This window comes from Heterocephalus glaber, unplaced genomic scaffold (genome assembly GCF_053883595.1).
Source record: "Heterocephalus glaber isolate CG9 unplaced genomic scaffold, H.glaber_assembly_v1.0 deba00001564, whole genome shotgun sequence".
NCBI classification, from domain to species: Eukaryota; Metazoa; Chordata; class Mammalia; order Rodentia; family Bathyergidae; genus Heterocephalus; species Heterocephalus glaber.
In genome coordinates, this window is record NW_028258351.1 from 16264613 (window position 1) to 16327879 (window position 63267).

The window sequence follows — 63267 nt, forward strand, 5'->3', positions numbered from 1 at the left end:
GACTATGTACTTCCTTTTGGGTAAGGTATGTCTCCTGTAGGTGATATATGGTTATATTTTATTTTTTGATCTAATCTACCAGTCTGTGTCTTTTGATCATGGAGTTGAGACCATTGATATTGAGAGTTATTATTGTAAGGTATTTATTGAATTCTGTCCTTACATTATTTTCCCAGTGCTGATTCTGTTATTTTTTTCCTTTTGTTTAACTACTCTCCCAGTTAGATGTATATTTTTCTTTGGGGTCTTTGGTGCTGGTAGCCTCCCTGTCTCTATCTAGGATTTCCTTAAGTATTTTCAGCAATGTTGCCATTTATTTATTTATTTAATTATTTATCTTTTTTTCTTTTTAGTACTGGGGATCGAGCTCGGGTCCTTGTGGTTGTGAGGCAGGTGGTGGAACCACTGAGCTAAATCCCTGGCCCGATTTATTTTTATTTTCTATTTTTTGGTGCCAGGGTTTGAACTCAGGACCTTGTGCTTGTGAGGCAGGCTTGGTGCCACTGAGCTAAATCCCCAGCCCTGGCAATGCTGCGTTAGTACTCATATATTTCTTTAGAATTTCTTTGTTGTGATAAGTCTTTTTTAAAAACATACTTATTTACTTTTCTTTTTTTCAGTTTTTTTTATTAGTACATGTTTGGAATATATAATGATAACATTCCTGGTAGGGAGTTGTTACATGTACATAGCACATGTTAATTCTTTTTCTGTTGCGGAAGCTCTTTACTTCTCCATAAATTTTGAAGGCTAATCTTGCAGGATCTGAAAGTCTGAATTGGGAATTCTTTTCTTTTAGGGTTTGATAAACTTCGCTTCAAGCTCTCCTGACCTTTAATGTTTGTTCGAGAAATCCTCAATTATTCTGACAGGTGTGCCTTTATAGGTTATTTGCTGTTTTCCTCTAATAGGTTTTAGTATTTTCTCCTTTTGTTGAACTTTTGGAATTTTGATTATGATGTATTGTGGAGAGGTTCTTTTCTAATCCTGACTATTTGAGGTTCTATATGCCTCATGTACTGAAATATTAAATTCTTTCCATAGATTTGGAAAACTTCCGTTATGATTTCAGTGAATAAATGTTTATATCTTTTGATTCATCTTTTAGTTTTTCCTTTAGTCCTATAATTCTGAGGGTTTTTTTTTTGAGTCATCTAGCAACTGTTGGATCCAGGGTGTATGTGTCTTATCATTTTTAGGGTAGCATTCAGTTTATGATTGACTGCACTCACCTAGCCTTCTATTTCTGACACTCAGTCCTCATGTTGGTCAAGTCTGCTATCTAGACTTTCCATTAAATTTTTCATATCATCTGTCTCCACTTGTTTTCTTTTCATACTTTCTAATTCTTTACCAAAGTAGTCACTCATGTCCTTTATTGACTTGTTTAATCAGTTTATTGTTTTTTCTTTAAGCTCTTTGAACATTTTATTTGTAAAATCCTTTGTTTAATTAAATACTCTTTCAGCTCATTAAACATCTTATGCATTTGCTTATATGTTTCTTCTTTTATCTTCCAAACATTTTGACCATTTGGTTTTTGAATTCTTTGTCTATAGCTTCCTCTTCATCAGTGTCTGTGAGATCTACTTTTGGAGAGTTTGGGTTTTGAGAGGCATCTTTGCTCTGCTTTCTCATTTCTCTATTGTTTTTGGTTTGTGGGTAGAAGACCAGTTAGGGTAGAGAAATTCTGTCACTACAATGGAGATCTATTTAATTAAATTCTGTCTCTCTGTGGTGTGTCCTTGTGTTGGATTATTTTTTGATGTTTATACCTAGAGGGGAAAATTTTAAAAAATAAAAATAAAAAGAACAGGCAGCTAGAACCTCAGTGTCTGTGCTGCCCATAACTCAAGCCCCATCCTCTGCTGGCCTCTGGGCTCTTAGCACTGGCTTCCTTTGTCCAGCAGGACACTATTCTTGGGCCTGCCCTGCCCAGCCAACCTTCCTGTGTTCTTACATCTATGTGGACTCAAGCTCTTTGGGATCAATACCTCCACTGGTTGGGTATTGGGCATCTTTCTTTCTTTCTTTCTTTCTTTCTTTTTTTTTTTGCAAGGCTACAATTAAATTTTACTATGGTATAAAAAAATCTAAGGTACAATCTACATAGAACTGAGGTAAATCTTTATAAATAAATATTCTCAGGTAATTCAGATAGCTTAAAATAGACTGAACACATGAAAGATCTCTAGTTTCTCTTTCTAGGCTGTTAGATTCCTGGTAAAGCTGCCCTCGCAGGAACTGCAATTGACCAACTAACAAGTCTAATTTCTTCCTAGTTGTAAATATTCAGTTGAATAGTTATCTCAAGCAACACTTCTTGGGATCTTTCCCCCAATTCTTAGTCTATCTTTTCCATTTATCTCTTTTGTGTCCTACAATTAAGGGTGAAGGACAACTTCTATTTCTTCACTGTTCCTGGACAAACTCATTAGGAATTCTCAATCCCTTATTTCTTGATCTGTAATTTCCCTATAAGAATCATTGCTTCTTTATAACTTTGGGCTCTCAGCATCATAAGACTATCACGTCCAGCCAACAAGTCCTCTTTCCACCATGACACACCCTATTTCTCTCTCAAGGATTTGGTCACTTACATACACATTATGGTGTTAGAAATAAACTTCCTCTTTCCCCAGGGAAATTTAGAGTGTCCTCCATTAGGACATTTAAAAAAGTGTAAAACCTTTCATTCAGTCTAAGTAAGCTATACCCTACATCTACAATGACTTCTCAATAACTAACAGTCTTAAATTTGTTTGTAGCCCTCACAGCATGTATGGTAAATGCTTCATGATGATATTCTGAATATGCCCTTTATCCGGTATGAATTCTCTTATGTTGGCCAAAGGCTGAATGCTCACTAAAGGCTTGGCCATATTCCCTGGTTTTCCCTCTAGCATGAGTTTTCTGATGTTGAGAAAGGAACAAACTCTGGCTGAAGGCTTTTCCACATTCCTTACATGTATAGGGTTTCTTGCCAGTGTGAGTTTTCTGATGTTTTGTAAGAGATGAACTCTAGCTAAAAGCTTTCCCACAGTCCTTACACTTGTAAGGTTTCTTGCCAGTGTGTATTCTCTGATGATGGATAAGGGTTGAGTAGTCACTGAAAGCCTTGGTGCAATCACTGCATTTATAGGATTTCTCCCTAGTGTGAGTTCTCTGGTGCTGAGTCAGAGCTGAACAGTAGCCAAAGGCTTTCCCACATTCATTACATTCATAAGGCCTCTCCCCAGTATGAGTTCTCTGGTGTTGAATAAGGCCTGAGTGGTCACTAAAGGCTTTGCCACATTTGTTACACTTGTAAGGTTTCTCTCCAGTGTGAATGACCTGATGCTGGGTAAGGAATGTGCTCTGGTTTAAGGCTTTCCCACACTCATTACACTCATAAGGTTTCTCTCCAGTGTGAATCTGCTGATGCTGCATGAGGTATGAGCTCTGATTGAAGGCCTTCCCACATTCACTGCACTCATAGGGCTTCTCTCCAGTATGAATTATATAATGCCGAATAAGGGCTGAGTGGTGACATTCACAGGGGTTCTCTCCACTGTGAAATCTCTGGTGAAGAGTAAGGTGTATGCTCTGGCTGAAGGCTTTCCCACATTCATTACATTCAAAGGGTTTTTCTGCTGTGTGAACTCTCTGGTGCAAGACAAAAGCTGAGTAGTAATTGAAGGCCTTCTCACACTCATTGCACTTCCAAGGTTTCTTTCCTGCACAAATTCTCTCATGCCTGATTATATCTGAATTTTGCTTTAAGTTCTTTTTAAATGAATCAAAATTATGAAGTCTCTCTCTCTGTGTTGTTGAACAAGTAATGACCACTTCTAAATTCATCACATTGGTAACTTCTCTCCCCAGAAAGTTTCTTCTGAGTGACAACCTCTTTGATTAGATGTTTTTCATGGTTTTCTTGCTCATTCTCTAAAGAGTCCTTACATTCACTGGAACCTGCCTTTGGAAATCTTTCTATTAACACCCCAGAGGCTGGTTCTTCAGAGAAGTCCTTCTCTGGAGTTAGCTCTCTGCTTTCTGGTATTGTCTCCCAGTCTGGACTGGTTGTTTTTGAGATTTCTCTTGCTAGCTCCTCCTCACGCTCCAAGTAAGAGATTATATCAGGCTTGGAAATTGGAAGTCCTGGGACCCAGGGGTCAGCAGCACATCAGCCATGCCATTTTCTTTTGCAGTTCCAGCACCGGGAAGGTCTGAGTCCTCAGCAAGTGATCCTCTGCCTCCAGGATCCATCGTGATTCCCTCCTCTGCCCAGGGCCGGGGCGGACCGCTCGGGGTCCACCGAGAGGCCCAGAACGCACGCCCTCTGCCGGTCTCCTTCGGGGCACTCAGACTCAGAAGGCTCCGCGGTCAGCCCTCCTCCAACCCGGGACCAACCTGGAGGAAGCCAGGCTAGCTAGGTGACAATGGCAACTAAGAACAGCAGGGGCTGAGTTTTCCCTGGGCACCTTTCTTTATGGGTCTTTCTCATTTCCATAGCACTGGGCCTGAACAGCATGGATTGCCACACTCCTAAACATCCCTGTTAGCTAAGCTCTGATTTGATGCCACATGGGCTCAGAGGATGACTGATGCTTGGGCCAAGGCAGTTTCAGGGCAGTTGGCTCCAGTCATTTTGGTGCCAACAGGATGGGGTAGGGGTTGACATTGGTTTTAGTGGACTTGGGTTTGGTCCAGTGCTGCCATTGATTTGCTTTTTGATGGTAGGGAAGTCATTTAACCTCTAGGAGTCTTGACTGCACCTTGTATAATGGGCATAACTACCTATTCTTCCAGGGTTGTTGTGAGATTAAATAAGAAAATAACTTAATTTAGACCAGGGCTTGGTATAGAGCAAGACTCTCCAAATAATGAGTTCTTTCATAATATTTCTCTCTGTTCTTCAGGCTTCAATATCCTCAGTGCTAAGAGGTATGGATAATCCCACCCCTACAACTATAATCCCTACCCCCATTCTCACAAGACAGCCCTAGACTGCAGTGTAGGACTGTAGATTCATTAATTCTTTCATACATTTTCCTTCTTCATTTATTCTTTTATCCTAATGATAATAACTGCACATTAGAACATGGCAAAAAAATCCTAGTACTGTACTCAAATCTACCAGTTAAATCATTAAGCCAGAATATCTAGTTTGGAGATTCATCAGTATGGTTTTTATGGCTTCCCAGGTGTTTTCAATGTGCAGGCAAGACTGAGAACCACTGCCTTTTCTAGCTCCCTAATCTATGGTTTCTAAAACTGGAATCACCTGTAGAGGTTTAAAAAATTACCAATATCCTGGTCCTTCCTTGTCCTTCAACTCCATGCCAAGTGCAACAGTTTCTCCAGAAGTGAGCTGTAGGCTTCATGATAATTTGTAATGTTCCCTGATGTTTATTACAGCTAGATTGGAGAATTGATGCCTATAACTGCCACCCACACAGATGCATGTAACAGGCACTCACTGAGAACCTCTTAGACAGTGGTGCTAGGGGATGACAGTGAGGAGCCTAGGAAACAGTTGAAGGTTGGTTGCCTCTTAGTCCACAGAGCATGTCCTCCAGCAGCCCTGACTGCTCTTGCCATCCAGAAAAGGACCCCAGAGACAGGGAAGGACAAGGGTCCAGCAGTCAGCATTTCTACAATGCCATGGAGCTCTGGACGGGACTTTCCTGTTCATTATTTCTCTGGCTCAGATCTCAGAATCTGCCATTCGTGTGTGTGTGTGTGTGTGTGTGTGTGTGTGTGTGCGTGCGTGCGTGTGTGCATGTGTGTGTGTGTGTTTCCTTTTCTCCAAGTTGACTTTATACTTGGCCTCCTGGGGAAAGGCTAGGATTTGACTTCAGTTATAGATTTGGAGACAATGTAGAAGTATTGGTTTTTCTTTTCAAGGTGTCTCTCTTTATGATGTGTCCAGAATTTAAAAAAAAATCACTCCAGGGTGATTCCAGCTGCAGAAACCACTGGACAGGGTTTTTGGGCAAGTTAGGAATACAACTCATACTGGAGGTGGTATTAGAATAAGTATATGCTATCTAGTGTGGTGGCCCATATTTATAATCCCAGTGGCTCAGGTGGCTGAGGTAGGAGGATCCCAATTTGGAGACCAGCCTGGGAAACTTAGTGACTTAGCAGGACTCCGTCTCAAATAAAAATAATTTTTAAAAGGGCTGGAGATGTAGCTAGTGCAAAAATCCTGGATTCAATACTCAGTACCACAGAGGAAAAAAGAATGAGCATATGCTATTTGCTAGAATAATTATGGACTTAGAAAAAGAAAATACCCACATATTTCAGGTATTGATGCTAGTTCTAAGCTAATAATTTCTTTCTTTCTTTCTTTCTTTCTTTCTTTCTTTCTTTCTTTCTCTCTCTCTCTCTCTCTCTCTCTCTCTCTCACACACACACACACACACACACACACACACACACACATACAAACTGGAGATTGGACTGGGGCCTTGCATATGCACTATCACTGAGCTACACCTCCAGCCCCTTGAACTAATAATTTCAGAGTGCTGCTGTGGGTCATTAGAATGGGGACTCTGATGGTTATTTGATAAAGGGGACTTTGAGCTATATATACTTCATAGTAGGTTTGGTGGAATTCTTAACTCATCCTGTGGCTATTTCCACACTTTCTGAGAATGCAGTTGGAATAAATGTACCCTGCAGTGATCATAGTCTTCACATTGCTTCTCAGACTCACAGAAAAAGACTTTAGTGTAGTAAGAATCAAGCAGAAGCCTCTGGAGTACTCTTTTTATAAGCACAGTAGTAAACCAAAATCAATACTACAGTAATACCTCGATTCACCAACATTTCTGTTTACAAACAATTCAGTTTGCAAACAAATGCTTTCAGCAAAATGTTGCTTCCATTTGCAAACTCTGCATCAGGTGACAAATATGACCACGGCCATCTTTGCCACACAAACACAAACGCAGTCATCTTCCCCAAAATTGTAAAACAAATTAAGTTCATGAACTGAGGTACCACTGTACATTCTTGGAGGGATTAAAAAGATAAATGCTACTATTAAAGACTTGGGACAAACTGTGTCCAACATCTGCTGACCATAGAGAGGACAAACCCTGAAGGACTTTTGGATTCCTATCTTACTTCAACTGAGTAATGTTTGGTTTAATGTAGAAGACAGATGAATGCTGGAAAATAACAATAAAAAGAGATAATTCAAATGGCAGCTACTATTCTAAGTATTTTTTTTTTAACTAGGAAAAATAATCATAGTCATTGACAAATGTTTTGTTCTCTGTCCCAACAAGCTGAGAATCCAGAAATCATTTGTTTTCACGTGGTAGGGCAGCAGTACACCTTCACAGTCTCACCTCAGTTATGGCATCACAGTACCAACTGCTCGGTGTCAGGGTTGCAAGCTGTGGAAGCTGATATTCATTTGAAGTGCAGATAGTGGTGCCCTCACCAGACATTTCTGCAGTGTGATTCTGAAGACTGGTCCTGGTTGCATAACCTCTAAGCCTGCTCCCCAACAATCCCCATCCCCACCATCCACTTCTTGTGCCTACAGACCTCTCACAAGTTTCTCTTCTATTTAAGCCAGGAAGAAGTATATCTTTTGCTTACAGTTAATAACACCAATAGCTGTACTTCCAGGAATTCCTTCCGGCAAAGGTCATCTGCAGCTTGAAATGGAAGGAGGGAGGTAGAAGCAGCACTGCAGATCAACAATGGCTCCAAACATCTAAAACTTCAAGAAGGCAAGAAGGACATCAGTGTTGTCCTGATCCTGCTGACTCTCAGGAAGTGTGACTTAGTTCCAGACCCAGGGTGAAAGAAGTTCAAGTCCAGTAAGAAGTCATTCCTTTTCAATTTATTTTCATAATAATTCTAGGGCAGAAAGGATGAATTCTGATGTGCCTCTGGCTTTTCCCCAGTAGCATGTAGTTCCTTCTTATTTTTCTTCTTTTTCTCTGACTTCATCTCGTTCTTTAGCAGTATTGGGAATTGAACTCAAGTCTTTCATACTGAGCTACATCCCCAGACCTTCTTTTTTTTATTTTCAATTTTGAGGCAGGGTCTTGCTAACTCACTAAGTTCCTCAAACTGGGCTCAAACTTGAAATCTTTCTGCTTCAGCTCCCAGAGTTCTGGGATCACAGATGTGCCCTGCTACACTCAGCTTTAATTGCTTTTTAAAGTCACTTAATCACAAGTGTTTTACCAGCTTTTTCATTGTACTGAGAGTCTGATTTCTGCTAGACATTACCTACTATAGTCTCTTAGACATTATGTATTGTACCTACTATAGGAGATGTTGGTTAAATTTCTGGCTGCCTATTGTCTACCCTAACATTATCTGGATTTTCTAATGCCCTGGGATACTATTTAGATTCCTGGTGAGGTCTAGGACACAGGGACTGAAGAGGGAGAAAATGACCACGAGATGGCAGTATCACACAGTGAGTTTGATTTGGGTGGAGCTCAAACAATGTTGCCTGTGAGGGGAAGTCCCTCTTAGCAGGTGCTCTTCTAGGGATGGAGCTGTAGGTCCTCCACCCAGAAAGGGAAGATAGCGAGGGAACTCCCCAGGCAGAGGTGCTTGTCTGGAAGAAGGTGCTTCTGGGTCAAAGAACGCTAAAGGCAGCAGTGGCTTGGGCTCTCGTATCTCCAAAATATATATATATATATATACATATATATATATGTTTGTGTTTATGTTTATATATATATATATAATATATATTACATTATTTATGTAAAAATTTGAGCTCCAAAGGGCTTTGGAGCTAACAGTCCTATTGTGAAAAAGCAAACACCTCAGGGGCCAAGAACAGGGGTCATCTTTAGCCCATTTATATGACATAGGCTAATAATAACCAGAGCCTTTCTTCTATTACTCTTTCCCTCTACAGAAACTGAAGGAACAGAATTGTCCTTAACCTCCCCTGTTTGTATAGCCAAGGATTAAACTAATGGCCAAGCTCTTCTACTAGCTAGATCATTGCCTCCAGACTTTTGGATCTGAGCATGCAACTTTAGTATTCAGAGATGAGAATTGTCAACTAGTCTGGCCCTACCAAGAGACATTGTCATACTTCTTAGATTTCTGAAGCATGTTTTTCAACCTGGCCATTTTTCTAAACCACCGAAACAGGGCATGAGTTCAGTGTCAACATCCCCAGTTGTCCAAAAAAGCCTTTGCCTGTTCTTCCTGCCTACAACTCAGACTCTGAACCTATACCATGGGGCTGGTGGGGCCACAACCAAGATGGTGCAGCAAGAAGCTAAAAGGAACCTGGATTCTGGTGACTTCTAAACCAGCTGTATTAGCCCTTGACTCTCTGCTTTTAGATTTCTTGGCCCTGGGTAAAATGAGCTCCTTATTTATGTAGCATAGAGGTTGAAGAAATGATTCACAGGGTGTTGACACAGGCACCTTTAATTTTATTTCCTAACTTCCATTCAAATGTGTTTTGAGGGGATGGTCCATTGCCAATCCTCCATGCTCCAACACACACATTTTTTCTTCATGATGCTGGGGATAGAACCCAGGGCAAGTGCTCTGAGCTATATGCCCAGCCATTCACTACCCTTTTGAATTAAATGTAGGGCAGGCCCATGTCTTCTCAGGAAACACTCCATTGGTAAATAATTTCTGGGCCATTTCAAGTTATAAAAGTCTCATTTTAGTCACTGCAATTAAAAACCATATAATTTGTTCAAATTTGTGGATATGGAGGGTAAAATTGTGGTTGCAAAGGGCTGGGGGGAGGGAGGTAATGGAAGTTATTGTTTAGTGGGTAAGGGGTTCACTTTGGGATGATGAAAAAGTTCTGGCGATGGGTGCATAAAAATAATGTAAGCATGTTTGGTGCCATTAAATTGTACAATTAAAATGGTTAAAATAGTATATTTTATGTTATACATTTTTTACCACAATAAAAAATGTAAAAAAATACAAGCAAAACCAAGCCAAAAACAAACCCCCAAAACAAAGAGCACTCAAGAAACCCCCAGGCCTCCAAAATTTAACAGACAATTAAAAGTTAAAAATTTCTCCTTTGTGCCAGACATGGTGGCCTATGCCTGTAATCCCAGCATCTGGGAGGCTGAGACAGAGGGATCACCACAAGTTAAAGGCCAGCCTGGGCTGCAACCAACCAACCAACCAACTAATTAACAAACAAACAAATTATCTCCTTTGCACCTTCTTAGTCTGTTTGGGAAGATGAGGTACTGCTATGGCTTGTATCTAGATGTTCCCCCAAAGCCTCATGTGGTCACAGATGACACTTTTGAGAAGTGGCTGGATCATGAGTGTGTGATACTGGGATTAAGGGTGTGTGGTACTGTATTAGTACACTAATTGGTATAGTATAATTTTGGGTGTGGATAATGGGAAGGCTCACCCTGGGTGTCGATGACACCAACCAATAGGCTTGGAATAAAAAGGGAAATGGAGGCTTGATGCTGCTGCTGCCGCCACTGCCACTGCCACTGTTTTGCTGCTTCCTGCCTACCCTTCCGTGGACTGTTTCTCCTCTGCCATGCCCCTTTGCCATGCCACCTGGCCCTGGAGCCAACCAGCTATAGGCTGAAGCCTCTACAAACTGTGAGCGAAAACAAACCTTTCCTCTTTTAACTTGTGAATGTCAGGTATTTTGTCCAGCAACAAGAAAAGTAACTAGCACAGGTGTAAAATGAAAAAAGCTGAGGGGGTGGGGGAGAGAGGAGAGAAAGGGAGAGAGAAAAGAGAAGCCTTGGGTCTCTCCTCCCCTTCCCCTTCCTCCCCCCTTCTGACTTGGCTACTTTTGGTTCCTCCAGCATTGAAGTGTTTATACAGGGAGAGGGCAGTGAAAGTCTCACTTTGACTTGTCTTGTGTGAGCTGTAAGCTGTCAGAGCAACTTCTTGGACTTTGTACATGTATATAGCTAACTCTTCATCCAGTGGGGCCCTTTTTTGTGCTGAGGGCACTTGGGATTGAATCCAGGGCTTTTGCACTGAACTACACACCCAGCCCTTTTAAAATTTTGTGGCAAGTTCTTGATAAATCAGTAAGTTTTCCAGGCTGGGCTTGAACTTGCAATCTTCCTGTCTCAGCTTCCCAGAGATCTGATATTACTGGTGTGTGCCACCACACCTGGCTCAGTGGAGTGCTTGTGTACATTCTTCCAAGACATTCCAGTGCCCACCATCACTGGGGTCTCTCTCCCATGGTTTCCTTGGTGTAGCTGACCACTCCAGGGCTCACAAACTTTAGCTTCTTTCTGCTGAGGGCTCATCTTGTCTGCAGGTGGTGCTCCTGGGCAGGTTTCAGTGTCTCTGTGCTCACCCCTCCACAGGGCTCATATTTGATCCATGGGAAATAATCACACATCCTTTCTCCCATTGATTTTAGGGGAGCCAGTTTCCAATGAGCTAATTATTTTCACTTTATTATCAAAACCACTATAAGCCAGCAAGCCTTTCACAAATTGGATTTTTGTTTTGGTTTTGTTGTTGTTGCTATTTTGAGACAAGTTCTCACTGTGTAGTTCAGGCTGGCCTTGAACTCACTATGTAGCCCAGGCTGACCTAGAACTCATGGTGATCCTTCTGCCTTACCCTTGTGAGTGCTGGGACTACTAGGTGTGGACCACCATACCTGGCTAACAAATTGGATTTTAAAATCACATTTATTCAGATATAACTTACATAAAGAAAATCTACCAGTTTTCATATATAGCCAGCAATGAACACCATAATCAAGGCAAAGAACATTTCCAACATCAACAAAGTTTCCTTTGGCTCTTTGTCTTACCTCTTATTTCCAGCCCTTGGCAACCTCTGATCGCATTTCTATGCCTTTATGTTTGCCTTTGCCAAAAGAGTCACGTTTTGAAGATTCATACATTGTAAGTGGAACTATACAGTATACATATTCTTCTTCTTGCTTCTTTTACTTACAAAAGGCCTTCGAGAGGCAGAGATAAAAAGGACCCAGGGCTGGGGAGCTGTCTCAGTGGCAGAGCACTCGCTTAGGATGATTGAAGCTTTTGATCCCCGGTATAGTCTCGCCCAACAAAGCCAAGCAACCAAACAACCAGCCAAATACTAAATAAATGGAAAAATAATATCCTGTGTTTATGGATCTCAAAACTCAAAATTGTCCTAGAATATCCATCTATTAAAATTCTGTAGCTTTTTTTCTTAAAAACTGATGATTTTCCCACTGAATTAAATTCTGCTCTTACATTCTTTTATATTTATTACTTTTTCCTTATTTAGTATTATTTAATCCCTTTGTCTTCCTTTCTGACTTCTTATGGATCATTTGAATATTATTTATGATTTCATTTTAACTTTTGTTAGTTTATTGGCCATAACGCTTTGTTTTGTTATTTCAGTGTTGCTTTAGGGTTTATAGTATCCCACTGCAATCTACCTTCAGGTGATGTTGTACCATTTCATGTATAGTATGAAAACTTCACAATAGTTCATTTAATTGTTAAGTGGGGGAAATTGTGGAACTCGTCTAATCTAGACATCTCCTATCTTTCAGAGATCACCATCCATTGTTGTCTGATGTCAAGTGCCCTAAAATGGTTATTTCATATACTTTGTCTATTTTTAGGTTGTTTTATTGAAAGGGTAAATATACTACTCCTTGTTACTCCATCTTGACTAGAAATGGGATCTCTCTTGCTGCTTTTAAAATTTCCTTTTTACCTTTGGTTTTCAGCAATTTGATTATGGTGCAGTGTTTGGCATGGTTTTCTTTCTTTTATATATTTTTGGCTTGAATTTTGTCAAGATTGTAGAATTTATGGGTTTCTAATTTTCATATAATATGGTAAAATTTAAACCACAATTTATTTCAGTTTTTCCTGTTTGTCCACTTTCTCCTCTCCTTCTGGGAGTCCAGTTACACATATATTAGACTGGTATTGTCCTACAGCCCACTATGACTCTGTTTATTTCTTTTTAAATGTCTTCTCTCCTAGTGCTTCACTTTTGGTAATTGATTGTTCTATTTCTTCAAGTTCACTGATCATTTCTTCAGTAGTATTATATCTGCTCTTAATCCTATCCAGAGTATTTTCATTTTGGATATTATATATTTAAGCTACAGAAGTTCCATTTTGATTTTTTTGTATATCTTCCAATTCTGTCCTCATTATGTCCATATTTTCCTTGATTATATGATAAGAAATAATTGTTTCAAGGTCTTTACTAATTCTACCATCTATGTCTCTTATGGGTTTGTTTCCAGTGATTGTTTTTTCTCCTAGAATGGGAAACTTTTTATGCTTTTTTGCATGTCTGGTAATTTTTTTTTTGTACCAGGGATCGAACTTGGGACCTTGTGCTTGCAAGGCAGGCGGCGGCACCACTGAGCTAAATCCTTGGTCCATGTCTGGTCACTTTTTAATAGGTCCTGGGTATTGTAAATTTTATATTGTTGAATGCTGTGTTTTGTTGTATTCCTTTAAATAGTGTTGACTTTTTTTTCTGGCATGCAGTTGAGTACTTATGAATCACTTTGATATCTTCTGTTTCTCTTTGAAGCTTTGTTATGGCAGGGAGATTTACTTTGGAACTAATTAGCTCTACTACTAGCGTATGATCCTTCTGAGGACTCTGCCCAATGATTGATATATTACAAGTTCTTTCCTTTTTGATTATTCCTAGTCAGGAGTGGGCTCCAAAATTTATTTGGCCTACTTTCTGGTGATTCTTTTCCTTGACTTCAGTAATTTCTCGTCATACATGAGAGCATCAGTTCTGAGCCTCACCCCCCAAGATAGTTCTCAGTATACATCTGGAGATTTTTTCTGTGAGACTCATTTTTCCCTCATATGTACTTTGTCATGAAAATTGCTTTAAACTTGGAATGCCAGTTTTTCCATCCTCAACTCAGGGAGACTACTGAGCTGTGTTTGGAATTCTCCTTTTTGTACTGTGACTCAGAAACTTCCCCCAGGCTGTAAGTTAGGGCATTTACGTGACTGATGGCTCTTCTCTCCAGGAGAACCTGTTGTTCAATGTATAAAGTAGGTTTCCTATGTGTTTTTCAGATTTCTAATTGCTTATAGTAGTAAGGGGCAATTTTGGGGGTAGTTAATCCTTCATAGGCAAAAATGGAAATCATCCTTATTAGATTTTTGAGGTATGAGTTAGAGTCAAGTCTAATATACTCTTTAAATTATGGAGGACCCCTATTTTTTTTTTTTTTTTTGGTACCAGGGATCAAACTCAGGATCTTGCACTTGCGAGGCAGGGGCAGGAACCACTGAGCTAAGTCCCCAGCCCGAGGACCCCTATTTTATCCTCAGTCACACCCTAGTCCCTGGAACGCTCAACAGTTTATTGACTGATTGATGCATACTGAGCTTTCTCAGCAATTCTATTGAAGCTACTCCCCCTAGATCTGAGGTGAGGGACAAGGACTCTCCTACTACTTACCCATTGCTGGGGGTGCGAGTTAGTGGTACAAATCACTATATTGGTCTCTTCAAGGAAATCCTACTTCTATTTTTTTAAAAAAACTCCTCTTAACCAGGAGCAAGGGACACCTTTCCATTTTCTGATGTTCTCTTCAATCTTCTTTTTCAGAGTACTGTATTTTTCCTCATAGAGGCCTTTCACTTTCTAGGTTAGGTTAATTCTTAGATATTTCATTTTTCTTGAAGCTATTGTGAATGGTATTATTTTCATAATTTCCTTCTCATCCAGTTCATTGTTGGTGTACACAAATGCTAATGATTTTTGTGTGTTGATCTTGTATCCTGATGCATTGCTGAAGTTCATTATTAATTCTAAGAGTTTTTTGGTAGAATTCTTTGGGTCTTTTATAATTAATCTTCTATTGTTAACAATAATAATGATAATCTTTTATCATTAATAATGATATTTTGCATTCTTCCTTTTCTATATGTATCCCTTTTATTTCTTTCTCTTGCTTAATTGCTCTGGCTAATGTTTTAAGTCCTGAATAGGCAGAATCAATGTCAAAAAGGCCACACTCCCAACATTGTTATACAGATTCAATGCAGTCCCAATCAAAATAATAACAGCATATCTTGTAGATCTAGAAAAAAGAAATCTAGAATCCATCTGGAACCAGAAGAGACCCAGAATAGCAAAAGCAATTTTGGGCAACAATAGCAAAACAGGAGGCATAGCAATACCTGATTTCAAACTATACTACAAAGCAACAGCAATAAAAATGGTGTGGTACTGGAACAAAAATGGATACATGGATCAATGAAACAGAACTGAGTATACAGAATCTTCCCTGGACACATTCAGCTATTTGATTTTTACCAAGGGGCCAAAAGCATATGTTTGTTGGAGGAAAATTAGCCTATTCAACAAGTGGTGCTGGGAAAACTGATTATTTGTATGTGTAGAAGATTGAAACTGGACCTGTATCTCTCACCATATACTAAACTAAAATCAAAATGAACAAAAGATGTAAACATTAAAACATAAACATTAAACATAATGGAAGATAAAATAGGTAAAACACTTGAAGACATAGGTGTAGGAAAGTATTTTCTAAACAGAACCTCTCTTGTACAAGAAATAACAGCAAGAATCAATACATGGGATTATTTCAAATCTTCTGCACAACAAAGAATCAATCAGTAGAGTGAAGAGACAACCTACAGAATGGGAAAAAATTTTTGCCAGCTACTCTTCAGACAGAGGATTAATATCTAGACTATACAAAGAACTCAAAACCACCTAAAATTAAAGATCAAGTCAAGAAATGGGCAAGCAAAATGAACAGACACTTCACAGAGGGAGAAATAAATATGGTCAACAAATATATGAAAAAAATGCTCAACATCTCTGGTCATTAAAGAAATGCAAATTAAAACAACACTAAGTTCCATCTTACTCCAGAAAGAATGACACTCATTAAGAAATTAAACAATAATAAATGCTGGCAAGGGTGTGGTGAAAAAGAAACCCTGCTTCATTGTTGGTGGGAGTATAAACTAGTACGACCATTATGGAAATTAGTATGGAGATTTCTCAAATTGAAATTAGAAATTCTATATAACCCAGCTATCCCCCTGCTGGGTATCTTCCTGAAAGAGCTTTAGACATGCATACCAATGGTTTTTTTGCTTGTTTGTTTTTGTACTGGGGATTGAACTCAGGACCTTGCATGCTTGTGAGGCAAGTGCAGTACCACAGAGCTAAATCCCTGGCACCCATACTAATGTTTATAGCAACATAATTCATAATAGCTAAATCCTGGAAATAGCCTGTATGCATCAACAACAGATAATTGGATCAAGAAAATGTGGTATTTAGCCAACCAGTCTGCAATGTTTTTGGGGTTTTTTTTGGTACCGGGGATCGAACTCAGGTCCTTGTGCTTGTGCAGCAGGCGATGAAACCACTGAGCTAAATCCCTGGCCCTTAAATGTGGTATTTATATATAACAGAATACTACCCTGCTATAAAGAATAACAGATTTGAGACATTTGTAGGAAAATGGGTGCACCTGGAAAATATAATGTTGAGTGAAATAAAGCAGATACACAAGTTTAAATATCATTTGGTATCTCTTATTTGAGTGAGGCAAAGTACAAAGACAATAATAAAGAATGGATAGAAGGAGACAAGGAGATGGATCTCTTGCAATAGGGAAGTAGTCCAAGGGAAAAAGTGTGAAGGGTGAGGAGGAGGGGAAGGGGAAATAAGGAAAATAAAGATATGGGCCAGGATTTAGCTCAGTGGTTCCCCTGCCTGCCTCACAAGCGCAAAGTCCTGAGTTTGATCCCTGGTACAAACAAGTAAACAAACAAGAAGAATAAAGATGAGCCATGTACAGGAGCCTAATAACCTCAATTAATGTAAACATTATATGCCATAACATTAGCTAAGATTAATAATATCGACAAGAATGAAAAATGGTCATAGCAGCAGTATTCACAACAACCGAGAGGTGGAAGCAAGCGAAGTTTCCACTGACTGATAATACATCAAACCAAATGTTGTAGCAACATACAATGGTATATTGTTCAGCCTTAAAAAGGAAAGATATATGTTCCTTACTACAACATGGATGAACCCTGAGGACGTTATTCTGTTCTATTTGTTGTTGTTGTTGTTTTAAATTCTCATTTAGCAAAACCTTCTCAGTACCATCTAGTTGAATAATATGAATATCATCTTCTCCTGCCCCCAACCCCCAGTGCAGAGGCAAAAGTTAAACCATTTCGCCAGAGCTCCCTCTACTGATTACAACTGAGATCATGATAAGGTGATGATAAGGTTTTGGTTGTCTTCTTTCCTACTTTCTCTAAACCTCTATTTTACCCAACGCACACAGCTGCACCCCCACATTTCAGAACAGGAAGGAATCATGTCAGATCTGATCAACCTCCTCCTGTGCTTGGGCTGTAAGAGGCACGAGAAATTGCCTTGAAAACATTGAATTCCGTGACTGCCATTTAAGAAGGGTGCAGTCTCTGAAGCCACATGGAGCCCTGAGAGCTCAAGTCATAGGCACCCCTCCCGCACTGTACTCTAGCAACCAGGAGCTTGGGGCTCTTTCCTCTGCAGACACCTGGGATGCTCATCCTCTCCTGTCTTATTACAACACACACTGAAGACCTTTTTGATGGGGTTAAGACAATTACATCTGATTAAAATGCTAAGCGATCCTGAGCTGTTGGAGATGAGGAGAGTAGATAACATGACCTGATTTTTCCTGGTTTTCTTCTTTATGAATATTTTGTTTCAGCATAAAGCACACTTCCCCAAAAAGGTTCCTGGCGGAGGCTGGAAATCCAAGTCTGACTGTGTCCTGTGGGAACACACAGTCACCTGTGTAAGTTTGGCTTCAGTCCCGTCTGTCCTTTGCAGCTATATCAGGTTCCATGGGAGGAGGAAAGAGCTGGAGGCGGTGTCACTCAGCCAAAGCCCCCATGGGGTCCCATGCCGAGAGGACAATGGGCTCCTGCTCTAACACAGCCAGCACATCTTCTGGGACTTGTTTCTTGTCCACCACCACTTTGTAGACATACTCAGAATCACTTGTCAGTCAGGCACAGGTAACTTTGTGTCCATGGTCTTCAGCTCAAAAATTCTCCTTTTCAGAAATACACCATCCTGATCATCCTTCTCCGAGACAGCAGTGACCGTCATGGTGTGGGTCATAAGGGACTCATAAAAAAGACAACCTCTCAGCTTTATTCATGTTCTTCAAGGAGACAACAAACACCAACTCATGGTCATAGACATGCATGTCACTGAGGCCCAGCTACCGTTGAAGTGTCTTCCAACATCACAGCCAAACCACACAGCCTCTTCATCTTTGATGGAAGTAGCAACCATCTTTTTCAAGAAGTCAATGGGCTAGTTGTTAAACAGAGTTCTTCTCCCTCCAACCATATTGCTCAGGTAGTCTGCAGTGTAAAGTTTGTTGTACTTGTGCTAGGGTCATGGATCATTCATGAAACAAATCTTATCTCCTATACTGAAGAGTGGTTTGACATGTTCCCTGTAAAACTCCCGGGGTGTTATGGGACCAATCTTGTGATAATTTTTATCTTTGCCTCGATACTGACAGGTGAATGTGTCTGGTGGATTACCTGAACAGCTGCACACCACTCGGAATATCTCCTCCATCGTGGCATCCTTTGTAGCGGAGACTTTTCCCTTAGTTTCCTTTCTAGGTTCTATAGTTGTATACGGAATTCTCTTTTTTTGGGGGTGGGTACCAGGGATCAAATTCAGGACCTTGTACTTGCAAGGCAGCCAACAGAACCACTGAGCTAAATCCTGGGCCCAGAATTCTCTCATCTTGTGATTCAGAATATCATTCATCCTCTTGCTTGGTCTCTGTTATAGGGAAGCATTTCTGGAGAACAACAACATATTTTATTTTATTTTATTTTTTATTTTTGGGTACTGGGGATCAAACTTGGGTCCTTGCGCTTGTGCAGCAGGCGGCGAAACCACTGAGCTAAATCCCTGGCCCCTATATTTAAAAAAAATACTGACAAGCACATCCCACTGCCCACCATCATTTGTAGGCTTCCTCAGCAAATACTACACCAGCCTCCCATCCTAAAGGTCCTTTTTCTGGGCTGTGTCCACAAAAGCATTCAAGAAGAAATAGTAGCATTTGACCTAGTCCCCCCACAAAAAAGTAAAATTGACTAAACTCAAATTCTTCAATATTTAATTTTTTCATGAACAGAAGTCTCATAACACCCAGACAAGAAAAGACTCAGCATCACCTGGAGCTCTTCTGGTTGGTGACTGGCTTGCCTTCCTGAGGAACAACATGCTGGAACACATGCTGTGCACCCTGCACAGTGGCCCTTTTCAGACAGATGTCCTGCAGGTCACGGGTGGTCCTGATGTTCTGGGCAAGTACAAGCTGAGGGTCAGAATTCAGTTTCTGGATCAGAGCAGCTACCTCATCCAAATTCAGTCCTATGTTGCTCATGGTACCCACACTGCCCAGTGGGATAATGTTACTGTTGGTTTTGAAATGAAGGTCTCACTATGTCGCCTAGCCTGGACTCAAATTTCTGGGCTCGAGTGAGCCTCCTGCCTCAGCTTCCCAAGATTTGGGACTAAAGGTGTATGCCACCACACCTGGCCTGAGAACACTTTTCTAAGTAAAATAAGCTAGTTACAAAAAAGAAATCTTGCCAGGCATGCCAGCCCATGCCTGTAATCCCAGCTACTCTGGAGGCTGAGACAAGGCTTGTAAATTTGAGGCTAGCCTGGGCAACTTGGTGAGATCCTGTCTCAAAAAAAGAAAGCATTGAGGATGTAGCTCAGTAGTACAGTGCTTTCCTAGCATGTTCAAGGCCCTGGACTCAATCCCCAGTACTGAAAAAGAAAAAGACAAATATTATATGACTCCATTTATTTGAGGTACCTAGAGTAGTCAAATTCATAATAACAGAAAATAGAATAGTGGTTTCCAGAAACTAGGGAGAGGAAAATGGGAGTTGTTTAATGAATATAGAGTTTCTATTTTGTGAGATTAGAAAGTTCTGGAGATTGGATGTACAACAATGTGAATATACTTAAAACTACTGAACTATAGATTTAGAGATGGTTAAAATGGTGATTTTTATGTTATGTGTATTTCACTACAAATAAAAATATGATTGATACATCCATCATTGGTTAATTGTGCTTCTGGTTGTTTAATATTTTGCTCTGTCATACAAGGGAATATTATTTATCCATAGAAAGAAATAAAGTACTGAAGCATGCTACAACATGGATGAACCTTGAAAACATTACTCCAGGTGAAAAAAGTCAGTCACATAGGACCACATATTATATAATTCCATTTATATAAAATGTCCAGAATAGGCAAATCCATGGTGACAGAGGGAGATCAGTGATTGCTAATAGCTACAAGGTTTCTGTTTGGGATGATGAAAATGTTCTGGAATTAGAGATGATGGTTGTACAGGTTTGTGGACACACTAAAACTTTCTGGGTTTATATTCATAAGATTCATTTAATGGATGTAAATTATAACTTAGTAAAAACTAAACTATGGCTCTCTGATTCTCTCAAAGAAGACAAGAACCTGAGTGTCTTAGCTTAGAATTATTTTGAAATCAAAGGCTGAGTCAGGTCTTGTATATGGAAAGTTCACGTGAAAAGTAATGGTGTGGAGCTGGAGAGAGGCACTGGGAGAGTGGGGTGGGAAGGTCGCCAACATGAGTGTGTCCCTGGGTTCTCTACTGTGGGCAATTTGGGCTCAATTCCACTGGACACCTCCTGAGGCACGTATAGAAGACTTCTTGTAATTGCCTGTCTGGAGAATGAGTGAGGGAAGCATTTATCCATCAGCTCCCATCCCCGTGGGTTGAGGGCTGCCTCTGGAGGCATTAACTGCATAAGTCCTGAAGCAGAAATTGAATCTCACCTAAGGTGAAAGCTTGTTGTTGTGAGCATTTCAGGAACTTTGGCTGCAGCTTTGGCTGCAGTCAGAGGTGGAGCCAAGACTATGTGAGCCAGGATCCCGGCAGGGTCCAGTGCACGATGCCCTTGACTGCCCTCCATCCCCTGCCCTCCCAATGTCTATGTGCTGCAGTGTTAGCACCAGCAACTGAACATAAAGTTAATGATCACAGTCAGTAGGTATTTAGCTTTTCTAACATGTTTAACTGATTCATTTGTTCATTATTGCTTCTTTCAAATCACTGCTTCTTTCTAGATTCAGTTTTTTCTTTGAAGTGATGTCTGAGAATATATTTAACTTATCATTACTCTTGAAGGATTGTGTAGCTATGTATACAACTCTAATTTCAAGTTTATTTTCCTTTCTCTCTTAAATATTGTTTTATTTTCTTCTTTGCATTGTTGCCAATGAAGACTCTGATGTCAGATCCTTGGTCCTTGTTTTGAGGTAATCTACTTTTTCCATGGTACTAGGATTTTTTAATTTTTTATTTTTTTTAAAGAGATAATTTTATTAAACATAAAAATTTAAGAACATTCAAGTTTTTAAAAAAAATTGCAGCATAAGACATCAGATCAATGGCAATGACACATACACGCGTTAGCACACACACACATTTTACTACATTTACCAAACATTAGGTAAGCATACTGACATACCAATGCTCAAAATAACAAAGTGAATGTTTCTCCCTAAATTGTTTTTATAACCTATAACTACTAAATGGGAAACTTCTCCCAGACTTATTTTCCACAAGAAGTGTGATATACTGTCACTGATTATTTTGGAATGTGGATAAAGGATTTCTTTTTTTGGTACCGGGGATCGAACTCGGGATCTTGCACTTGCGAGGCAGGTGCTGGAACCACTGAGCTAAATCCCCAGCCCGATAAAGGATTTTTTCTTAATCCTTGGTGTTCTTCAGTTTTACTAAAATGTGAAACTAGAAATAAATTTTTGTTTGTTCATCATGCTTAGCATGTGAAGAAAATTTTTTTCAAATCTAAGAATTCTTTTTTTTTTATTTCTGGAAAGTCCTCAGTCATTTTTTCTTTCTTTCTTTTTGGTATTTAGGATCTTTTACATCTTTGAAAAACAGTGTTACACTTCTAACATGTATTTAAGTTACAAATCATTTTCTATTCTGTGGCAGCTTCAATTTAAGTGCACTGGGTACTGCAAGGTTTGTCAAGTCAGAGATTCTTTTGTATCAAGGCCCTTTTTCATGATTTCTTCTTCTTTTAAATTATGTAGAAGTTCTCTAAGACTACAAGATTCTCCAAGACTACATGGTACTGCGGTCCTCAATTTTTGTTCTACTAGAGAAAACTTAATTAGTGGTGACAGAGACCTTTTCCTATGAATGAGGGACATGTGCGTAGTCAATGAGCAAATCATTAGTGTCCAAAAAGTGATGCATACACTGTATCTGCTTGCATGTTTTGGGGTACAGGACTCAAATCTGGGTTTGCATCTTTCAAGTGTTTCAGGATTAGAGAAGTAAGGTCCCCCCCCCCATTTTTGAGATAGGGTCTCGATATGTAGTTTAGGCTGGCTTTGAACTTACTGTTTAGCCCAGGCTGGCCTCAAACTCATGGTGATCCTCCTGCCTCAGCTTCTCACCATGCCCAGCTCTTCCCTTTTTTTGAAAAGAGATTCCTTTTGAGCCTCTTAACTACTGTGAATAGCCTGTGAGTTGAAGTCTGATTCTAGACCAGCCTGTCTTTCTTCAACAACATCATCCTGAAAAATGTCACAGTGCATGGGAACCTATTTGATTCAAATTTTAAAAATTGGTCTCTGAACTACTAGAGCTATTAAGACCTAGGTGATCAACTTGTTCTGGAAGAGTTTTATGCAATATGCCAAAATGCATATCCTTAAGACTTTTAGAACTAATTTCATTTCATATTTGAAAAGAGTCCCATAACATAGTTTTATGCATGGAAGTTTCATTATAAGAAAGTGAATGTGAGTCATCTTTTTTTTTGAGACAGGGCTTTGCTATGTAGTTCAGGCTGGCCTTGAAGTCACTATGTAGCCCAGGCTGGCCTCAAACTCATGCTGATCCTCCTGCCTCAGTCTACTTACTGAATGCTGAGATTACAAGTGTGCACCACCATGCACAGCTGGCCTGATATTTTAATATATTTGTCTTTACTTCTATTCATCACACTGATCCTATTGTGTACAGAAGGGAAAAATGTCTCTGTGTGGCTAGTTTCTGGAAGGTTGGTTGATAAGGCTGTACACTCTAAATCTTGCTCCCAAATTATTTTCTTTTTTGTTGTTTTTTAAATTTTATATATATATATTTTTTTCCCCATTAACTTTATTGGTACATTTTAGGTATACAATACAGTTACATTCATCATTGGGATCTTGTACCATTACATGAGTCTCTTGGTTCTTATTTTTTTCCCCTTCCCCTGCCCTCCCTTCACCTCCTCCACCCTTCCCTATTTGCAAAGACCTTGTTTCCATTTTTTTTCCTCATCTCATATTTTTTCCTTTCCCTTTTTTCCCTTCCCCTACCCCTCCCAATTCCCCTGCTCTTTTAGACCTTTTCTTCCTGTTACACAATATCAGTTATACATTTTTAAAATTACAATATTAAGATCTAGGAGACATTACCACAGATTTTACAGAATTTAAAAGGATATAGAAAGCATATTACAAAAATCTTTTTTGAAATAAATTTGACAACTGCTAAGAAGGACCTTGGAAGACAAATTAATGAAACTAACTCTGGAGGAAATATAAAATTTGAATAGCACCTATTAAAGAAAGTATATTCCTAGCTTGAAAACCTACCTATATGACAACAGCAGGCTCATAAACATTTTAACTGATAAATTATATCAAACAATTAAAGCAGAAAAAAGAAGGAACACTTCTCCCCTCATTTTAGGAACTCAACATTGTGCTAATCCTAAAACTGGATAAAGATAATAGAAGAAAAATGTATGAACATAGATAGAAATTTGTTGAACAAAACAAACTAATAGAAGTCAGATCTGGCAGGATGTAGAAAGTGGTTTTGTTATAGGGATGGCAGAGTTGGTTCAGCATTGGAAGATCCACCCCCAAAAGTCATCATTTTAACAGAGGAAAGGAAAAAGCCATATGATCCGGTCACTAGTTGGAGAAAAAGTATTGGACTAAATTCTACAGCTGTTCATGGTAAAAGCTATCAGGAGACTAGAAGTAGAACAGAACCTTCTCAACAGATTAAAGACATGTACTCCATACTTCCAGCGAGAACGCCTTATATAAATGGAGAAGATATAATGCTTTCTCCTTAAGGTGGGGAACAAGGGCAGATATGCTTACTCTTTATCTGTCCATTAAACTTTGAAACCTAGTCCCCACCAAAATAGTCTGGCAATAAAATGACACAACTAGGATAGGATTGGCACGGCAGAAGCAAAATCTTTATATGTAGATGAAATGATCATCTACAGAGAAAACACTAAGAAATCTCTAGGAGCCCCTAGAACTTGTATTTGAATTTAGCAGGATTAGAAAACACAAGGTATACATAAAAATTCAGGTCTGTGTATACTTGCTATAAATGAAGAACTGGATATTGAAATTTAAAAGTTATGTAGGAGTACAAAGGACCCAGAAAAGCCAAAAACAAAAACAAAAACAGTGTTGGAAGATGTTTAGCACCCAATTTTAAGACTTCTAAAGCTACAGTAATCAAGGCAGTGTTGGTGTAAGGAAAGACATATAGATCATTTGAATAAAACAGAGAACCTAGAAATAAAACCACACATATATGGTCCACTGAGCTTTGAAAGATTATTTAACATTAGCATTTTATAGACTATAAACTCGATTCAAGAGCTGAGGAAGAGATAGTGTCTTCAGCAAACGGCACTAGAACACCTGGGATCCGTATATAAAAAATTAACCTCAACCTTTTTTTTCCAGGCATGAAAATAACTTGAAGGGATCTATGAACCTAAATAAGAAAGCCTAAAAGTGTAAAATGTTAAGAAGAAATTATAAGGGAAAATATTTATGAATTCAGGGTAGGCAAGAACTACCTAGGATACAAAAACCATGATGTATAAAAGAAAAAAAATTGATGAGATTCCATCAAAATTTAGAACTTTAAATGACATCATTAAAATGAAAAGTAGTCCTTAAAACAGACCATATTTACAATGCATATAACCTATGAGCAGAATATTTAAAGAATTCTTAGAGCTCATTAATAGACAACCCAATTAAAATGTAGACATAAGATGATAAATAGCCAGTATAGCACAAGGAATGGTGTGCAATTCTAGAATCAGAAAAATACTAATCAGTACAATAATAAGACTGAATTATACACTCATTAGGGAGATGAAATCAAAAGTTTTAAAAGCCTTGTCATGACTTTTTCTTTTTGTTGGATTCTCCCCCTTTGGGTTTAATTTGTCACGCCCAGTGGATCCATTCTGCTGGGTTTCCTGGGGTTTTGATCCTCATTGTCTTTTCCTAGGGTATTGTCTAAAATTTTTTGGAGTTCCAGTTTGATATTCATGAAGTTCCTGAGGTGCTCTTTATCATGAAAGCATCTTATTTCTCCATCAATTTTGAAAGATAGTTTTGCAGGGTACATCAATCTGGGTTGGAGGCTATTTTCCTTTAGGGCTTGAAATACATCACTCCAAGCTCTTCTTGCCTTGAGGGTTTGTGTTGAGAAGTCTGCTGTGATTCTGATGACCTTTCCTTTGTATGTGATTTGTTTCTTTTCTCTCACTGCTTGTAGAATTTTATTCTTCTGTTGGATTTCTGGAATCCTAACTATTATAGCCTGTGTGTAGATTTTTTTTGATTAAGGCTAGCTGGAGTCCTATATGCCTCACTTACCTGTATGTCAAGTTCTTTTCCCCTCCTTGGGAAGTTTTCTGCCATCACTTCTGTGAGGAGTTTTTTATGTTATCTGCACTCTCTCTTCTTTCTTCATTGATTCCAATCAGTCTTATGTTATTCTTCTTTGCGTCGACTAGCAGCTGCTGGATTGATTTCTCATGTTCCCTTACAATTTTAAAGCAATTTTTCTTTTCCTCCTCACTAATTGCAATCTTATCTTCTATATCTGAAATTCTATCCTCACATTGGTTCATTCTGCTGTGCAGACTTTCGATGGAGTTTTTAATCTCTTGGAAATCTGTTTGTATCTGTTTTATGGATTCCATTTGTTTCCTATGTTGGGATTCCATCATGTTCCTCAGCTCCTCTATTTTTTAATCTGTGTCCTCTGTAGATTTATTAATCATGTCTTGCACCATGAGCAAAATCTTTGCTGTTATCTGAGTAATTATTTCTGATTTCATTTTTCCCAGATCCTCTTTTGTTGCCAGTTCAGAGAGTCCAGGTGGTTGAGTATCAGAGTGTCTCATCTCGTTTCCCCTTGGGGTTGCTGTAGGTGATCCAGAAGTCTGTTTTGGAGGCTTGTTTATGCGTCTTCTCATTTGCACGGAGGGGGGCGGTGCTTCTGGCGCCCACGCGGCTCAACTTCTGTGCCCTAGGAGTTTGGGATGGCAGCAGGGGAGCTTCCTTCCAGGTGCTGGGACTGGCTGAGCTTCACTGCCCTAGGAGCCTGGGATGGCAGCGGGGGAGCTTCCTTCCGGGTGCTGGGACCGGCTGAGCTTCACTGCCTCCCCCGAATTATTTTCTTATTGAACAAATCTGACTGATCTTCTTTTGGGGGTTCACCTACTTTATAAGACTGTTTCTGGGCCGGGGATTTAGCCCAGTGGTTCTGTCGCCTGCCTCGCAAGCGCAAGGACCCGAGTTTGATCCCCGGCACCAAAAAAACCCCCAACTCTGTATAAGACTGTTTCTGAGGCATATCCTTGAGGCAGTCCAGAACAGCTCTCTCTTTGAGCAAAATCTACGAAAAAACTGGCCGTGCTAAATTCTCTTTGATAGTGCATCATAGGTAAGGCTTCTGGCAATACCTCTCTATGTTCAGTATCCATTTAAATTGGTTATGTACTTCTGTTGTCTTCCATTTCAGTAGCTTTTCTCCACTAAATCTTAATTTAAGTTATCATGTTTTTGAGGTGTACAGGAATCTGGTTCCTTGTTAAGAAGATGTTAGAAACTATATAGAGTCAATTAATTCCTCTAATTTCACCTCTTTTCCTTCAGGTACCTGTGGTGAATCAGATAAACCTGCCCTAGCAACCCTCTTCTACCAGATGATCATGTTATTTTTGGAATGGGTCACTTTTTTTTGGCTAGCAGAGACCCTGAAGATGCACCATTCTGCATATTCTTTGCAATATCCAATAGTGGAAAGTCTTCCACTTCCAATTCTGGCATTTTCTTAGAAATTGTTTCATCTTTCCCTTTAGGAGCCCTCATCATTGTGTCCTTTTCAAGCAGTACACTTCTGTTTTTCTCTGATGATGAAGCTGAGTGCAGCAGGAGAGAGGCAAAGCTAAAAAGAAAAATGCAAGCAATAAGCAAATCCAAGTAATAAGTACGAAAGAATTCTATTCACTTGCTGTATCTAGATATTCTAAACAAATTGTCTGCCTCATATATGTCCATTACAATTTCAATCTGTCTTGGTCATCAAAAGGTAATTGATTCTAGGAAGGTATAATGACAATTAGAGTAGCATTTCAGCCTAATTTATGTATCTGCCTCTCAACTCAGCTGTTATTTCTAACTGTTCCAGCTGGATCTATTTCTAAACCCTGCCCCCATATTTTCCATCTCTTGATCTTTTAGTGCTGTGTTCCTGGAGATTTTCTCAATTCAAACTTCTAATTCATTATTTCTTTCTCCAGCTGTATTCAGTGAGATATTCAGCCCATCTTTTGGAGCTTTATTGTTTTACTGTAGTTTTAATTCTCCAGACTTCTAATGAAATCTTGGAGATTTTTCCTGTTCTTATTTCATGACCTCCTTTTCTTGTTTGATATTGTTATCACTTCTTTATTTCTTTGAGGACTTTAAAGATAATTTAACACATTTTTAAAAATTGCCTTTAGACTTTTTCCCCTCAGCCCTCAGTTCTTCTGCTTGCAGAGTTTGATTGCATTCACAGTGTTGGTCTCCCTCAGTGCTCTGTGATTCTTGGTTTTGAGGTTATCTGGAGATTCTGTAAAAGCTCAAGGCCATCTGCTAGTGGCCTCAGCTGGGTATGTATTGGGCTGAGCTCCAGTCTCTGGGGTTTTCTCAGCAGTGTCTACTGTGGACTCCACCTCATGTGAGTGCTACATTTCTGAGACAGCTCCCCTGAGGTGGTGGCTTCACTGAGGACTCAACCGCAAGCATGTGGCTTGGTTTTTGCTGTGACCTTGGAGAGCGGATGTAGCTGCTCTGGTTTATGTTCAACAACTGGCAGCATAGATCTCAATGCCAGCCAAGCTCAGGTCCCTGCCCTGCTGGGCAACTCTGCTGTGGCCCACACTCTACAAGTTCAGCCCTGCTCTCTTCCTAACTCCCAGAGAGCTGCCTTCTGTCCCCTGAGGGCTTGTGTCTCCTTCTTTTAAGAAGAAGTCCCTCTCTTGCTATTAATCATAGTTTTGTGATCATTTACTTTTTTGTGTGTGTGCTTACACAGCAGGCAAGGAAACCACTGAGCTAAATCCCTGGCCCGATCATTAACTTTTAAATTATTATATCTATATGTTTGGGGCAGAATATGGTTTCAATCATCTTTTTTTCCCTTAAATTCTTTTATTTGTACATGTTAGGTAAACAATACATTTACATTTATCATTGGGTGCTTGTACCTGTACATGGTGTATCTTGGTTCTTATTTTTTCCCCATTACCTGTGCGCCCCTCACCCCCTCCACCCTTCCCTATTTACATAGATTTCATTTCCATTTTTTTTCTTTTCTCATAATTTTTCCTTTCCCTCCTTTCCTTTCCCCTTCCCCTCCTACCACCCCTACACCTTTGGACCTTTTCTTCCTATTTCAAATTATCAATTATTCTTTTTAATCATTTTAATGCTTATTTACACTTTTAGTTTCTCACACTAGAGAAACTATTCGGTATTCACACATGTGTGTCCTATTTCTCTCACTTATGAGTATGGCCTCACTATGCATCCATTTGGTTATAAATGTGTCTAGTTTCTCATTCTTTATGGCTGAGTAGTACTCCATTTTATAAAAAAACCACATCTTCTTTATCCAGTTTCAATCATCTTTAAGCAGAAGGAATGTGATTTTTCTACTTGTGATACAGTTTCCGTTAGCTAATGTTGTTCCATAGAAATGCACATACCTCAGAGCTGTGTGTTATCCCTCTGCTTGGTGTGCAACTGCTCACAGCAAGCCTGTTCAGGCCTGCTGGGGACTAGAGTCCAGCTCAGCCTGAGGCAACAGGATCTAGGTGAAAAGAACTTCTTTTTTTATCTTTTCTTTTCTTTTTCAATGCTAGGAATTGAACCCAGGGCCATGAGCATGCTAGGCTAGTCTACAGCTGAACTATACCCCAGACTTTATTTTATATAAGGGTACAGCAGTCTTCCCGTATTTGTGTGGGGACATATTCCATTGACCCCCAGTGGGTAGCTGAAACGCCAAATAATACTCAGTTCTGTATATACTATATTTTTCCTGTACATACATACCTATGAAATAATTTAATTTGTAAATTAGGCACAATAAGAGATTAACAACAATAAAATAAAATAATTATTATACTATAATAAGACTCATGTGAACATTCTCTCTCTCTTTCTTCCTCCTTCAAATATCTTACTGTACTCTGCCTCTCGTCCTTCTTTACCATGGTTACATAAAATCTCAGAAGGTGAGACTGTGGATAGGGAGGGGATGACTTGGTATAAAGTCAGTATGCACAAGACACAGGGCCCTTTGTTTGCAAGGGACTTAACATGAACTAATTTGATCTTTGTAACAATCCTGGGAAAAGATACTATTACCATGTTCCCCATTTTCACAGATAAAAATGCTGAGACATGGAGTGGTGAGGCATGACCGGGTTCTGAGTCCTGAGCTCTTCACTACTCTGTGCTGTGTGTGTACATGAGTGTACCCACTAGCTTGTACATGGGGTGGGAGCGGAGAGGGAGCCAGAAGAAGGATGGACAGTAGCAGACTCAGGGCTGGCCCAGTGACAACAGTCACCTGCCTGAGACCAGCTTTGCCTTGTCCTCTCTACCTGACTCTGACATAGGCCCTGAAGGGTCAAAGGAGGCCTGGGCTGCAGGTTCTAGTCCCTCCTGCTCCCAACCCACTGCCTTCACTGCAGACTTCAGGTCTGGGGCCTGCAGAAGAGGGAGGTGCATACAAAAGGCTCTTGCCTTCAAACAAAGGGCTAAAATGCCACTCTTACTCTTCATGTCCAGAGAGATGCAGAGATGGAGAGAGAGAAAGAGGAGGTAAAAGTGCCCAGGGGAGAACAAAGAATACAGAAAAACATTGAAATATGGAGAGCCAGGACAGGAGGGAGTGAAGAAAGAGACACAGAGAGCAGAGACAGAGAATGAGGTGCCCAGAGGGTGTCTGCAAGGGAAGGTACTAGGAGGTGGGGCCACGGTGACTCAAAACTGACACAGGAGTGTGGCAGTGCAAGGAGCCAGCCTCTGGAGACTTGGCGTCTTCAAGGAGTTTGGTTCAGAATGGCCTAGAGTCAAGGACCTCCTCCCCCCACTAGTGTGACCCTTTATGGGGACCTGGGGGTGGGGCTGGTGTAGATGTGCATTTGTGTGTCCAGCACCCCCACCTCTGGCCTCAAGTTGTTGGTGTCCATGGAGCAGGGGACTGGAGCCTGGCCTCTCCATGCCCTCCCCCTGCATGGGGTCAGCTGCCCCCCCCCCCCCCCCCGCCAGTGTCAGGTTCCGGACTGTTCCCTGGGGGAACTGTGATCTGGAAAGAATGAGAGTGACCGATCTGGCTGCTGCCCAGGGCCTGGCCATGTCACTGAGACCTGGCCCAGGCTGCCCTTGCCACCTTCCCGCCCACTGGGACACCAAGAAGTTACCCTGGGGTCAGGGGACATAGAAAGGGTCTTTCCTGCTTTCCTTCCCTCCTCTGCTCTCAGTCACCTGTTCACTGTTCATTCACCCACTCACTCACTCACTCATTCATTCATTCATTCATTCCCTTTTCCAATAAGCATTGGCTGATGGAGATGGGGAGCTGAGCAGTGGGGACAGAGGAATGGACAAGCCAGGGTCCTGCCCTTCAGGGAGCCCCTAACCTGAGGAGGAGGGGGAGCCACACAGCCACACTCCAAACAGAGACCTGCTGGGGCCTTCCTTGGAGGAGGAGGACAGAAGGAAAGAATGCATCATGGGGTTAGTGGGAGTGAGGGAGGTTTCCCAGAGGAGGGGGGTTTGAAGCTGGGATCTGAAGATTAGACAGTTTGGCAAGTAGAAGGGATCCTTCAGGCAGGGTAAGCAGTGCAGGCACAGTCACCGAGTTTGGAAGTTTCACGTTTGTTGAGAGAAGGTGGCTGAGAAGTAGGAGAGGCCTGGCCAGGAAGGATCTTGAGTGGCTTCCTAAGGCCTGGGGTTAGAGGGAAGGGACCCAGGTGGGACAGTTTTGTCAGGGCTTGTAGGTGAAGTGGCTCCAGGTGACATCTCCAGACCTCCCTAAGTAGGACCAGTGTTCCCTGAAACCTCCCTCATACGGCCCAGCCCCAGTTAGTCTCCAAAATGCTTCTAAGAAGGTCTAGCTCATCAAAGGGCTCCAGATGGCCTGGGCTCAGGCCTCAGCCCAGCCCCCTTCTTTGGCCTGGCCTCCCCACCCCCACCGCCCACTCTGACTGACGCAGCCTTTTGCTGGGCTGAAAGCGGACACTGCCCGTCCTGCGGGGCCCCTGGGGAAGGCCGGGTAAGCCATAGCCCTGGAGCTCTGGCTCCTCTTGTCCTGGAGGCCACTGAGCCAGGCCCTATAAATAATCCCTCCCCCAGCCCCTTCTCTGGGAGGGGAAACAGGCCCAGGCCTTGTGGAGGGGGTAGGGAGAAGCAGAAGAGAGAAGGAGGCCGGAGTTTGAAGCCCAGGTCATCCTCCAAACAATGATGGCTTGCCCCTTGGGTCTTGGGTCCCCTGGGCTGGAGTGGCTAGATTGGGCTGGGCAGAGCAGTGTGCATTCTGGGACTGTATTATAAGAGGAGTGCTATCCTACTTCTTCCCATCTCTGGGCAGGTTTCCAGAGGCCCAGAGCCTGGATGTAAGCTGTGGGGCTACCCAGGCTGGAACTGTCCTGTCCCAGAATCCCCTTGTTGGGTCCCCAGAGACCGAGGACAAACTCAAGTAGGGAGCTGGCCAGAGGCTTTCGACAAGTGCTTGTTCTCCCTGCACCTCAGTCTTCCCTTCTGGCTCTTTGGTCCTCAGGGTTGGTGGGGGCTGGGGTGAGTCTGTGCAGAAAGCTGGACTGGCCCGGGGGCGGGGGCAGGGGTTAGGGGCTGGGACTCAAATGGGAGGATCCTGGAAATGGAAAATGTGAGGCCAACAGCCTTATCTGGGCTGGAAGCAGCTGTCTCCACCCCACACCCTGCGCAGCCCCTGCCTCTGAGGGGAGGACCACAGGCCTCTCCAGGCAGGAATGGGTAGTGTTTGTTCTTCAGGCAGAGGCCTGTGGGAAATTCCTCCTCCACTGGCGTCAGGAGGGCCCCGTGTTGACCCAGGAGGGTAGGAAGCTCTGCTCTCTATTTCCCCCTAATTAAAGGAAGGCTATCATTAGAATTTGATGTGGAAGAATCTCTGCAGAGTAGATCCCACCGCACCCATGGTTTCTGCTTTCTAGAGACACTTCTAGGTCTGGCTAGTCAGCCAAAGATGGGGGATACAAAGTGTATGTCCAAACTCACACTCACACAATGATATACATGCAAATATTTAATATATATAAAGCTATGCATGCATCCATGTCACATATATATAAGCATGTGGGAGGTATCAGCTGTGCAGGACACATCCTGATGTCTACACTACCTATGTACTGCAGGCATGTCTACATATGTGTGCACATAAACACACACCACCTATGAGCAAATGCATTGAAAATTCCTCCTGCAAATGTGTGTGAATGTGCACATACTGAAGCACCACATGCATGTGCACAGATGGTAGAATTCTTTTTTTTTTTAACCAGCTACTAACATGTGGACCCACAACAGGGACAGCCCAGGCACAAAGGGAGAGAAGCATCTTCAACAGGTGGCCCCTGGGGCCACCCGCACCTGGAGCCACACCGCCTGGGCACCTGGGTATGAACAAAACACGGGTCCAGACAGCGTGGCCCTGGCTCCCTGAGGATGCCGCTGTGCTCTTCTTGGCACCTGCGGGCCACCCTGCCAGACTCCACCCCCAGCCAACCTCTGATGGTCCCCCCAAAGTCCATCTGTGTCTGAAGGCGATGCCCCTAGGAACTCTGGCCTCACCAGGTCCTGCCAGGCTGCCCCAGGAGTTGAAGACAGCAATCAATGGTAGAATTCTTAATTTCCACTTCTTTCTTCTACCCAGATACATACACGCATGTGCAGGTATGATGCATGCATAGTGTTATGGCTTGTGTCCAGATGTCTCCCCAAATCCTGTGCAGTCATAGGTGGGGCTTTTTCAGAGGTAGCTGGATCTAGAGTGTGTGAAGCTGGGATTGATTCATGATGCAATACTAGGCTTAAGGGCACTAGGATTAAGGGTGTGAGTGCTATCTACCCTAAGTAGTCTAGATAAGATAAAAGGGGCAGAAATATGCTGTTAAGGTCCCTTGCTTGCTTTTGCTGTCTTCTTTGTGGAATGAACTGTTTCTCCTCTGCAATGGCCCCCTGCCATGTGCCACTCTGGCTTGGAGCCAGCCAACTTGGACTGAAACCTCTATGAATTGTAAGCTAAATAAAATTTTCCTCCTTTAACTTTAGGTGTTGAGTGTTTTGTCTCAGCAATGAGAAAAATAACTAAGACACCCAGACACCCTTCAGATAGACGGGGAAAAGATGAACATTAAAAACATACACAAGTTCTGGGCAGAGTGTCCGCTGGAAAGAAGGAATGGTGTTTGAAGGCGGGTCTGGTGGGGGGAGTTGGTGTCCCCCAGGGGTCAGGAATCTCTTCTCAACTCCCTGAGGGTTCCAGGCAGAGCTATGGGGAAGAGCACAGAGATGCACCCTGGGTGCTTCCCTGGGTCTTGGCTGGAGATGAGATTTTGGGACTCTAGGACCTGTCCACTCTGGGGCCTCCCTGAATGGCTCCTGTGTAGCTTCCACCACCTCTTCTACCTCCCTTCTTATCTTACTGCTTTTGGCTCCTGAAGCCAGAAACCTGGCAGGAAAAGATAACTGTAAGCTCTGTGTCCCCACCCCATGGATCTCCTAAGGAGGTAATAGTTTCCAGGGCCAGAGGCTGGATTTCAGGATTTGGGAGGGGGAGCGGGGGATGGTATGCTTGCCAGGAGTAGTGGAGTGTGCTTCCCTGCTGAGGCCTTGCTGATGGGCTCCCTTTGGGCAGTTGCAGCTGCAGACCATGAGGCATGGGGCATGGCTTACTGCATAGATCTTTGCAGTTGTGAAGCCTGACTGTCAGTCCTGTTAGCTGCCCCAGAAAACTGAGGCCTCCGTGGGGAGTGTGACAGGGTAATCAGGACCTGACAGATAATGCGCCTCCCTGGCCCATGACCCTCCAATCTGAGTCCTTCCTAGCAGCAGTGTGTAGAGGGCCCCCGATAAGATCACCTGTTGCCTTTGAGCTCCCACAGCTCACAATTCCCTCTAATGTACCTTCTCTGTGACTCATTTGAGTGAGTGGTACCCTAATATTCCTAAGACAGAATTTCAGTGCCATCCTTGCCTCTCTCCCTTCTGTATCTCCCATGGTCCACCCAGCCCTATGGTTTGCCACTGAGTCCTTTCTTCCCAGACATCCAATCACCCAACATTTGTTTGTTTGTTTGTTTTTGAGACAGGGTCTCACTACATAGTCCATGCTGGCCTTGAACTCACTATGTAGCCCAGGCTGGCCTCATACTCTCAGTGATCCTCCTGCCTCAGCCTCCTGAGTGCTGGGATTGCAGGTGTATACCACCACACCCAGCCAATCACTCAACATTTTTGGAACACTTACTTAAACCAATTTCCACACCGTGTGTGGGGAAGACTAATGGCTGAGACAGACAGCCCCTCTTTCTGTGGATGGCATGCATGCAGGTGCATGTACGTGCACCCACACATGTGGATCCAGGGTGCAGAAGGTAGAGGATTGGTGCTAGGCAGAAGAGCTCCTCCACTGAGGAGCAGGGAGCTGAGTTGAGCTTCCAGCCAGCCTGGGGAGGAGGGAGAGCTGCTCAGAACTGGCAAATCTGTTGCTCTGATTGGAGATCTGGGATTACTGTGTGAGAAAAAAAAAAGGTACCACAATCTAGGGCAGAGTCCTGAGTTCCAGTCATGTCTTTGCTTGCCTTGCTGAGTGGCATTAGGCTGGTCCCTTTCCCACTCAGGATCTTAGTTTCCCTGGCCTGTGACTTCAACTTTCCCAACTTCGTGGTTTTTGCCTGGCAGGGATTTGATTTTGTGAGGTGACTGGCAGGGGGACTTGAGAAGTTTTATCCACATCCTGCTTGGATCCTAGAACCAGAGCTGAGCCAGGGACCTGCAGACAGCAGCTGGGTCAGAGCTAGGTGAGGGAGAGCTGGAAGGCAGGCGCCTGAACCCCTGGCTTGGTGGGAGGTCAGTCTCCGCTCGCTAGCTGACATCAGGGCTGGTGAATGTGGAGGGAGTTCAGCCAGGCCCGTCAGCCCTCACCTCCCTCGCAGTCCAGTCCCGGGCAGGGGCTGAGGAGGAGGAGAGTGGGGGAGGGGCCTGAAAGGGCCAGGGACAGAGCTAGAGCTCCCCGGTCTTGGAGCTAGCTCACCGGGTGGTGCCAGTCCTCCATCCCAGCCCTTCCCTCCCCAGAATCCCCCTCTCCCTCCCTCCCCTCTGACTCTTGTCCTCACCCTCCCAGTTAGTTCTTTTTCCTCTCCTAGGCTCACTGTCAGACAATGACTCAGTGGTCTGACTACTGAGAGAAAGGAGCTAAGTGGGATGGTTTGAATCTTGTACCATCTGCCTTCCCAGAACTCACACTCAGCCTCAATCTCTGCCCTTGGCAGAGTCCCTACTTTAGCCTCAGAAGGAATCTGGCCCTGCCCCCAAACAGCTCCCCTAGGTATTCTCGGGTGGTCCAGGAGGGATCAGATAGCTCATCTAAGGTTGGAGACTAGAGACTCTACATTCTGTCACCTCCTCTTCCCTGTTAGCATTCCTGCCCTAGAGACCCAGTCTCCTGGAGGATGAGAGAAAAGGCTGGACCCTTGCTCACCCTCCACCCCATGCCTGTGCTGCTGGTTCAGGTACTTCCCAGGTACAGAACAGCTGACCAGGGACTGACCCATCCAGGCCCTCCCAAGCCATCCCTTCTGTAATTGGGTCCGGCAAGGGAAGGGAAGGGGCTTCCCTGGCTGAGTCCAGGATTATTAAACTCCAAGATCCTTGTGCCCAGACCTGTAGGGGCTATGAGCACTGCTGGGAAAGAGCCGCTATAGCAGTGGCTCTCAAAGTCTCTCTCAAAGATTCCACCTGGAGAAACAATTCGGCTCACTCTGTCCAGATGGCTACTTGGAACACACACACACACACACACACACACACACACACACACACACGCAACATGCATGCCTTTTGGCAACTGACTTTCTCATGAAATAATTGCTGGAAAGCTCCTTGGATTAGGTAAACCAGTGTTCCTTCCTGTCCCCACTTGGGGAGGGGGGTAATGATCAGCAGTAAGGCTGATCCAGCTCCTTTGTGGGAGAGAAGGCCAGGCTAGGAAGGTCTGTTAGCTGAACACTGAACACAATTACGGGAGGAACAAGCCTTCAGCCTTCTCTTCTCTGCGAGCCATCTGGCTGTGCCTGCCCAGCCTCTCAGCCTTCTTCAGGGGAGGCAGGCCTGGGAAAGAGAAGGCTAATTAGAAAAGTCTTTTTGCACAAAGGGTGAGATGTTTTCACTTTTATCGGAGATCAGTTTTATAGTGTTCATTATCCCATCATCCTAAAGCAGCAACTGTTTCTATCCTTCCTTTTTCTTGTGATGGTTAGGGTTTGTGTGTGCGGGTTTGGAACGGGGGGGACTATCTGGGACCAGGAATGAAAAAAGGGAATAGAGGCAGGAGTTTCCACCTTTGGGTAGAGGCCGTGACTGAGCGGCTGCTGGGGCTGCTGCTGTACGGGGGGGTTGGGGATGGGGGTGGGGCGGCAGGAGATTACTCCCCAAGCGGCCCAGGGAAGGATTTGAAGATTCTGCCCTAGCACACTCCTTCCTGTCTGCCCTCAGCCTTGCCTCAGTGCCCTGGCAGGGGCCCCTGGTTGAGCTTGGAGTCTTTATACTGGTGAGAAGAGTGCAAAGATTTTGCTACTGTGTGCGTGTGTGTGTGTGTGTGTGTGTGTGTGTGCGCGCATGTGTGTGTGGAGGCAGTTGCAGAGAGCGGGAGGGGACTTCACCACCTGTCTTCTCCTGAGGTTTTATAACAGGTGCAAGAAATTCCAGGCGAAAGTCCCACAGGTGAATACATGCATGTGAGAACCGAGTGGTGACAGGCACAGGGTGAGGGTCAGGACAGCAGTTCTGAGGGCTGCCACCGCTGCTGCTCTCAGGTTTCTCTGAGCAGTGGAGTCCTCACGCCCAACAGAATCCGGCCGGGCCCCGCGAGCGAGAGTCCAGAAGTAATGCCCAACCCTCGGTGTTGTCCACTTGACTGCCAGGCCTTCTTCCGGTGGGTCAGCAGCCCCTCCCTCAAGCCACATCGCTCCTCCGGGATCAAGCGGGGCTCTAACTCGACACTTCCTCCAAGGCTCCGCAGCCCAGAAGAGGAAAGGCGAGAGCGCTCTTCATCCGCGCCTAGGGTCCCGCATCCCACATCTTGGCACAGGTCGCCAGAGACGGGGTGCCCGCGGAGGGAAGGACCCGCCCCTCTGCCCCGCCCCCTGCGCGAAGGCCATTCCCGGGGCTCGGGGCCCGCCCCACCCCGCCCCACCCCGCCCCTCCGGCCATCTCTCGGGTTAAGCCAGCAGCCGACCACCAGTAGGTGCACAGAACCGAAGAGCTAGAGACCGCTCTTGTCCCGCGCCGGCTCCGAGGTCCGTGCACCCTGCTGGGCCATGGAGTCCACCCTGGACGCTGAGGAGGCGCGCACCGTGCGCGAGGCGCTGGGCCGATACGAGGCGGCGCTGGAGGGCGCGGTGCGCGCGCTGCACGAGGACATGCAGGGGCTGCAGCGCGGAGTGGAGCGGCGCGTAGCCGAGGCGTTGAGCCTGGCTGGGCCCCTGGCGCGCACCGTGGCGGAGCTGCAGCGCGACAATCAGCGGCTGCAGGCGCAGCTCGAGCGCTTGACGCGCCAGGTGGAGGCGCTGGGCTTGGCGACAGGGCTGTTCCCCGTGCCCGACACGCCCAGTCCCCCGCCTGCGCCTGGCCTTCCGAACCGCGCGCCCCGCCTGGGCACCGCACGCTTCTCCAGCCACGCCACCTTCTCGCTGTCCGGCCGCAGCCAGGTAAGCCTGGGGGAGCGCAGCGTACCGCGTGGGTGTTTGTGAGCGTGCGCAGGGGAGTGGAGTTCGGCGTCTAGGGCCAATGGCCACTTTGAGTGAACGTGCTCCAGAGGTGTTTTGTCTCTGCCTCCACCTGCCGCGGGGACTTGGGGTCCCACCATCACTCTGGAGTTGGAAAGGTCAGAAACACTGCTTAGCCTGTCCGCTGCACCTGCCTCTCTCCCCCTCTCTTTGGAGCCAGACCTGTGTGCCCTGAGTTTAGTCTCCCTTTTCCTTCAGCCCCATTACACTACATGGGCGCTGAGGTATACGGCCCTTGAAAATTCAGAACCGCCCGGGGCCACAACTGTGGTTGAAATGGTCAGCAACCTTTACCTCCACCTCCATTCACGTGCCCCGTGTTGCTGCTCACTGAGGCTTGACCACTGAGGTTATAGATTAACCCAGACGGAGAACTCAAGTTACAGAGAGAGAGAGAGAGAGAGAGAGCGCGAGCGAGCGAGCGAGCGGGGTGGGTGGGGGGAGGTTGGGGCTGCTCAGCAACTGTGTTTGGGAAGCAGCATTGCAAGGGGCAAATCCCTTACCGTGAAGGAGAGAGGAGGAGCCAGCATTGAGCTGTGTCTAGATTCCTAGGGTCAGTGACTGCCCAGAGGCCAGTGTGGACCAGTCACTATCTTGATCCTGGGCCTCCTGGAGCGGCAGGTCTGGGGTGGAAGGTTTCCATGGTGTGTGCAGTGGCCCTTACATGGGATTTTCCATCCCGAACAACCATGTGCTCTGGGGTTGGGTTTCCAGGGTCTGCACCTGCTGCCCCTCCTCCATGCAGTCTTTCAAGCACTGAGTTCTTCTGCTGTGCACTTGGGCTGCACCTGGGCGGGGGTTGGGGGTGTCTGGAGGAGGCCTTGCCTCCATGGGGCCCAGCCAGGGTGGAGGTGGTTGCAAAATGAGCAGTGCCAACAGTGTAAGCAACCATCGATGTTCTGCTCCAAACACAGTAGTCCTTTGGCAGGGGACATCCCAGGAGGGCTTTGTGCTAGAGGTCCAGGGCTTGCTGCTGCTGGTGCAGGTGGGCGTGGGTGGGCAGCCATGCATGCACCCCCAGAAAGACTGAAAGTACTGGCCAAGGTGGAGCCCCCAGGTATGAGAGTGGTGGACTGAATTGTGAAGGCCTCCAGGATGTTGGGCAGAAGAGTTGAGCTTTGTGCTAGGGGCAGAACCCTGGGTGTCCCAGTGCTCTGTGTGAAGTGTCAGGAAATATGGATTTAAGTACTTAAGTCAGTCCTGTAAGCATGACAGTCTGTGTGTCCCTGGTGTAAAATCACCATGAGCTCACAAGTGCCAAATAAACTGTGTCACTGGTCATTTTTGAAGTTTCTTTTTAACTTGTATTTGTTACTTGTCTGCTCATAGAAGCAGCTAAGTTTTAAGAAAAATAATCTCAATCATGTGTGTGTATATATATTCTTATATATATTCACATATAGGTATATGTATATACATTTAATTATATAAATGAATGATTCTTTACAGTCATGAATTTTAAATGAGAATTTACCATTATTTACCAAGGCCAAGGTAGCCCTCTTGGATGTGGGATGGTGGGTCGGGGAAGATAGGAAGGGAGGAGACAGAGTCCAGCTTGTATCTGGCAAGTTCCCTCAGTGTTGGCTGGCCATTAGCATGTGAGTGGACGTTAGGGTTTGGGTTTGGCGCTGAGTAACTTGGTTGCCATGATCCAAGGAGACGGGATGGGTCTGAGCTGGGGCAGTGGTGTGCGAATGGACTCAGCAGGCCAGGTAGTCTTTGGATGTGAGAATGGAGGCAGAGAAGAAACCTGCCTTGGGAGACCACTGGATCACTGATCCAGGCGGGGTGTGCGTACAGTGAGGGGACTTGGAATTTCCAGATAAAGCTGCAAAAGAGCAGGTGGATTCATTGTCTGGTGCTCCAGAGAGCAGTAAGGCTGATAGTTCAGAGGTGACTGGGGCAGAGCTGGTGGTCAAAATCATAGAGTAGGTGTGATCTTCAGGGCAACAGTAGAGAAAGAACCCTGGGCAGAGGCAGAGGCAGAGGAGTCTGAAGGAAGCACAACCCGGCCAAGGAACTGCAAGAGAGCAAGGAGGACCTGGAGTGCCCACTCTTAGAAACGCAGAGGAAAGCTGGCGGTGCACGCCTGTAATCCCAGTACTTGAGAGGCTGAGGCAGGAGGATCATTTTGAGTTCAAGGCCAGCCTGAACTATATAGTGAGACTCTGTCTCAAAAAACAAACAAACCAAACAAAAAAGAAATGCAGAGGAGAAACTTATGGAAGAAGAGGCGTGCTGCAGCCTCTTGGGGTTGAGGATGGAGACCCCACTGGGGAGTAGGTTATAGACTTCAGGAAGGACCCAGGCAGTGATCAGCAAGTATAGTAGAGCACAGTGGGTGGAGGATGGCTTGTGTCCAGCTGGGCCAGAGGCTGCCCAGCCCAGGATCCCTGGCTCCCTTGGCCTGAGGCAGCTCCCCCCTTCTGACCCCAGAGGTACAGTCTCATTCTCTTGTAGCTCGCCCTCTCAGGAGCTCCAACTTAGGCTCTGAGCCAGTTTCTCGTGGTGGTGGGGGCTGTGCAGAGCCACGCACACATTCCGGCTCCCATGCTGTGACCAGCAAGTGGCCTGTGATCAGGTGCTTGGTCATAAGCTAGGACTCAAGGCTTTAGGAAAAAGCTGCAATGTGGGCTGGGCATGGTGGCACATGCCTGTAATCTTAGCACTTGAAAGGCTGAGGCAGGAGGATTGCATGAGTTTGAGGCCAGTCTGAATTGCATAGTGAGACCCTGCCTCAAAATAACCAAGCAACAACAAAATGAGTGTGGACCATGGACAGAGTCACAGCTGGGTGCTGGGTGCTGGTTGTCTGTGCGTGGCAGGGTCTGGGTGTGAGGGTCTCATCCCATGCACAGAAGCCAGGGGTGGCTGTGCTACTTGATTTGTGGCCAGGCCTGGTAGAGGCTGGTGTTAACACTGCCCGCTTGTCACAAGCAGTGAAATGTAGGAACCCTTTTGCTGGGGAGTGTAGGAGTTGCAGGTAGGTTTGAACTCAGCATACAAATGTGCCTTGAACTCAATGCAGAACAAGTTGGTCAGGTAACCTACTTCTGAGTGCACAAACCTTGACCTTGCTACAGCACAGACTAACATGGGGCTGGATGACAGAGGAATGGGCAGGGAAGCTGGAGGAGGAGGACAGGGTACTTTGGTGGGAGTAATCAGGGTAGACTCACTGTAGGAAGGCAGAGACCCTGGAGCAAACAGGAGGTACTTCTGGGACGTTTGCTCTGAGGCCTTGGGAGCATCTCCTCCCAGCTGGGCCTCAGTTTCCTTATAGCTGGACCAAAGGGATTGGACTGGCTCTGTTGGGCGCCCTGTGTTAAGCAGGCAAGGTAGTTGGTACCCAGTAGATCTGGTTAACAAAAGTGTCCCAGGAGCCACTGCTGTGGTGGCCTCAAGTAGGGAGCCAGGATCCCGCTGGGGGTCTAGGGTAGATGATGACAGCCCGAGGCCAGGCCCAGGTCCCAGGAGGCTGGCCCAGAGTTGTTTCCTGGAAATGTCGTCCTCAGTTAAGCTGGAGCCACTGGGTCCCCATGGCCAAAGTAGCCAGTAAAGTAACCTCTTAGGAACAAGTGCCAGGAGCCGAGTGTCAGAGGCCTGACCATGAAAGAAACCAGACTCCCTTATCTGCCTTCCTTTCCCAGACACACTGTGTGATAACAGGGTTTAATGCTTTAGGGAGAAGTCTGAACTGAGTGTTTTAAAACTGGTGTGAGTGGAGGCGGGCGGGGCCAGTGAGATCAATGGGCTTAGCATGGGGTGCTGCCTGGCCTGGGCTGTGCTGGGTACACGTGTGGGCTCCTATGCCCATGTATGAGCCCACATGGATTAGGTAGCACTGAGAAGGCCTGAAATATTATTTCTTCCCCTGCAAAATGTTTAAAAACCTCCCCAGTAAGAGGGTCCCATCTCTCAGAGTCCCTGACATTGGATTTATCTCATCTCTCCTTCTCCTCCTGAGTTCCCAGGCCTGGGCTTCCTCACAGGGCACCTCCTCCTTCCTTAAAGAGTGACATAGGGAATCTTAGGGTGCTCAGTAGGACCTGTCCCCAGCCCCAGGGCTCTGCAGTGACTTCTGCCCTGGCCTTAGCACACAGAGGGTCTTCCCTTGGTTCCCTCACTCATGGCTAGGGCAGATTGCTCCCATCCAAAGAGGATGGATGCCCCCAGGAATGAACTTGGACCCTGAACTGGCTCTAACCTAGCCAGCTGGGCCCTTTGGTGTCGGTGCTCACATTCTATGAAGATCCTGCTGGATTGCTTCTTCCTCCCAGTTACCTGGCTAGGACAGAGCCTGTGGAGCCAGGACTCACCCTGACGCAGGTCCTGGGAGCCAAGTTTGTCTTGTGTTGTCCTCTCTGCCCTCTGGAAGCCCAGAGCACTTTGTAGATAGAGCTCTGAACTGGGGAGGGAGAGTCTATCCCTAAATCTTGAAGTGGTTACTGCCTTCAGCCAGTGTGAGTTTAAGGGCGTCTTGCCCTGCTTCAGGTTGGTTTCCCCATCTGTGTGATGAGGGCTTCGAGGATGGGCTCACAGTATGGTCTGAGGCATGAGCAGGTGAGGAGTGGCTGGAGTCTGGAACTGGAGTGGATGAGAGGCAGGGGAATGTGGGAGTCCAGACTCAGCCGCACACCCCAGCTGCTGCTGTCCTCCCAGCCTGAGTTAGCCCAGATTATTTCCCTGTGCCCTGTGTTAAGAGATCTGTTTGCAGGAATCCGACTAATGGAGAGATGCAGAGCCGACTTCCTGTTTTGTCTCCTGGGGGTATCTTGAGGGGTAGGGGCGTGCAACGAAAGGTGCAGAGACAGGCATTTGAAACCCCCCTCCCTTTCCGAAGACCTACATTCCTGGAAAAATGATTTCACCATTAGTCTTTTCTTCCAGGCCCCTGCCTGGACCTGTGGAACCTGTTGGGCCAGAGCAGAGGGGGTAGGAATAGAGACCCCAAAGCTGAGCTGGCCCTGGTGACAGTGGAGGTGAAGGTTCCATCTGGACTGACTGGTTCTCTCCCTTTGTTGATTAGCTGTATGTTTTAGGGCACCCTTCCTGCCCTGGAGGCCAGCGCATTCCAGCCCTTCTCCAGTGGTCCTCTGGATGGCTCTGGCCTCTCTTCACCCTTCTGAATCAGAAGTTGAGGGGTTGCCTCCTCTCCAAGGCAATACTGTCTTTGGGCTCTGGGTCCTGTCCTCTGTCACCTCCTCAGGGTCCCACCCTGCAGATGGTCCTCTCACTTTGCCAGTCAGTTTCTTGCAACCTGTCATTGTGGTCCTGCTTCTTTCATCTGGTCAAACTCCTCAGACCTCTGTCTCTGGCTCCCCTCACCTGACTAGAATCTGGGCGGCTAGAGAAGCAACCTGCAGCTCAAACCACCTGCCCTTTCCGTCAGCTTCTCCCCAGGCTGTCTCCTGCCACCACCCTCATCCCATGCTTCTGGATCCATTTCTACAGCCATCACTAGTGACATCTTTCTGGCGAAATGCAACGGATGTGATTTCCATCTCACTTTGACGTTCTTTTCCTTGACCTCAGGCTGCCTTTGGACACTCTGCCTTCTGGATTGACTTTCCTCCTGGTTTTCTCAACATCTCACTGCATTTCTTCCTTCCTCCCTGGCTCTTCTCCACCACAGACACCTCTTCTGCTTCCTGCGATGGGGCTGCCACATCCCAGGCCCCACCATCCCTGTGCTCTTCCTCAGCTAGGCTCCCAGGAGCCTGTGGATGTAGTGGCTCCTGTTTCCCCATTGTCCGTTGTTTCTTTCTTTTACACTTTGGACTCAAATATCCAGCTATCTCCTCAGCACCCTGATATCCCAGGGACACCCGTCTTGTCCAGAACAGAAATCTTTGCCCTCCCCTCAAAACCTCCTTAGTCATTTGGGCCCAAGTCACTAAAAGTGGTACCATATCCACTCACTCTACCAGTTGGATCCCTTTCTCCCCAGAGCTCTGAGTCCTGGTCCCCTGTCACCTCCGACATCATCCCTCCCTGGGACCATTGAGTTGGCTGGTCATCTGGTGCCCCTTTTCATGCCACTCCCACTGGCTTCTAAAGGATGTCCTTAGAACAAACCTTTGGCTCCTTCTATCTAAGAAGGCAAGTCCAAGTACTCTGGGTTGGCAGGTTGGGCTGCACAGTCATGTGGGGTCAGAATATCTGGGCCTTGATGTCTCTGCTTTTCAGTCACCAGTCACCCTACTGGGAATGGCCTCCTTTGCTTAGGCACCTGGCTCACTCTGGACTTGGCTCAGACTTCCCTGCCCTTGGGAAGCTCTCCCTGCTCCCTGGGTGAAGTCTGCCTTGGGTACCTTCATGCTGGCTTGCACCGTCTGTGCACCTGACAGCCTGATGCCCCCATGGCAGGGTGGGCACCTGCAGCACTGGTTACAAAGGACCTAAGCCATCTGGGGCTGGGAAGCTTATAGACCAGGGCACCAGGCTAGAGACATTTAGGGGGAGGCCAGTCCCTCAAGCTACCAGAATGGCCTCTCAGTAGAGACCCTGGCTGGGGTCTGCTATTGTCCCCTCTTGCCAGGCCGACACCCCCAGCCCCAATGATACTCTGAGCCTGATGTATCCTCACTGAGAGGAGGCAGGACGCAGGGTGAGACGGATTATCCGGGCTGCTACAATCCCAGCTGAATTTCACTGTACAGCCCTGGACAGTGTGTGTCTCCTATTTGGGCCCTAGAGTCCCATCTGTGAAATGGGCTTCATGGTTGATGATGTCCAGATGGCATTTGTATAGCCTTCTTTTGTTTTTCAAGCTGTGACCCAGAGGGGATGTGATATCGCCCAGCAGCTCAGCCAGCACCCCACACTCTCCCACCCACCCCTGTCTCTGCTGTCTGTCTGCCTTCTGCTGGCCCCACTCTCTGCTGTAGCCCAGGGAGAGTGTAGGGCTGGCATGGAGCTGATGAGGCCTCTGTATACCTGGGAGATCTGTCCTTGTATGGCGTCTGTCTGAGGGGCTCTGTTGCCCATCTATCCTTTGGCCCATAAGACCTTGTGCCTCCCAGTTCCTGCTGATCCCATGTGAGCAGCCATGCCAGCCTGGCCCAGCTGGGAGGAAAAGGGGCCAGGCCCTCCCACCCCATCACCTGCTCCAGCCGGGGGAGGGTTAGAGCCAATGACACACTGCTTCAGAGCTGTCAAACTTGGCTTTTGTCCTCAGCTTTTTTGAGCTCTGGGATGAGCCCAGGAGAGGTGTTTGCCTTTCATTATGTGTGTGCCTTTCAGCTGGGTGGGTTGATCCCAATTTGCTCTTGACCTTGGCTTACCACTCTACCTCCTGAGGGATGTTTCCTCCCAAAATGAGTGAGGTTTACCCTGGCAGAGCCAGGAGGGACCTTGGGAAGTGGTTTTGGGGTGGACAGCTGGTCCCTGTTGATGGGGCCCCAGTGGCATCCATATCCCTGCAGAGTGTGGATCATGATGAAGCCAGTGAGCTCGAGATGAGACGCACTTCAAACTCAGGCATCGTTGAGAATGGACACCAGCCAGGAGCAGGTAGGGCTGAGGGCAGGGGAGAGGTATTTGGGTAGGTTTGGGGGTTGGGGTCTCAGCCCGGCATTTGTACCAGCAGTCTCTTGGCTAAGGGTGGTGGGGAACATGGGTCTAAACCCCAACAGGCAGAGGGGATTCTAGGATAGTAGCATTGTTCAGTGTATAGTGGAATTTTTTAAACAAAGGGAAATGTGAGATCTTAGAAGGTAATGAGCTTCCCTGTTTCTGGAGGAAAACAAGCAGGGGCTGAGGAATTGTCTAAACAGTAAAGAGAGTAGGGAGTGGATTGAGAAGCCAACTAGTATCTGTTGTACCAGCTATGAGGGGAAATTGGGAAGAATTACCTCCGGTAGGAGCAGCAAGATGTCCCTAGTGAGGAAGCTCAGGAAGCTGGAATAGTCAGGGAGGTCTTCCTGGGAGAGAAGGGATAGGGAGGCTGGAGTCTTCCTGAGTTGGGTGTCTGAGGCTCCTGTGGCCCCACAGTTGACCCACCTCTCCTGGTCTCACATTCCAGGTCCAGGCACTGGTCCCACTGAGGGAACCCAAGCCTCAGCCCCAGAGCCCCCCATACCTCGCCCTGTGAGCCTCCCCTTGCAGTTGCCCCATCAGCCGGTCACAGCTGTCACCCGTGTCTCTGAGAAGTTCTCTGGGGAGACCTCAGTTGCAGCTCTGTCACCCACGTCTGCTGCCATCCTGGGGGGCTTCAGCCCCAGCACCAGGGAAGAAACCACCCCCTGGACTTCCAGTACCACTGGTATGAGCAGGAGAGCACAGTGTGGGGGTCCACCCATCTCAGGGTGGGAGAGGGAGGGCAGGGACTGGGAGTTGCAGGAGCCTCAGGAAACCCAGGCCAAGCCCCAGCTCACCTCTGCCCATCACTGTGACGCCTTCCTTTATTCCATCTGCTCTGTCAAAGGGGGCCTGAGCTTGCCAGACTCCTTTTCAGAGATAGTGAAATGGCATCATCCTCTGCAGATGATGGCCATGGCTTTTATGAAGGGTCAAGGCCCTGGTTACCTTACACATCTGCACAGTCCCCTTCCCTAGTACCCTGTTTCCTCAGCCCTCTGGCCTGTCTTGGGTGTGGTCAGCCTCAGTGATGTGGCCTGGGCTGCACGATATGAGCTTCCAAAGGAAGGTTTGGGGACAGTGTTTGCTGGTCACACAGCATAAGAGGCCTTGGGCTCTGTGCCCTTAGGAACAGGGTAGGGGACAATTTAAAGGATGTCTTTGTTGTCACTGCTGTGTGTCCCCATCCTCCTTTCTCCTCAGTTTGCTGAGACAGGGCTAGCTTAGCCCTTGGGTTTCTGCTTGCTCCCTGAGGGATGCTGGGTCAATGAGGCGGGGCTTGGTCAAAGAAAGGGATCTGTGGCTGGCCTTCCCTGAGGCCAACTGTGTTGTTTCTCTTTTTTCATCCTGCAGAGAATTCTTCCTTCACAAGGTCTTTGTCAAGCTTTGGCTACAGGGGAGTCACAGCAGGCAAGTGCAAGGACAGGTGAGTTCTTTGCTCCCAAGCTGGCTTCTCTGTATTGCCTGGGACCAGGGTGCTCAGGTCCCCTGCAAGGAGCTCCCCATCTTCCTGGGGGTTAGGGGTCTGGAGAGCTAAAGCAGCTGGGTTAGTGGGTAGGGTAGGAGCAGGGTGAGGCTGAGGGTGAAGTGAGGCCAGTGGCTTTGTGGAAAGGTTTATTGAGAAGAGCATGGCTGCAGCATGGCTTCTCTGTGGGCCCCTCAAAGCAAGTCATTTAAAAGATTGCAGTTGTGGACCCTCAGAATCCTGTAAAGCATTATGGGGATTTATGCCTCTGAGGGTAAAATGAGGCAGGAGATTAGGGCATGGGAGTCAGCTGGGCAAGTAGGCATGATGTGTCAATCATGGAAATCCAGGACACATGCACAGAAAAACAGTTTCAAGCCCTGCACCTAGGACCAATCAGAAAATGCTATTTTCAGTTCTTCAGGTACAAAATCAAGCAGATTTTTGATAGGATGGCCTAGATCTGATATCAGAATGGAGGACACAAAAGAGAATCACCATTAACCTCATTGGCCTCTGTGTTCTCCCTTTGTCAATGGCCCACTCTGCACTCTGCCAAGTATGCTTCTCTTCCTACCTTTAATTGATCTGCACTCACTCTGAAGAGCACGTTTATTTTCCTACCTTTAATAAAATATAAAACCTCACTACCATAAAAAAAAAGATTGCAGGTGTGCAATCCCAGGGAGGCTGAGGCAGGAGATTGCAAGGTCAAGGACAGCCTGCATAACTTAGTAACTTAGTGAGGCCATGTCTCAAAAAAAAAAAAGCTGGGATGTAGCATAGTATGAAGGCCCCGAGTCACAAACAAACAAATAAAAAAATGACCCCAGCTAGGATGTAGATCAGTGATAGAGCATTTATTTAGAATGCACGAGGCCCTGAGTTTGACCCCTAGCATTAAAAAAAAAGATTGCAGAGGTGTGTGTGTCTTAGCATCTTAGCCTCCATGGAAAGAAGGATGGGACAACCTTCTGCTTTCTCTGAGCAGGTGCCTGGAGAGGCCTTTGGGGCTGGGGCAGGCAGCAGAGCTTCCCCAGGATGCAGAGCTCCTCCAGGACTGTTGGGGCCCTGTGCTCCCCAGGCCTGCTGAACTAGGGGTGGGGTGGCAAGCTTGGCTTTTTCTCTCCCTTTTAATTAGAAAAGGAGAATTGTGACTTCCTGGCAGATTGTTCCAGGGGTCTTGTGGAGTGGTAGTGAGGAGGGAGGTCTGTCCTGGTGGGGCTGGCTCGGTATACCTCTTGTATGAGGAAGCTGACACCTGCCAAGGGGTAGTTATGCTCAGAGAGGGGCCCACCCTTCCTCCCCAGTTGGGCTTGATGGCTTCAGACTGCAGCTCTGTTCTGAAACCTGCCAAACCAGTTGGACACGGGCAAGCAGGGCTCCAGTCCATCACACAGAGTACGGGGCCAGACCCAGGCTCAGGGGAGCCAGGATGCTCGGGTCTGTGTTCCTGACTCGGTGGTTTTCTCTTTAGCCCACCATTGGTGACGCCACCCCAGTCACCCCTGTCCCCGCAGCTGCCGGCCACGACTCAGGCCCCTCACCAGGGGGAGCGTCGCAGGGAGCTGGTGAGGTCACAGACGCTGCCCCGCACCTCAGGGGCACAGGCCCGGAAGGCGTTGTTTGAGAAGTGGGAGCAGGATACAGCGGGCAAGTATGGATCCCCCGTGCCCACCAAGCCTGTTTCCCAGAGTGGGCCCAGCCCAACCTCGGGTCAGATAGGCAGGCTTAGGAAGGTTGGGCCCTGTCCTGTTCCCCCAGATCAGACCTCTCTGATAAAGTTCAGGGTCACCGGTGGGGGTCGGTCAGGGGACCCTAGTCATGGAGAAATGAGAGGTGTGGGTCAGGGAGCCAGAAGAGAGCTGATGAGGATCCCCCTCTCCAATGTGTGGCGCCCTGGTCCTCAGCACCCCTAGTACTTGCAAGCTTCCTCACCTGAGTTCCTCATTGGCTGTGGCTCCTCCATAGCCGATGGCACAACTGGGGGAACCTACAGGGGTCCGGAGTCCTAGCTGGTGCTGGGTGCCCTACTGAGGGGCTGGACTTGCCTGAGGACTTAAGAGGTGACACAGCAGGACCTCACTGGTCACTACCATGCTCTTTTAGCAAAGGGATCCTTGGAATACTGCCTGCCTTTGGATATTTATCTAGTCATCTTGGCAGTGCATGCTATTGACACCTGCTGTGTGCAGACTGCAACCCAGGCCTTTGTGATGAAGGACAATAACTGACTCCAGTGAGGGAGTCAGGTCCAGGAAGCTTCCAACTGACCCCAGGCAACCTGACCTAGGCCATTAGGGAGTGTCCTTGGGCCCCAAAGAAGAGACTACCCCTTCTGGCTAGGAGAGAGCCATCTGGGAAGGAGGCTCAGAAGGAGGGTGGGAGGAAGGGAGGAGGAAAGTGGTCCAGGGAGAGTACAGGGAGGGGCGTGAGGCCATGCTGGCTCAGGTCCTCTGTCTCAGGGCTCCCTAGGGACCCCTCTTTCCTGCTGTGGGAGACACATGGGGTCCTGGAGGGCCGGAAGGGGGAGGCCTGTCCTGCCAGACAGCATCAAAGAGGGCTGTGTGGCTGGTGTGAGGGCTGGGCTGTGCCCTGACCAGTATCACCCTACAGTGAGCATATCAGGGGACATCTTCTTGGGTGGCATGGGAATGTGCTCCCTTCGGCCCCCACAGCAGGGCTGCCTTCTCTCCACAGGGGCAAAGGTGAGGCTCGGGCCAAGCTAAAGCGGTCACAGAGCTTTGGTGTGGCCAGTGCCAGCAGCATCAAGCAGATCCTGCTCGAGTGGTGCCGCAGCAAGACCCTGGGCTACCAGGTAAGCCCAGCCCAAGGTCAGAGCAGACACTCTTGCCCCCCTGCCTTTATCCCTCTGGGCTACCAAGGCTGGGGGGATAGGGTAGGAGCCAGAGAAATCATCCTAGCCACCTGCCACAGGTAGTTAGAAATCTGAAGAATCCAGATCTAGGTCCGAGGAGACTAGTCTAGCGCACCTGAAGGGGTGGGGTCTGTTGATGACATTGGTTGCTGGGTGGATGGTGGGCCTTGGGGAAGGGCTGGGAGGATCTGCTCGTGGGGTTGAATTGGGTGTGGGGAGCTGAGGTAGTCATCCCCACTGATGCCCGCTCTCCCTGCACACAGCATGTGGACCTGCAGAACTTCTCCTCCAGCTGGAGTGATGGGATGGGTTTCTGTGCCCTGGTGCACTCTTTCTTCCCTGATGCCTTCGACTACAATGCCCTGAGCCCCACACAGCGGCAGAAGAACTTCGAGCTGGCCTTCACTATGGCTGAGTGAGTATAGCAAATCTTGCTGGCACCTGGCCCCAGCCCAGATGTTAGCCTGACTCCTGCTCAGGTAGGACGTAGGGGCACACAGGACATGGGCAGGTGTCCAAAGAGCTGAGGGACCTCAAGGCCATAGGTCTGCATTCCTGTTGTACAGATGGGAAAACTAAGGCCTGGCAAGAGATTTTCCCAGCATCACCCAGCACCAGTAGTAGAGCAGGGTCTCTCTGTTCCTGGCCTTCCTCCTCTCCTTCCTGGGTACCCTGCCTCTGGGGTGCGGTGTAGGAGACCATCCACAGACAGGGTGTGAAGGGGCAGTGGGACAGGGGCCCCAGGGAAATGGGTCTGCTTCTCAGGCTAGCGAAAAGCTGTGCTGCTTGAAAGATTCCCACTGCTGACCAGCAAGAAACTAGATGACATCCGGGACATTTAAAAGTAGAGTTTTCTTCCCCCCAATTGTTCTCGTATTCACAGTGATACTGTCTTTCTTGGTGTGTTTTCTATTGCGATAACAGAATATTTGACATTAGGTAATTTATGAAGAAAAGAGGTTTATTCTGGCTCACAATTTTGGGGGCTGGTGATGGTATCTGCTCATCTGGTGAGGGCCTCGTGCTGCTTCAGCTCACGGAAGTGGAAGGGCAAGTGGGCTGTGTACATGCTGGGAGGGAACAAAGAGGGCTGTACGCTTTGCAACAACCTGTTCTCGAGATAACAAGCCCACTTTTATGGGAACTACATTAATCTCCTCATAAGAGTGGATCCCACATGATCTAAACTCTTAAACGCTTACTACATCTCGACACCATTACACCAAGGGCCAGGGGTCAAAATGAAAGAAGGATTGGAGAAGACGAACCAGTCCTGGGATCAGGTTGTTATAGACAGCTAAGTTAGATGGAAATGTAAGAGGCAGCCAGACAGGGCTGAACCCTCGAGAGAGTCAGGACAGAACGTGAAAACATACTACAGCTGCGGCCAGAGACGTATAGGCTGGGGCCGGAACTCAAGATAACAGACAAGGACCAGGCCTGCAGACTTCCTCATGGGGTGAGATAAGTGATAACACCTGGTTCAGTAGAGGCTAGAGAGGCGTCACCTCAGTCAGAGGGTGACCAAGACCCCCGGATCTATCACTTACCTGAGACGTTCTCTGTTCTTTCCATGAACTCTTGCTATGTGACTTGTGTCCCTGTTGGATCACTATTACCTAAGCGACTATACTTGTAACCTTGTTGGTTAATCAAAGCCATAACCCACGCTGTCCCCACGTGGGTTTTGCTCTGTAGAACTTCCTTGTAAAGTGGGGTCCCTGACTACCCATTCGGGACTCCTTCTGCCTCTCAAGAGCTATCCTTTCAATAAATAGTTTCCGACTCCATTGTTCCTAGAATTCATTCTTTGATTTTTAGAGAACACAAATTAGGCATGTCAGACATCTAACCTGTTGGGAGATGCAGTGTTTGCATATTTCATCTCCTGTATCAGGGCTGTTCTTGGGAAACCCATTTGGGATTAGGCCACCAGCCAAGGGCAACCCCCAGAGCATCAGGAGAGTTGGTTAAGCGAGGTCTGTCCAGGAGGGCCCTGGCAGGGGATGAGTGTGGATCCAGCTCGGGTAAGGAGTTTAATAAAGGCACTCTCCACAAAGATGTGGACAACATGAGAGCAATGATGCAGGGCAGGGCAGCAGCACCCTTAGGGTAACAGCAGCATGTATGGAGCAGTCATAGGCCCCCTGCCTGCAGCTACTGGAGCTGAGAAGACACTGGCTTCATGCAGAGGCCGTCTGATAGCTTTGGCAAATGGATGCAGCCAGAACACTGTGACCTGGTAGAGAGGGAGCCACGGGACACATGTTCTAACCTCAGTCCCCTCCTGCTCTGTCACCTGGGCCTCTTGTTGGCTGACCCTCATCAGAAGAGAGAGGGCAGGGAAGCCATCACTGTGGCCCTCACAGTCCCCAGGGCACAGGCAAGTAGTGCTGAGTTCTCTGCAGGTCAGATAGCAGGCAGGTAGACTCCAAAGCCGAGTTTCCTAAGGGCATGGCCATCTTCTCCCCTGCCTTTGTGCTACATGTTGTCAGAATGGGTCTGCCCTCGAGGAACAATGTTTGTTTCTAACCCATATCCTCAAGTACAACTCATCCCATTAGGGTGAAAGAGGCCTCACCCCAGGCCTTGCTTTTCCTGCTTATTTCCAGGAATACTGGCCCAACCACCCAGCTCCAGACCCCTATGCCAGGCTCCAGCCTGGCCAGGGAAGGGGTTGTGTCCAGAGTATGGTAACCCACACTTGGTATTGTGAGCCTGCCTGGAGCCTGGTTAGCTACACGCTTTGGGGACAGAATGGAGCCCCTGGCTCTAAGCTCCTTGGCCTGAGGATTTGAAATATCAGTGTTGGCCCATTGTGTTGTCTCAGATGACTCGTGGGGACTCTCAGCCCCCTTGGGGTCATAAGAACTCCTTGTATACTTTAAAAGCCTTTTCTTTCTTGGCTGCTTGGGATTAGTTGTCATCCTAATAGCAGAAACAGCTTTGCCGAGTGTGTTATGCAACTGGATCCAGACGATGGTGGAGTCCCGCCAAGTGTTGAGGCATGATATGGGGAGGGGTTGCTCACAGGAGATGGCCCAGCTGCTTGGAACTCAGAAATGACAACTGTCAAAAACCAGACTGTTAGAATGTGCAGGATTGGGGCTCCCACGCGGGCGCCCAAGGCCCACCTCGGCTGGGGGAGGTCCTGCTTGGCTTTCGGAGTTCTTCACCCTCTCAGTCCAGGGGGCCAAGCAGGGCCAGCCCATGCCCTGGCTACCTTGGTCACCCTCAGCTCCAGACCAAGGGAGAAGGACACCATGGGCCATCAGATGGTGACCCCTTTCCTCAGCTTGCAGGGAGCACAGCTTCCCTTGGCAGCCAGAGCCAGAGTGGTTCCAAGGCTGTTTTCCCAACATGAGGTTTGAGTCCACGGAGCCTCCAGACTCTAAACAGATGTTTCTTCTGTTCCTAGCCTGGGGGTGGGGTGTGCTGGAGGCTGGTCCAGGCTTTGCCCTCCTTCCTTCCAGAGCAAACAGCGGTAAAAAACCTGGCCCTGCCTCCCTATGCTTGAACCTGCTCTGGGCTGGGGAAGGGAGGAGGGTGTGATGGGGCTACTGAGCTGAGGCCCGGCTTTTCTGCTGACTCCAGGGTGTGAGGAGGGGCATCCGTGGCAGGCCTGTGTGGGGAGCTTGCTCAGAGCCTGAGATTATGAATCATCCCTGAGATTATCTCTCAGGTAATGGGGGAGAATGCTGGGAAGACAGCCTGCCTGCCTGAGGCCTCTTGGGAGGACAGCTGCTTGGATCCCCTGGTTTCTTGGATAATTGACTGGTTAGGAAAGCCATGAGAAAGTGCAGGAACACCTGCTTGGGGATCTTGGCAATCGGCATCTTCAGTATATAGTTCTTAGGTTTGCCAGCAAAATCTGAGCACACATGCAGGGTTGTTGAAAGCCATCAAGAGCCAGGCAGGCAGAGGACAGAGCTAAGAATGGCAGTTTTGAGAGCAAGCAGCAGATGAGAGGAGCCTGGGATCTGATCAAGGCACGAACTTTGGAAGGGAGAGGAAGACATGACGTTCCCAAACCATGCATCCACCCAGCATCAGGAAGGAAATATTGCCAAAGCCTGTGAGCAGGTGCCTTCCAGGCACAAAGATATATCCCGAGCCTTTGGAGTAAAATGGTGTGTGCTGCCCCTCCTCCCATAATTTCTGGGCCCAGAGATTCCTTCTGGCCTAATCTGTGTGAGTGAAGCGCTGTTGACAGCTGAGTGCGCTTCCTCGGCCTGACAGGTGTTCAGGGGCTGGAACTAGGGAGGACCAACCCCTTTTATGGAAGGGCTGAGCCAGGTGGGTGCCTGACCCCTCTGCACCTTTCCTCCTCACCTCTCCCAAAGCAGAGTGCAGGATGTGGAATGTGTAGCCCGAGGCTTCCCACTTGCCCTGTGTGGAATGTGTCCTACTCTTGGGTTACGCCCCAGCAGAAGGGGCTTCCAGGCTATTTGTAGTGCCCATGTGTCTCTGTCTAAAAGAAGACAGGAGGCAGCAGTCTGAGCCCTGGAATCCTGGCCTGCATTTAGAGCAGGCTTTAAAAAAAAATAAAAATAACCCCCAAGCCCCTCCTTCATGTTCCTTACAGGCCAGCCCTTTGGTAGCTGAAGATCACAATAGATGGGAATATGAGAATCCTTTAAACATTTGTCCTGGCCCCAGCGAGGTAGGGTTTAAGCAAGTCCATGAGAGCAGAGCAGTGTTAACTTTGGCTCTTGCTCTGTTGTAGTATTGGAGGTGATTTGCACCTTCTCCTTTGAACTTCACCATGAAGTTTGAATTGTTTAAAACAAGGTTGGATCATTTTTACAGAGGCTTTTAAAAAAATATAAAAGGCAATTGGGGCTTTTTTTGTTTTGCTTTTCTTTCAGTACTGGGGAATTAAACCCAGGGCCTTTACACTGAGCTACATCCCTAGCCCTTTTTAAAATTTTATTATTTTGGGATAGGGTTTTGCTAAGTTGTCCAGGCTGGGATTGAACTTGCAGTCCTTCTGCCTCAGTCTTCCAGAGTGCTGGGATTATTGAGGGCTGCTGATATTTTGAGATTTAAATATTTTAATCAAAGTCAATGGTGGCTATCACTTCCTTTTTCTCATATCCTGTCCCTGGACTTGTGTTCAGCCTGTGTCTGCAGCTTCTAGGAATCTTGTTTCCATTGTGGCTGGCACCTGTCTGTGAGGGAGAGAGCTCTGTCTGCAGGGACAAGCTGAGGTGGAAGGCAAGTGCCTCTGAGGGTGTGGCATGGGCCATGCAGTGGCCTCTTGAGACAGGGATACTGTCTTACCTATTGGAGGGAGAACTCAGAGCTCCCCAGGAGAAGTGGGTGAGAGCGGAGATGGCATGGGGAAAGAAAAGAGAGACAGTGGCTGCGTGCTGCATGCTGCGATCCCCCTTCTCAAGAATCCCCATACTAAAAAAAAAAAAAAAAAAAAAAAAATCCCCATACTCTCATCTGCTTGACTTAAAAATAGCAGTGGAGTAAGGAGCAGCTGGATTGTGGCCCAGTCTCCTTGTTGCCTGCTGGGTAATCTTGACCATGGCCTGCTGTGTGGGTAGTGTAAGGTGACACCAGGTTAAGACCTTTGCTCCTATCCTGATGGCCACCCTGATTGCCAAAACATGTGGCCTGGGCAGGGCAGGGGTCATTGGTTGGAGGATGAAGGAGGGGTCCACCAGTTTTGCTTTGCATAGGCTGGGCAACACCTGTAAAGTGCCAACAGCTCTATGCTTTCATGAAGGGGACCAGAGAGACCAGGATGGGTACAGCAAAGAGATTCCATTTCAGACAGACATGGATATGAAGGTTCTCTTCCAATGTGGAAAGGGCTCTTTTGTGGGGAAAACAAATTACACTGAAAATAACCTTGTCAAATTTTAGGTAGAAAGTACAGAGGCAAAAGTAGTGTAAGAGGATTGGGAATGTAGCTCAGTGGTGCAGTGTCTGCCTGGCAAGCATGAGTCCCTGAGTTCGATTTCTAGTACCAAAAAGAAAAAAAAAAGCAACATGAAGAAAAAATTTTCTCTGTGGTGGAGCCACTTGGTGGGTTCCACCATGGTGGAGCCATGCAATGATCTTTGGAAGAACTTTTAGGTCCCTTTTCCTGGACATAGAGGTGACCAAGCTCAGGCAGGGGCTCTAGAGATGATGTGCTTCTGATCATCAGGGTGTTTGGATGGGATGATATCTGAGTTCTCTTCCAAGGCAGAGGTCCTGGGATTCAAATGCTATTCTTGCTTAACTTGGGGGACAACTGAGGCCACCATGTGGGTGGTGGTAACCTGGGCTCACATGTAGCCTGTTTGTCCACACCTGGCATCCTCTGCATAGCTGGCTTTTGAGGGCCAGAGGGAGAAGAGGAAGAGTGAGAAGGGGTTCTCCCTGCGACACAGGTGAGGAGGAGGGCACCAGATACCTAGTGAGGGCTCTATAAAGTGAGCTCAGGTCCCCAGGCTCTCTGAAGAACTCAGATTTCTTAGTCTGTGTCCACAAAGCTCATTGCATGCTTGCCCTGGTCAGAGGGCTGACTTGTCTGATATTGAACCCTGCCATAGCCTGTTCTTAGGAGAAAGGGTACCCAGTGATGAGGCCAAATCCACTGTCACCCCAGGAAGCCATTGGATTCCCTTACAGGCTGCTTGCTCCAACTCTGAAGGGGAGGCAGGGACAGGATCTGGGACAAATGTCTCCATTTCGCCTTGACATTTGGTTTCTGATAGGAGGCCTGGCCTCTGGCCAGCACCACAGAGCAGGGCCAGTGGTAATGTTACAGGCTTTGTCTCGGAACACACAGCCCTGGGAGCTGCTCAGTGCTGTGTCCTGGTGTGTGTCCTGGTGGAGAGTGCAGCATGAGTTATGCTGAAAGCTCCGGGATAGCCTGAGGAGCCTGGCCTGCTTGCTGGGCTGTCTTCTCTGGTGGAGCTGTCTGGGGGGCACAGGGTATATAAGGACATACTGCAGAAGCACAGCCGACAGCAAACCCACTGGGAGGGAGAATAGAGTTGTGTTCTCGTTTTCTGTCCAGGAAATGGGCACAGAAAGATGAAGCAGGTGTTTGGCAGAGTCAGGATCTGAGACCAGATGTTTAGATTTCATGTTCAGCCTCAAAACTCCATGCTCCACCTTGCTTCTTTTTTTTTTTTGGTACCGGAGATCAAACTTGGGTCCTTGCGCTTGTGAGGCAGGTGGCGGAACCACTGAGCTAAATCCCCAGCCCTCCACCTTGCTTCTTAAAGCAAGGCATGATCATAAAAACAGCAGTCGTAATCATTTCTAACAGTTTATGGAGCTCTTTCAACTGATTTTCATGGATTAGCTCATTAATCCTCATACCACTCTGTGAGGTGGCTATTATACCACACGGGGAAACTGAGGCTAATAGAATTTAGGTATAAGAGATCCAGATGGTATTTGAACCATGACACTCATGCACTCATTGACCAGGGGTTGGGGGGTGAGAGGACCGAGGAGCACTGGAACTACAGACGTGCACACAGCTCCAGGGAGTGGGTTCTGATGAGGGGACCAAGGCAGTCATATTGCCTCTTCGGTTCTGTGTGATATTGGTTGGCTACCTCTGCACCCAGGAGACCCAGGCACACATAAGCAGAGCAGAGGATATGGTGGGCCTTGCTTGCATTTGAGTGGATGCCCACTGTTAGTTTAGATCTCAGTGCTGAGCTGCGCAGGGCTACATGTCTTGACTATTGATGTGCGTCTTCCCATCTCCCAGATGCTGCAAGGCTCATCTTCCTACCTCGACGAGGCTGCTGCCCTCCTTCCCCCTGAGCCCAAAGAAAGAAGTGGTCATAGTTGACATACTAGTGTATTCCAGGGCATGAGGCCAGGGCCTTGGGAGGAGCGGTGATGGAGATTGGTGACAAGGTGATTTTGAGCAATTTTTTCAACTGCCCGTTAGGATCTGTCAGCCCTAGTGGTTCATGACCAGCATTTGTAAAAGGAGAGGGGAAGCCGGGGATTTAGCTCAGTGGTTCTGCTGTCTGCCTTGCAAGCACAAGGACCCGAGTTCGATCCCTGGTACCAAAAAAAAAAAAAAAAAAAAAAAAGAAAGAAAGAAAAGGAGAGGGGAGAGATAAATCCGAAATATAGAGAAAATAGTGGCAGTTGTAAAGGTTAGAATTTCTGTGATGGTTTATTTCTGCAAACATTCATCCTTCAGTACTCACAGGAGATTGGTTCAGGGCCTCCACAGATGCCAAAATCCACAGATGCTCAAGTCCCTTGTAGAAAATAGTATAGATTACATGTAACCTATGTACATCCTCCTAGATTCTTTAAATCATCTCCAGATGACTTATAATACTTGATACAAAGTAAATGCTGTGTAAGTGCTTGTTATCCTGTATGGTTTAGGGAATAATGAGAGGCAGAAAAAGGTCTGTATATGTTCACTACAGATAGAGTTTTTTCCTTAATATTTTCAATTGAAGACTGGTTGAATGTGTGGGTATGTATATGTGTGTGTGTACTGAAATGTGATGGAAAATAACTTTCTTATTGAAGGTCATAGTTTTAAAAGGAGTTTAAAAATAGTGTTTCAGGAGGCAAATGTGAATTTAGTTTTTGCTTAGTCATATATCATTTAGATCATGCTGATTTTCTTTATATAATTGATTGTATTTAATTTTTTATGTAAACTTAATTTCACTGAAAATTTAAATAAAGTCTTTAAGTCAAAAAAGCAACTGTAAGCTGCGCATGGTACAATTCTAGTCCTCTGGGAGCCTGAGGTAGGAGGATCACAGGTTTGAGCCTAACCTGGACAACTTAGGGAGATCCTGTCTCAAAATAAAAAAGGGCTGGGGATGTAGCACAGTATATCCTGGGTTCAGTCTCCACTACTACTACTACTACTACTATGACTACTACTACTACTAAAAAGGTAAGTCTATGTAAGTCAAAAAATGCACTGTATGAACTGTACAGGCAGTGCATGGATATAGGAATCTGTTTTGGGAACAGGGATCTGGGTCCTGTTGCAGCTGGGCTGGCTGCTGGGTGGGACCGTGTTCTGATGCGGACTTCTCTGTTGCAGGAACCTGGCCAACTGTGAGCGCCTCATTGAAGTGGAGGACATGATGGTGATGGGCCGCAAGCCAGACCCCATGTGCGTCTTCACCTACGTCCAGTCGCTCTACAACCACCTGCGTCGCTTTGAGTAAAGCCCAGGGGCCTGGAGAGCCAGAAGGCCCCCCAGAAAGAGACTGTGGAGCTGCTTGTGTTCCCCAAGTCAGGACGACCCCCTGAGAAGAGTTGCCCATGGTGTGAGCTGGCTGTCCTCTGGTGGTGACTCTGCGACCCTCCATGCCCAGCTGTGTTACTGATTAAAAGCACCGCTGGGTGCACCCTGACAGCACTGTTGCAGCCAAGGGTTCAAAGGAAATGGGAAAATTTCCAGAGAGACAGAAATTGGTGCTAAGTAATGATTTTCCTAAAGAATAGCTTGCCTGTGTAGATTTCGGAATGCTAAATTACAGGTTTTCCCTCTGGTGAATTTGATACATTGGCTGGACAGGGTTCCATTGATTACCAAGTGTTTTTTTTTTTTTTTATCAAAATATCCAGAGTTTTTTACTTCCTCACACTATTGTAGGTCCCTTTCCTCCCTCGCTTTGGGCCAGTGCCAGGAAACAGAGCGCACTTAATCAGCAGCCTGACAAAGAAGACCGAAGGCTTGGGAAGAAACATTTTAATCACACCCAAGTCCTTAGCAACAGATGACCTTCAAGCCACCTCTACCCACTGGGGAGATGGGAAGGCTCTTGCCTTGGTCCTAAGGGCTCTTCTTCCCAGGAGGTGCTCTGGAAGGTCACGCTCTTGGGAAGGGATAGGCCTTTGTGCTGAGAGAGTTTTAAATTCACATCTTTTTAGGGGATTTGCTGCAGGTATTTATAAAGTAATTTCATCTGAACCATTGACCCTTTTATTTGTACATAAAAAAAATGTGTCAAACTTGGCTTGAGATTTGTTATTTCTGTTTGAGTGATGTGGGTACTGGGAATAAGAGTCTTTGTACATATTCAAATGAGGATCTACCTAAATCCTACCTTTAATGTTCTTGTACTTAAATCACTTGCCCAGGAAGCTGAAAATGACATTTGCTATGTCCAAATTCATCTGTCAGCTGCCCATCTTCATGTTGTCAAAGGAGTGCGAACAGAAGGTTCCTTCTTACACATCTGTCCCTTGGAGGCTGACAAATGTTTTATGATAAAAAGTGGCCGTGGCCCTCAACAGAAGATTCTGAAGTAGTCCTTTTTTCCCCCTTCTTGCAGTACTGGGGACGGAAGTCAGGGCCTTGTGCAGACTGGGCAAGTGCTCTACCACTGAGCTCCCCATACACCCCAGCCTGCCTCTGGGGTGGCCCTTTGGATAGAAGTGTATTGAAGAGTGCTGGTTTAATTTTACAGCTGTTTGGTGGTAGGATTTTAATAGATAAATCTTTATATTCTATAAAGCTGCACCCAATAGTTTATTCTCACTCAAAAATCATTTTATAATTGGATTGGGTTTTTGCCATGGACTTCTAAAATATCCTTTAAAGAGCTAATGTGGGTCTTCATCTCGTGCAGTGGGCCTTGAACACCAGTGCTGCTGTGTCTTTGTGGAGTCACATGTATGTCCTTTGTGTTGGGAGTCAGGGACAAGCTCCTTGGGGAATCAGGAGGTATGGCAGAGCTTGCTAAGGGGTAAACAAAAGTTTCAGTGGATTTGCTTTTTCAGATCGTAGCCTTTCCCCACCTTTTGGATTCTCCCACAGCGGGAAGCATTCCCTTTCTAGCTGCTTGCAGGGCTTGAGAAGGTGAGCCCCATTATTAGCAGAGACACATACTGGGCCTTAGGGTTTCAAACCTAAAGCCAATATGGGAATGCTAGGGCTCTATAAAAAGCATGCCTATATGTTACTGAGTGCTTACATGTGTTGAATAGAGCTCTCTTGACCTGCAGACATGGCCTTGAACCTCTGCACACAAAATATAGCAGATCTTTCTGGAATGAGGAATAGTTCACTCAAACGTAAAGAATAGTGTCCCTCGTAGCTCACCTTCAGAATGATGCATACTAGACGTGGTGGTTCCTTGATGTCCTAGTCTGTGGTCTTTGGGTGAATCGAATGAGGGATCCTAAAAGTTAGTGAATTTTAAACCTCTTAACACAAAGCATCAAGGTTCTGGGGCACTGGGGGGAAATGCAGGAAGGCCTCACAATCTCAAGACTTTTGGGAACCACCATTTTTAACTGGGGTTACAGGAAAGTTCCCGGTTTGTGGAATCTGAGTGCTCATTGCCTTCTATGATGATGTGGAGGGTTTCACATCTCTTTTTTCCTCTCTTGAAATAATTATTTCTTGGAGCTGCTTGTAAAACTCTCCTGTTTTTTCCATATAGATTGATTCCTTCACCTGCACTTTGTTAAAATGTACTAAATCTGACCAAAAAGGTCACTGTGTTTCCCTGAAGTGAACGTTTCACCAGAGCCAAGATGGGTTTAAGCTATTCTGACAGCTGATGGATATTTTTCCAGGCACATGAGACCCTGTAAGTGCCCTCTGAATATGATATAGCACAGGCTGGTTAGAGGAGAACGTACAGGCCAGGTGTTTGGGGAACAGTTTGTTGAAGCCAATGAATTTCTCAAATGTGTTAGATGATGAAAAGTTCTCAGCTTTCCCAGTGGCAGTGGTCAGGACTCTGTAACCAGAGGAGACCAGCATGAGGGAAGACTTCGTTTTCTGCCATTATGATCAGTCTGTATGACTCCACATTATCGCATAGGAAGCTGAAAATGCTGATTCAGTTGGTCCGTTTGGGTGAGGCATCTTACCAATCCAGAACCAACTCTGGTTTTGAGTTTCTCTAGCTAGTGGCAGGTGAGCAACTCAATCTGATGACTTGATTATACTTATTGAGACGATCAATTTGATCCCTACTTTTCCCATCTCTTACGTATGCTCTCTCATCTTCAGAATCAGCTTCAGTGAAATGATAAATGTACTTGAGACGATGTTTTCTTTTTGCCTTTTTTCTCTTCACTACCAGAAGCTGAGCCCATGGCCTCTTGCATGCTAGGCAAGCACTCTACCACTGAGCCACACCACCAGCCCTTTAAAAAGATTTTTTTTGAGACATACTGTATTTAGTTGTCCAGGCTAGCCCAGAATTTGCAAGCCTCCTGCCTCAGCCTGCCAAGTAGCTGGAATGATAAGTGTGTGCTATTGCACCTGGCTGGTATGATCATTTTTTAGCCATCGCATTTCTCTTGCTTTTAAACTTCGGTCTGGATTTCCTTTTATAGCCTTTGATCTCTTATCATTGTTCTTTGAAAGAGCATATTAAGAATTCCTAAGGCAGAAAAGACTTTATGAACAAAACTTCAGTAGCATGGGAGCTAACACAAAGAATCAACAACTGGAATCTCATCTTATTAAAAAGCTTCTGCACTGCAAGAGAAACTACCAACAGAGCTAAGAGACAACCTAGCAGCTGTACTTCAGACAAAGGTCTGCTATCTAGAATATATAAAGAATTGAAAAAAATCAGACCCCCCCCCAAATTCAAAGACCCAATTCAAAAATGGGCATCCAAAATGAACAGACATTTCTCAGACAAAGAAGTAAAAACAGCAAATAAGTATATGAAAAAATGTTCAACATCACTGGTCATTCGAGAGATGCAGATGAAAACAACACTGAGATTCCACCTCACCCCAGAAAGAATGGCTGCTATCAAGAAATCAACCAATAACAAATGCTGACAGGGGTGTGGAGAGAAAGGAACCTTTCTCCGTTGTT

The 63267-nt window shown here is 46.2% G+C and overlaps 1 protein-coding gene, 1 non-coding gene and 3 pseudogenes across 5 annotated transcripts; 1 reads left to right on the top strand and 4 right to left on the bottom strand.

The window, feature by feature from the left end:
• Positions 1 to 2820: 2820 nt before the first annotated feature.
• Positions 2821 to 4266, bottom strand: LOC101718605 (uncharacterized; annotated as a pseudogene).
• A 13542-nt stretch (positions 4267 to 17808) lies between these two features.
• LOC101701310 (bleomycin hydrolase-like) lies at positions 17809 to 19441 on the bottom strand (annotated as a pseudogene).
• Positions 19442 to 22540: 3099 nt separating this feature from the next.
• Positions 22541 to 31772, bottom strand: LOC101718950 (HAUS augmin-like complex subunit 6; annotated as a pseudogene).
• On the bottom strand, positions 27466 to 27592 carry LOC147823877 (small Cajal body-specific RNA 8). Its single transcript, XR_015443320.1, has one exon.
• A 6194-nt stretch (positions 31773 to 37966) lies between the features above and the next one.
• On the top strand, positions 37967 to 60432 carry Smtnl2 (smoothelin like 2). Of its 4 annotated transcripts, none has more exons than XM_087191666.1 (8): positions 37970 to 38454; positions 45963 to 46050; positions 46562 to 46801; positions 47470 to 47542; positions 49059 to 49234; positions 50260 to 50399; positions 50723 to 50874; positions 59512 to 60432. In XM_087191666.1, the coding sequence occupies exons 1-8, from the start codon at positions 38065 to 38067 to the stop codon at positions 59636 to 59638; spliced, it is 1386 nt and encodes a 461-aa protein (XP_087047792.1). In that variant the 5' UTR covers positions 37970 to 38064; the 3' UTR covers positions 59639 to 60432. The 4 variants fall into 4 exon arrangements, with proteins under 4 accessions (XP_087047793.1, XP_087047794.1, XP_087047792.1 ...); XM_004857249.3 differs by having other exon boundaries at positions 37972 to 38454; positions 49059 to 49238; positions 50282 to 50399; XM_087191667.1 differs by lacking the exon at positions 46562 to 46801 and having other exon boundaries at positions 37967 to 38454.
• The last annotated feature ends 2835 nt before the right edge of the window (positions 60433 to 63267 follow it).

Coding starts and splice junctions, on each gene's coding strand:
- Smtnl2 (XM_087191666.1), top strand. CDS start 38,065: ATGGAGTCCACCCTGGACGCTGAGGAGGCGCGCACCGTGCGCGAGGCG. Junction 38,455..45,962: donor CGCTGTCCGGCCGCAGCCAG/GTAAGCCTGGGG, acceptor ATATCCCTGCAG/AGTGTGGATCATGATGAAGC. Junction 50,400..50,722: donor GCAAGACCCTGGGCTACCAG/GTAAGCCCAGCC, acceptor CCCTGCACACAG/CATGTGGACCTGCAGAACTT.